We start from the raw sequence: 72,089 nt of genomic DNA, 5'->3' as shown, positions 1-72,089 counted from the left end.
TTCCAAGACTTGGAGAAAGACAGGACAACAGCCTGGCGCCAGGCATCAGGACAAACATTCTCCTGCCAGATCCGCTTAAAAAACAACCAGAAAGATAGTAAGAGAAGCAGGAGCTATCTCATAGTGTATATCATAAACCGATGTGCTGCCAGACTGATGAAGGGCCAGTTTGAGTTCCACCAGTGTAAAGGGACGATTATAGTCACAGAGACAATCAGCTCGAAAGGAAAAAGGTGATTGCTCTGCCCGAGTCTTGATGGCTAAGAAGGTGGAAGAAGAGGTACAAGTGCTAGATACCTGGCAAAAGCTTTCACCTAGAGTATCGGTGATGCTCTGGGTATCAGTTACTTCATGGCCATCAGAGAACAAGATCGAGAGGGGAATGAGTGATATTGCCCACTGAACTTTCGAATCTTGTCCCAAATGACTTTGGAACTGGTGGTAGAGGATATGCTGATTGTGAACTTAATCCAAGATTCCTTCTGGCTTTGACGTCCCATCGAGCATGTGCATGGGCCCGCTGGAAAGCGATGCAGTTCAAAAGTGTGGGATATCTACAGAAAGTATCCCAGGGTTGTTTTTGAGCCTTCCGTACCATGTGACAGGCACGATTCCACCATGGATCCTCGTTCCATATACTGGAAAACGTGTCGAGGATTTAGGTATACGTTGAGCAGCTGCTTGTATAATACAGTCAGTTTCTGCTGCCACACAGTCGTCTATTGATGGCTTACAAACAATGGCAGGATCAAGTTCTGCGAGAGCAGTAAAAGAGGGCCAGTCTGCCTGATCCAGCTTCCACCGAGGCACGTGAGTCGGGTGGCATCGATCAATATCAGTAAAGGACTGCCTAGGTGCGTGAAAATAAGTGCAAGATCCAGTACTGAAAAGAGAAAGGTTGTGATCAGAGAGTATACATTCTATGGAGCGACCTCTCATCAATATCAGCACTTCCCCAAAGGGAATTATGTCCATTAAAGTTCCCCAGGATTAAAAAGATAGACAGCAACTGTTCAATGAAAGCGCCAAGGTCTGATTGATCATATGTCTCTCCAGGTGACAGGTAGAGAGAACAAACAGTGATGGTATGACCCAAGAAAACACGTATGGCTACGGCCTAAAAGGGTGTGTCGAGTGGCAAAGATAGGGTGGGCACATGCTGATCACCCAACAGTGCCACCCTTCCATACACTCGTCCATCATACATCCTGTCATTTCTGTATAAAGAAAACCGCCGAAAGGTGACTGTATCGGCAGGTTTCAGAAATGTTTCCTGTAAGGAGAGAGAAACAAAATGGTAGGAAGCAATCAGTGTTTTGATGTCATCCAGATTAAAACGTAAACCTCGACAGTTCCGTTGTATTAAATTTTTATTTAGGTGTAGGCGAATTCGGCGGAGAACCCTTCTGTTTACAACCACGCCTTTTTTCCCTTAAGTTTCCTATTCAAGGGAGGTCTGTCGATCAACATGGATCCTGCCCTGGGTCGATTGGGCACGTCTTTGATATTGGAAAGAGATTCCAGTGACTGAGGACGTGAACGAATGATTATTTTGCATCTTGGTGTGAGAGAGGAAGATGGATCCGAAGAAATGCCTGTACCTGGAACCAAAGGATGTGAATTTTGGGGTTTGGTGGAATGTATATCAAGGACAGAGATAGGTGCTGAAGTTGATTCATCAACTTTTTAACCATAGAGATCAAAAGACTTTTCATTTGTTTGGAAAACGGTTCTTTAGGAGGCACAGAGAGATCTGTCAGCACTCCCACAGTAGCTGTGGAAAGAAATGCAGCAGCATGCATCCGAAATTAGGTGGTGGACAGCACTTTTCGAGCCTCAAGATAGGTTATGTTATGAATCTTTTTCAAACACTGCACCTCCTTTTCTTACAGCCATTTAAAGCAAGAACAAAAGTAAGACGGTGGAGAGCCATTGGAATTGATGCAATGAGGGTCCATTTCACGCTCACAGGCATCGTGGTCCTAGCCAATGCAACGAGCACATGTCAAGAAATCACGTCATGATGTCTGAGTGACCAAACTGTTGACACTGGAAACATCAGTGAGGGTTTGGAATGTATGGCTGTACTCTGCAATTAAGATAACCTGCCTTGATGGTGGCAGGCAGACTTGGTAATGTAAATGTGAGAAGAAAGACATTGGGGGGCACCATAATTCCATCTTTGCGAGTGGATATACGCCTCACTGCAGAAACTCCTTGAATTGGAGATTCTCACTGGTTTCTCAACTCTAGGATGTTCTTCAAATCCCTCTCAACAATAACTCCTTGTGACGAACTCAAAGTAGCATGATGTGTAACCTCTATAGGTATATCCCCAATTGCCTTTGAATGCAACAGGAGTTCACTATGTTGAGATGTGGATGTTTCCATCAATATGTCACCAAATCGAAGCTTTTTTACCGACTTTGGAGAGCCAGCAAGTCCCTCTAGTCCCTTCTGAATGAAAAAGGGAGACATTTGCCCTAAAGGTTTGTCTGAAAGTGAGTGCAATATAAGAAAATGAGGTACAACAGGTGGTACGGATGGTGATGATTGCTGCTCAGAATCTTCAAGACGTAGTCGTTTACCTAGACTGTTTTTTACTATGTTATTAAGATTTTTGATTGGAGTATCCATAATAAAGAAAGGGAAATTTTGTTGCCCACTGTTCCCACCCACCATGGAGCCCTACGAGGGGATGCACCACAATGTCAAATTAGGACACTGCAGCAACGCCAGGGTTTCCTGAACACTATACCTAAACACCAGCATCAGACACAATGTCCACAACACACGATGAGAACACCCAACACTGGTACTTGGTTGACCCTAGCCCGAGTGGTCCAGCCAATTGACCCAAGGGAGGCCACTCCAAGGCCGCTCGTCTACAGGAATTCAAGGCCAAAGTGGTGTGATAGGGTTAGACTCCTCAATTATCAGGATCCTCTCCTCCCCTTCACGGGTTGACACGCACGGCAAACCCGTTGGTGGATGTTTAAATCCCAGAGGAGGTAAACTGAAAGAACAGAACTTTCCCTGGAAGGTCCCCTCACCACGTACAGAAATCCACACCGAGGAGAAATATTAAGGATATTTGACTGAAAGTTTCTTGAAAACAGAATTTAATTGTTAATAAGGTCATTTACACAACTGGCACTACTTTATGAAGATTGTAACGGATTTACTCTTATACGTTTACTATAACACCTACTCCTGTTTCTTAAGTGATAATGGAGCGACTCAGCCATTGTTATCAGAAGATGTATTGCCTTTTTATTCGGGTTGTGTAACTAGTCAGTCTATAATGGTTGAGGGTATTGAAGGTTGCTATGTTAATGTCCCTCTTCTTAACATTTGTTTAACCTACTCTGGCAATTAAGGGTGTATCATTATTGTTGGAAAACGATTTGGCTGATGGAAGAATTGTTGCCAAATACAAGATAGTAAGCAAGTCGATAACCTTTTCATCTCAGAATGATGTTTTTGCTGAGGGGAATTTACAAGTCTTTCCCTCATGTGCTGTGACTCTAGCTCAGACTAAGAAATTAAGCTAAAAGCAAATAATAGACACGTGCTCAGAGGATGACATTATAGATTTGCCGCAAAGATTTTGAATCCCACACGAATCTTGTGAATGATGCTGACAAGGTTTTGATGAGTCACAATGATGAGCGTGAGGGATCTACTTAAACTAGTAAAGTTCAGTTTGCTTTTAGCAAACTGACAGATGAGCAAGAAAAGAATCCACAGATCCCTTTACTATTCAAATATTCAGAAAAGAATCCACAGATCCCTTTACTATTCAAATATTCACTTCCAAAACATCAACTGGAGAAAGTTCCAAATAGTCACTTTTTCCCCCCAAAAATGATGTGCTCATGAGAAAATGGAAACCGCCACATGTGCCAACTTCAGAGAAATGGGCTATAGTTTATCAAATTGTTGTTCCAAAAGCATGTCATTCTGAAATATCGAAAATTGCCATTGAACTCCTCATGGAAGGCCATTTAGGAGTCAACATGAGTCAACTTGTCATAAATTTCAATTGGTTCGAAAACCTAACCAAACAATTCCTGTTACTCCTTTAAAACCTATCGAAGAATGTCTCAGTATTGTAAGAAGTTACTGTGTTAAGCTAAAATGATAACATTTGTGTTTAAGCACTTTCAGGTGATATAAAATTTTATTTATTCTCAAAAGATTATTTGTATTCATTGTGTTATATGTTGTAATTTTTGAAACTGTACAATTCTTTGGCAATGTATTGTATTTAACGAATTGTTGTCAACTTATAAATGTAATACTTTAGTTTAAAATTTTAGTTATCTGAGAATGACGAGTGTAATGTTTAGTTTAATACTTACGCTTCTTTAAGTAAAGTTTTCTTTTTGTATATGACGTATATTATTCGCTGTGTATTGCGCATGTCTTTCCTGTTCTTTAAATTTGTAGAAGATTCTCGAGCGTAAGAATCGACAATATACTAGATGGATATGTAATATTTGTGATTTGATAGTATCGTTACCAAAAGAATTTTCGAGAACGTTTCATAAAAAAAAATATATAAATCGACTTGCCAAGGTACAAACTATTATTAACACACTTTTTTTGAAAATTTTTGCTTCCTGAAAAGTTTTGCTGATTGTGACAGCTACCTGGTGGGTATGCACAAATATAGTTTTGGTTTTGCTTCATCACGTAGGAACATTAAGAAATCCAAAAAGCAAATGAGAAACCAATCAGTTGTCATGGAAAATTAATTAACCTTTAATTAATTTAAGGGTGCAAAGTTGTGTGTTTATACCTCCAACGTCGCAACTATTACACCATTTCACTGTATAAGATCAGTTGTGGGAAGGCAGACACCCTGAAGAGATGCATTGAATTATACCAACGTCGCAACTATTACACCATTTCACTGTATGAGATCAGTTGTGGGAAGGCAGACACCCTGAAGAGATGTATTGAATTGTACCAACGTCGCAACTATTACACCATTTCACTGTATGAGATCAGTTGTGGGAAGGCAGACACCCTGAAGAGATGTATTGAATTATACCAACGTCGCAACTGTTACTCCATTTCACTGTATGAGATCAGTTGTGGGAAGACAGATACCCTGAAGAGATGCATTGAATTATAAATAAAATACTAAAAATACTTCTGTTATACATTACCTCCCATTATCCTCTCTTAAAAAAACTTCCTACAGGAAAATAATAACTACCCTAAAAATTCTACAAGTTATTCCCAATTCCCAACCTTTTCTGAAAATAACATATTTTCTTTCGTACTGATGTTAAAAATAACTACAAAACCTACCTTATGTGCTGTAAGTAGTTCGTGTTGTTGTTGTAATATTTTTCAAGGCTAGTACGGAAATGTTGAATTACATATAAGCCTAACTACTTGAAGTTAGCTGATCCGTCACCAGTTATATTGATTAAATGTTAATATTAGATATTAAAGGTATCTAACAACCTCTAGTGACAAAATGAGATCTATTTGAATATTTACGTAGTAATAAAATTTTCGATTTGTTATAAAATATTGCATAAAACGTTTTACTTGCCAGTATATATAGCCATTATTTTCTAGTATAGCTACGAATAATATAACATTATTCATGAAGAGCTAACTATAGCTACGAATAATATAACATTATTCATGAAGAGCTAACTATAGCTACGAATAATATAACATTATTCATGAAGAGCTAACTGTTATTACAAATATTTCTTATTGTGATATTATGACACTTTTTAACATCTTACGAGAAACTACACTGTTGAGCATGGGTGGACCAAAACTACACTGTTGGGCATGGGTAGACCTAAACTACATTGTTGGGCATGGGTGGACCAAAACTACACTGTTGGACATGGATAGACCAAAACTACACTGTTAGGCATGATAGATAAACCAAAACTACACTGTTGGGCATGATGGGTAGACCAAAACTACACTGTTGGGCATGATAGGTAAACCAAAACTACACTGTTGGGCATGATGGGTAGACCAAAACTACACTGTTGGGCATGATGGGTAGACCAAAACTACACTGTAGGGCATGATGGGTAGACCAAAACTACACTGTTGGGCATGATGGGTAGATCAAAACTACACTGTTAGGCATGATAGGTAGACCAAAACTACACTGTTGGGCATGATGGGTAGACCAAAACTACACTGTTGGGCATGGGTAGACCAAAACTACACTGTTGGGCATGATGGGTAGACCAAAACTACACTGTTGGGCATGATGGGTAGACCAAAACTACACTGTTGGGCATGGGTAGACCAAAACTACACTGTTGGGCATGGGTAGACCAATGATGGGAAAATTAAATGCTCTTCTTTTACGAAAAATGTTCAATTGTACTTTACCATTTACTAATTTAAAATCCAAATGTAGATAATTAGAACGTACATGATAATTGGTACTCTTTTCTGTTTTAAGTTTTTCGGATATATTAAATTTGGTGAAAATACTGGTTATCTATAGCTTGTTTGTTTTGAATTTTGTGCAAAGCTACTCGAGGACTATCTGCGCTAGCCGTCCTAATTTTGAAGTGTAAGACTAGAGGGAATGCAGCTAGTCATCACCACCCACCGCCAACTCTTGGGCTACTCTTTTACCAACGAATAGTGGGATTGACTGCACTTTATAGCACCCCCACGGCTGAAAGGGCGAGCATGATTGGTGTCACAGGGTTTCGAACCCGCGACCCTCGGATCTCTTTTAGTGAAGGCAGGATATTTATTTACTGAGTTGGTCACTATAGTACACTTCACGTAATCATAAATGTACATAATTTCTGCTACACTAATAATATCTGTACGTCACCGCCAGGGAAGTTGACATCATTTTCATTGTGCACACAGGTTTACTCGAAATACAAATGATTATATAGAAGGTGAGTTAATGTTTTAATGGAACTAAAAACTCATAGATAAGATAAACAACAGAAGGAAAAAAATAAATGAGTGATACACACAGGCATAATAATAACAAAAGAAAGTTGCTATCTCACAATTTAAGATATCGAACCCTGAATAATAGCATTATGAAACCTGGAACTCAAATAAACCCACAGTTGGATGAAGGACAGCCCTGTTATAAAACTAAGAATGAACTGCACAGTTTGATCTAAAATAGTTCTGTTATGAAACTGACAATGAACTGCACAGTTTGATCTAAAATAGTTCTGTTATAAAACTAACAATGAACTGCACAGTTTGATCTAAAATAGTTCTGTTATGAAACTAACAATGAACTGCACAATTTGCTCTAAAATAGTTCTGTTATAAAACTAACAATAAACTGCACAGTTTGATCTAAAATAGTTCTGTTATAAAACTAACATTGATCTGCACAGTTTGATCTAAAATAGTTCTGTTATAAAACTAACAATGAACCCCTCGGTTCGATCAAAAACAGTCCTGTAATAAAACTAATAATAAACACCACAGTTGGATCAAAAACAGTCCCGTAATAAAACTAATAATGAACACCACAGTTGGATCAAAAACAGTCCCGTAATAAAACTAATAATGAACACCACAGTTAGATGAAGAACAGTCCTGTAATAAAATTAATAATGAACACCACAGTTGGATCAAGAACAGTTCTGTAATAAAACTAATAATGAACACCACAGTTGGATCAAGAACAGTCCCGTAATAAAACTAATAATGAACACCACAGTTGGATCAAAAACAGTCCCGTAATAAAACTAATAATGAACATCACAGTTAGATGAAGAACAGTCCCGTAATAAAACTAATAATGAACATCACAGTTAGATGAAGAACAGTCCTGTAATAAAACTAATAATGAACACCACAGTTTGATCAAGAACAGTCCTGTAATGAAACCAGTAATGAACACCACAGTTGGATCAAGAACAGTCCTGTAATGAAACTAATAATGAACACCACAGTTGGATCAAGAACAGTCCTGTAATGAAACTAGTACTGAACACCACAGTTGGATCAAGACCAGTCCTGTAATGAAACTAGTAATGAACACCACAGTTGGATCAAGACCAGTCCTGTAATGAAACTAATAATGAACACCACAGTTGGATCAAGAACAGTCCTGTAATGAAACTAATAATGAACACCACAGTTGGATCAAGAACAGTCCTGTAATGAAACTAATAATGAACACCACAGTTAGATCAAGAACAGTCCTGTAATGAAACTAATAATGAACACCACAGTTGGATCAAGAACAGTCCTGTAATGAAACTAATAATGAACACCACAGTTGTATCAAGAACAGTCCTGTAATGAAACTAGTAATGAACACCACAGTTGGATCAGAAACAGTCCTGTAATGAAACTAGTAATGAACACCACAGTTGGATCAAGAACAGTCCTGTAATGAAACAAGTAATGAACACCACAGTTGGATCAAGAACAGTCCTGTAATGAAACTAGTAATGAACACCACAGTTGGATCAAGAACAGTCCTGTAATGAAACTAATAATGAACACCACAGTTGGATCAAGAACAGTCCTGTAATGAAACTAATAATGAACACAACAGTTGGATCAAGAACAGTCCTGTAATGAAACTAATAATGAACACCACAGTTGGATCAAGAACAGTCCTGTAATGAAACTAATAATGAACACCACAGTTGGATCAAGAACAGTCCTGTAATAAAATATATAATAATCAAGTTGGATCAAGAACAGTCTTGTAATAAAACTAATAATGAACACCACAGTTGGATCAAGAACAGTCCTGTAATGAAACTAATAATGAACACCACAGTTGGATCAAGAACAGTCCTGTAATGAAACTAGTAATGAACACCACAGTTGGATCAAGACCAGTCCTGTAATGAAACTAATAATGAACACCACAGTTGGATCAAGAACAGTCCTGTAATGAAACTAATAATGAACACCACAGTTGGATCAAGAACAGTCCTGTAATGAAACTAATAATGAACACCACAGTTAGATCAAGAACAGTCCTGTAATGAAACTAATAATGAACACCACAGTTTGATCAAGAACAGTCCTGTAATGAAACTAATAATGAACACCACAGTTGTATCAAGAACAGTCCTGTAATGAAACTAGTAATGAACACCACAGTTGGATCAGAAACAGTCCTGTAATGAAACTAGTAATGAACACCACAGTTGGATCAAGAACAGTCCTGTAATGAAACAAGTAATGAACACCACAGTTGGATCAAGAACAGTCCTGTAATGAAACTAGTAATGAACACCACAGTTGGATCAAGAACAGTCCTGTAATGAAACTAATAATGAACACCACAGTTGGATCAAGAACAGTCCTGTAATGAAACTAATAATGAACACCACAGTTGGATCAAGAACAGTCCTGTAATGAAACTAATAATGAACACCACAGTTGGATCAAGAACAGTCCTGTAATAAAATATATATATAATAATCAAGTTGGATCAAGAACAGTCTTGTAATGAAACTAATAATGAACACCACAGTTGGATCAAGAACAGTTCTGTAATGAAACTAATAATGAACACCACAGTTGGATCAAGAACAGTCCTGTAATGAAACTAATAATGAACACCACAGTTGGATCAAGAACAGTTCTGTAATGAAACTAATAATGAACACCACAGTTGGATCAAGAACAGTCTTGTAATAAAACTAATAATGAACACCACAGTTGGATCAAGAACAGTCCTGTAATAAAATTAATAATAATCAAGTTGGATCAAGAACAGTCTTGTAATAAAACTAATAATAATCCACAGTTGGATCAAGAACAGTCCTGTAATAAAACTAATAATAAACACCACAGTTGGATCAAGAACAGTCCTGTAATGAAACTAATAATGAACACCACAGTTGGATCAAGAAGAGTCCTGTAATAAAATTAATAATAATCAAGTTGGATCAAGAACAGTCTTGTAATAAAACTAATAATGAACACCACAGTTGGATCAAGAACAGTCCTGTAATAAAACTAATAATGAACACCACAGTTGGATCAAGAACAGTCCTGTAATAAAACTAATAATGAAAACCACATATTTGGATCAAGAAGAGTCCTGTAATAAAATTAAAAATGAACACCACAATTGGATCAAGAACAGTCCTGTAGGCAGCAGGTTCTTCTCTCTCTCTTGTCATCAGCACAAAATTAAAGACAGCTATACCAAAGTTTTGGGTTCTTTACCTGGCTATTTTGACCGTGTTTCGCATAAAGTACCGTTCAGATTAATATTATCAAACATTTATAAAGTTTACTGATATACAATGTTAAAATCCGAGGCTCGAATACCTGCTGAAGAACACCAGAATTCTCTTGGTGTCTTTGCCCTAAAACAAACAGCAATCCTGATACAGATAAAGAAATCCTTTTGTTCACAAAAAAGTACACAATAGAAATAATTCTAAAAATTCATTTCTTGAAACTAGATTACCATGACATACATAATATAAAAGCAAGGTGCAGACTTGACAGACAACAAATTTTCAGTTGAGAAACGTCGTAAAATAAAGTTATATTTACAGAATTATTTCCAAATTTGCGAAAAAAAGTTGAAAAACGTGACAACAATAAAAGCGACTAAACAGTGAACTTGAATGATTAATGGCTCAAAGAAACTTTGTTTCTTTTGCTCAACTTCGGAAATTAATTATTTGTTTTCTTGAACTGGATGCCAAGCTATCCTCATTTAGAAGTGACAGACTAATGAGAATGCATTTAGTTAACACTAACTGCCATCAATTTTTGGACTGCTCTTTACCAACGAAACACAAGCTTTAAAATTTGTTTGCTGACTGAATATAGGAAAATACAAACAGAATAAGATATACCTTTGGAAGACCAGAAAGGTATTCTTCTCACGATTTGGTCAATAAGGAAGCAGAGAAGTACAAGGATACACGAGGATATGTATATAGTTTCAGCATTCAAGTTACATAATAGAGATGTGTATATAGTTTTAGCATTTACGTTTTATAATAGAGATGTGTATATAGTTTCAGCATTTAAGTTTTATAATAGAGATGTGTATATAGTTTCAGCATTCAAGTTTTATAATAAAGAAATGATTGGAAACAGATCAACCTTTACAAAAATTATGATCACTGGTTAACTAGATATGGTCGGAGCTTCACTGGTTCACTAGATATGGTTGGAGCTTCACTGGTTCACTAGATATGGTTGGAGCTTCACTGGTTTACCAGATATGGTCGGAGCTTCACTGGTTCACTAGATATGGTTGGAGCTTCACTGGTTCACTAGATATGGTCGGAGCTTCACTGGTTCACTGGATATGGTCGGAGCTTCACTGGTTCACTGAATATGGTCGGAGCTTCACTGGTTCACTAGATATTGTCGGAGCTTCACTGGTTAACTAGATATGGTCGAAGCTTCACTAGTTCACTATATATGGTCGGAGCTTCACTTGTTCAATTGATATGGTCGGAGCTTCAATGGTTCACTAGATATGGTTGGAGCTTCACTGGTTCACTAGATATGGTCGGAGCTTCACTGGTTCACTGGATATGGTCGGAGCTTCACTGGTTCACTAGATATGGTCGGAGCTTCACTGGTTCACTGGATATGGTCGGAGCTCAATGGTTCACTAGATGTGGACGGAGCTTCAAAGGTTCACTAGATATGCTCGGAGCTTCACTGGTTCACTAAATATGGTCGATGCTTTACTGGTTCACTAGATATGGTCGATGCTTGAATGGTTTACTAGATATGGTCGGAGCTTCACTGGTTTACTGGAGATGGTCGGAGCTTCATTGGTTCACAAGATATGGTCGGAGCTTCACTGGTTCACTAGATATGGTAGGATCTTCACTGGTTCACTAGATATAATTGGAGCTTCATCAATGATGACACAGAGTTTTAAATTTTGTTCAAGTGTTTTAGCAAATATTTTATTTCTAATTTCCTTTGTAATGTGATCAAGTCTCACAGTTTAAAGTTAACAGCTTAGCCATCAACACAGACAACATCATTTTTCAAACTTTCAAGTATGATAGATGACTGATACCAAATGTTCACACAGGAAAATGTAGGCCTACATTAGTCTAGGCAATGCTCTTCTTCATTCGTCTAAAATGGCTGATCTGCCACTTGTAGAGGCCCGTACAAACCGGTCTCTAACGTTATCGTACTAATTTATAATTGTGTTATTGCGCGTGCCTCAAGAATTGGCCGTAGTGTCAGTAGATTACATAGTATGAATACCCATAGTGATAGTCGATACATTGTACATCTAACATCAGATTGTTAAGAGCTGCTAAGAACTGGTTCGACGAATTCGTGAAATTTTAAGAACAGGTCGTTACGAACCGATGCAAACCCGTTGAAACCCACCTCTGGCTGTAAGGTTATTTAATGTCTTTCAATGGTCCTTTTAAATAAGAAGCACGTTTAGCATCATTTTGTTTTCTGTTCTACTTTTTACTGTGTACATTATTTCAAAATTCAGCCTAGTATGCCTCCCTAATGCCTTTTCATCATAATCTGTTGATTTCTCAATAGAGAAATATTGTTGAACTAGCCAGCTGGATCTAGATTTAGTAATTACGTGGTGTAGCAGTCGAGAAAAGTATTTCAGTAATAGATGGCACAGCAGCAGCGGTAATAATTGTAGAACAAGCAAGTTATCCTACTTGATATTTGGCATTATATGTTGTATTAAGTTGAAAGTTTTAAGTAGATACATAAAAAAGTGTAGCTAATTTAATCTTTGGATTCGCCGATTTGCTTTCCAGATGTTTTATTTTGTCATTTATTTTTGTATTTATTCGATCTTATTCTTGTAATTTCTCGGTTTTTCTTCAAAATCTCATAAATATTGCCTTCAATGAGATTTAGTTTTAATTCATTCTTAAATATTGCATCTCTCTCCTCTTGACTTTCAATCAGTTGTCTCTTTATTATTAATAGTGTTTCAATCTCAATTCATGATTAAGTTATCATCATTTTAAAGTTTAGACAAGATTCTATTTTGTGTACCTTTGTTAAAAGTTAAGCGGTTTGTTTATGTATATTGGTAATATTTCTTTGATAAAGGGCATTTGCTGTATTTCTTTATTTGAAGATAATTTGGTATAATTTTTGTATTGCATTTTCTTCGCTTAAGGGTTGTGGCATCTATATCAACACATTCCTTTGTCAGGCACGAATACAAAAGGAAATGAAAAAATACGACTAAATATATGACCTCAGTATAGACATAGTTTGATGTGGCCAAGTTCTTTTTTTGTAATATTACATTATATCATTCAACTAATATCTCATATTCTCTCCTATATTTGGGCCCGGCATGGCCAGGTGGGTTAAGGCGTTCAACTCGTAATCTAAGGGTCGCGGGTTAGCATCCCCGTCGCATCAAACATGCTCGCCTTTTTAGCTGTGGGGGCGTTATAATGTGATGGTCAATCCTACTATTCGTTGGTAAAAGAGTAGCCCAAGAGTTAGCAGTGGGTGGTGATGACTAGCTGCCTTTCCTTTAGTCTTACACTGCTAAATTAGGGACGGCTAGCACAGATAGCTCTCGAGTAGCTTTGTGCGAAATTCCAAAACAAACAAACAAACAAGCAAGCAAATTTAACGAAAATTAATATCCACGTAGATAACACTGGTTACTCAGGGTAGATTCGACATTTCTTCTGAGTTAAGGAAAACTGGATTAAGACATTTTTAATCAGGATCTTGAAGGAGAAACAGCTGGGTGAATCCAGTAAAAGCAAATATCTCGTGTAAGAAAGAACAAGTACATGCACTGTGTTTATTTTAGTATTATTAGAGATTGCTCACTTTTTAATTTGTATTGAGTCTCATTATTCCATTTATATTCAGCTCAGTAAGAGATTTAGCATTACTTTGTCATCAACAGCTTGAGCGAACCTCTAGTCGACAGAACCTATAAAAGCGTTGTTAACTCATTTTTCCATAAAAACGTCACTTCTTATCCCAAGTGTTTCCCTTCCCTAGCTAGTGGCGGAAGTCTATAATTCAATGTAACACTTTCCCTAGACCTAAATGCATTATTCTCAAAACTTTTTGTCCCATTATTAACATTCCTGAAATCCCTGCTTACTAATTGCAATCCTCCATTTAAAAAACAACAACAACAACTTCTGCTGTAAGTCGTACCGACATTTCTTACAATTTTCACTCATCTTTTTCAGGTTCTATCATACTTCACAAGCTCTCTGCTCTTAACACCTATAGTATTTGTAGACATATTATCTGAAAGAGCATTAACTGATGGTATTCGACTGAAGTGATAACTAAAACTAAATAATTTTAATATAGTACGATAAGTGTGTGTTTTGTTGTTTTAGAAGAATTGAAGTTAGATTTGAATGTTTATATACACACAGATGGCGCTTCAGAGAGTGTGATAATGGCTGTAGTTATAAAGATGGTTTTAGGGAATTGCCAGTCTTTATTTTTAAACGTAAAATTTCTTCGAGTGTTGTGGGAAAACTGTCTTCAAATGTACGTCGAAAACTTTCGACATCAGATGTGCATAGAGGATTGAGAAAATATCAAGGAAGACGTGAAATACCAGCGGTAGTTAATGTCAGTAATGTGAAAGATCTTATCTATTCCATGACTACTGCGGAACGACAAATTTTATTAGAGGAGCTTCAAACTTTTCAAAGAAAGTCACAAGAGAAAGGTAGAACCGTGTTTTGGGTGTTATTGTACTGTTAAAAGTACTGAACACGTAGAACAGTGTTTTTGGTATTATTGTTTTTAGCAGTACAAGTCCGCAGACATACCACTGTGCCATTGGTGACTGGGTATTATTTTACTGTTAAAACTACCAGTGAGGTAGAACAGTGTTTTGAGTATTATTATTATTATTGTATTATTAAACTAACAAGTTTTCCTGTAATGTTTTCAAATGGCATTTTAGCTGAACTATATATAATATTTAAAGATGTAATACTTTATATTTAAGTTTATGATGTTTTGAAATGAACCTGGTTCATTAGTTATATATTAATACTGTTTAAATGTACTTGTTATCTTCTATAAATATTGACATAGTCCAGTAAAAACAAAAACAATATTCTTTGTTATGTATGTATCAGCATGAGAAAAGTTCAATGACCAGTTAATACAATAAACTGTTTTTTTTTTTTGCAATGGCCATAGAAGTAAAATAATTTTATTGTATCATATAAATGAAAACTTTGAGAGTAAGTTTTAAATATGTGGTTTTTTATATTTGCTTATATATATGTGTGTGTTTGATATGTCTTCAAAATGTGTAGTTTTTAATTTTTTTGTCCTATTTATAATGACTTCAGTTTTCAAAGTATTTAAAACAAATGCACCAATAAAGACGTAACTTAAATTCGTGGACAAATACTCTTCGTTTATTAATAGAAGAGCCTAGTTTACTATTTTTATATTAAAATAACTTGATAAATTTTAATAATTAAAATCTGAAGTAGGACCTAACACAAAAATCACTGAACTAAATGGTCATTACAGAAAGTGTATAAGCAGAAGTGTAAACAAAACTTGGTACCTTTAGCTGTTTTTACAGTAAAGACAAAAAAACATTGAATATTTTAACAAAACTTGGTACCTTTAGCTGTTTTTACAGTAAAGACAAAAAAACTGAATATTTTAACAAAACTTGGTACCTTTAGCTGTTTTTACAGTAAAGACAAAAAACATTGAATATTTTAACAAAACTTGGTACCTTTACCTGTTTTTGCAGTAAAGACAAAAAAACATTGAATATTTTAACAAAACTTGGTACCTTTAGCTGTTTTTGCAGTAAAGACAAAAAAACATTGAATATTTTAACAAAACTTGGTACCTTTAGCTGTTTTTACAGTAAAGACAAAAAACATTGAATATTTTAACAAAACTTGGTACCTTTAGCTGTTTTTACAGTAAAGACAAAAAACATTGAATATTTTAACAAAACTTGGTACCTTTAGCTATTTTTACAGTAAAGACAAAAAACATTGAATATTTTGGAATAGTTTTTATTAATGAATATCATATTTTTCATCAAAAAGAACAGAATTGTCCCCCAACTGTTCAACAACTTCGTGCTATTGGCATACACTATGCTCTTCCATTTGTTGGATTTGGATTTCTGGATAACTTTATAATGATTGTAGCAGTAAGTTGATTTTAGTTCTTCTTCATTTTAAATGACTGAAAATTTAAAAATTAACAGTAAGAATTTGTCAAAATACATTAAGGATAAATGAAATGTTAGAATTGGGTAAGGTTTGTGAGGGATAATAAATGGAAAACTCGTACTTGATAATCATGACATGGCTAGGTTAAATTTTTCTTTTTCTTCATTTTTACTAATGAACATTTAAACAATATTTCACATCTTGAACAGTTGATAGATGGAAACAAGATGACTGCATAAATTTTGAGCTGGTTAAGAAACAGTTGGGAGGTATAAAAAATTATAAGGCTCCTGGGCTAGATAGTATTTCTCCAATGGTTTTGAAGGAGGTTAAAGATTAGATATGCGAGACACTTACTACTATTTTTTTTCAGTTTTTGAATAGTGGGCAGGTACCAGGGGATTAAATATTAACTAATTCAATTCACCATTTCAAGGGAGGTGATAAAAATTGTCCCTGTAATGGTAGACCTATTATTGGTCTTACATCAGTTGAGGGAACAGTTTTCAAAAGTCTGTTGGATAGTAAACATAGTTTCACAGTGAGGAAATATCTTGCCAGACAAACCTTTTGGCATTCTTTAAAAAGGTTATTGGCTGTGTAGATGAGGGTACGGTTGTAGATTGGATACATCTGTCTTTTCAGAAAGCATTTAACACCTGCCTCATGAGTGGCTTGTAAAAATATATCTGTCGATGTGGGAGATAAGTTAGTGAATTGGATAAAAGAGTGGCTAGATGGAAGAAAGCAAAGGGTTGTTACAAATGAAGTTCAGCCAAATTTGTTTAATGTTACAAGTGGGGTACTTTAGGGATCAGTTTTAGAACCTTTGATTTTTTTATTTACATCAGTGATGTAGATGGAAGAATGGTCATAACATTTCTTAAAGATATTTAGGTATTAGGTGTTGATGGATGTGAAGAGGATGCTACTGATTTACAAAAGGGTTTAGATCATGGGTAGACATTTAATTATAATAAATGCAAGATAATGCATTTGAGTCATAATTTGAATTTTAAATACAATTTAAATAGAAATGACTAACAATGTCATGAAATAAAGATATCTTGGTGTAATAGTCAATCAGTCTCTTAAGTCATCTGAGCAGTGTGATCTTAGTGTTAGGGAAAATAGGATTTTAGGTTGTATGTACAGAAATCTTGAATACAAGTTGAGGTGATAATTTCATTTTACAGGACACTTGTTAGGCTACATTTGAAGTATTGTGTTCAGTCTTGGGCTCCATTTCTTAAAAAAGATAAACTGTTGTAAAGGGTTGAAAGGAGGGTTACTAAAATGACGCCTTGTATAAAAGGGTTGTCATATGAGAGAGGTGAAGGTCTTCATTTTTAGAAGAGTTAAGGGGATTTGATTGAGGTGTTTAAGATTGCTAAGGGAATTGACAGTGATCTTTTTCTTATACTTGGTGATTAGAGTAAGACTCGGGGACACAAGTATATGTTTTGGCAGGGTTGGAGTCATCTTCAGCTAAGATGGTTTTATTTTTCTAATGGGGTGGTTGGCCAATGTAACAAGTTTTCTTCAGATGTTGTGGAGGTAGTAAATTTAAGTGAGTTTAAGAGAAAGTATTATAACAACATGAATGATAAGGGCTGGCTTTGAGGTTTGTTTTGTTTTATTATGGAGAATGAGACAGTTTAGGTGGGATCAATAGGCCTCTTGTTGTCCCTAAACAGTTTGTTAAATAATTGAAGAAGTGTTAAAAGAAATTACTGAAAATGATTCCTCTCTATCATTGGAGCAGAGAGACTAAGACAAAGTATTTGTGATTTGGATATTTTAGATCTACAGTGTCTATTGTGTACAAAACAAATCATCACAGTGCATGTAATCCATCTATACTTGTAAAAATTGAAGCCTTAAACGAGAGCTGGACCATTAATCAATTAATGAGTTACATTCAGCTGATCGAATATTCTCACATGAGGGTAAGACAGGTGGGTTAAGTTAAAGTGGTAATAACCTCTGGAACACTGGTTTCAATTAATAAATTGGTTTGTCAGTCAGAACATTAATTTAATCAATCATAAATTAAAAATGTATCTTGAAATGGCTACTTGTCAATAAAAGTGTTAATACCCTTACCAGCTGTTCTGAGATACATTTTTATTTTGAATGGGTTTCTCCTTACAAAGAATTTTGAATTAGGATCAAAAATAAGAAATCCTAATGGCAAATGTTTTGATTACTTGTATGTATGGAAACAAACTAGCTTAAACTGCTAATTTCATATAGTTCATCCTTTCTGTGATATTGATTTACTTGTAAGTTTGATTATGTGACACTAAACAGTATAGTAGGTACTCATGGATAACCAAACTAATTGATCAGGTCTTTTTGGAATTAATAAGAAAGCTTTATCAAATGTTAAGCATTATACTTTTGTTTTCCAGGGAGATTACATTGATACAACAATAGGCCTGACTTTAGGAATATCTACAATGGCAGGTGACTAAAATAATATTCAAAATTAGTCTTAAGAGTGAAACTTCTTGTAGTTGCAAAACAAATTAGTGAAGTAATTTATTAAATCTTATTTTTATTAATAAATGTGATCTCTATATTTTTTAACCAAATTTATTTACATTTTTATATTTTTCATATAGGATGTTAAAAAATGGGACTCTGAAAGGATTTTTTACTGTAAACAAAGTGTAACAAAATTTCTATAAATTGATAAATTATATTTGAAAAATGTAAGAAACCTTTTCAGTTGTCAGGTTTTATAGTCTGTGATAATTTCACTTAAAATCACCACTGCACCTATTGGTTGTATTCAAAGTTTTAAATAATTCTCCAGGTTTTATAGTCTGTGATAATTTCACTTAAAATCACCACTGTACCTATTGGTTGTATTCAAAGTTTTAAATAATTTTCCAGGTTTTATAGTTTGTGATAATTTCACTTAAAATCACCACTGTACCTATTGGTTGTATTCAAAGTTTTAAATAATTCTCCAGGTTTTATAGTCTGTGATAATTTCACTTAAAATCACCACTGTACCTATTGGTTGTATTCAAAGTTTTAAATAATTCTCCTTTTGTTTTTCATCAAATCACATGCAGACTGATTCAGTTACTTTATATAACAGCTGACAAAACAAGTTCTTCTTCTATACTCTGTTATTGCAATACAATCTTTGGCAATTTCATTTTAAAAATTGCCATAATACTCTTTTTTTATGGCTAAACTCAGAAGCATGCAGTCTAGATCTATTTGACTTAATATCTCATTAACTTACTGGAACTAAATTTTGTTTCTGTATTTATAACACGTGACATAGGTCTGGAACTTTCCACACACTGAGAGATATTATAATACAACAGCACTAGAGAAAAACTAAATGTTGTAGTGACACCATGCAATAATGCAAAAAGATCCAATTCACAACAGTCAAAGTACGTAACATATCATTGGCAGAGTTACATAAGGAAAATTGTGATAAACTATCCTTTCTAAAAATAACTAAATCCAACACTCATGGTAAACTTAAAACTATCAAAATCATAATACATTAAACTTAAACAGTGGTGTGTGTATGCACGCACGCACTCCACTCCTAAGGCCAATGAACATAAAGAAACAATATGCATTTTGCATTGTTAGACAACCACGTATTTGAGTAGAGCTTTGAAAGACGAAAATAAGAAAAGTGAAAATTAAAATAAAAAACGTTTTTAGCGATTAATAGGGAAAATATGAACACTATGACATTAGCCTAAATAATAGCTGGTCAAAAGTTTAAAACCATACTAAAATGAAGCATTAATAGGTAAACATGTAACAAAATGTTGTTATTTGTGTTCAAGTATTAGTGTTGTTAACATTTCCCACTGACATCTCCTGTGTTGTATTGGGTAAAAACATGGCAAAGGCTAAAAAGTTGACAGAGTTTGAACATGGCAGAATTTTCAAGCTGCAAAAGCAAGGTTTCTCTCAACGTGCCATCGCTGGTAAGATTGGGCGTAGTAAAACTGCTGTTGCAAATTTCTTAAAAGACCCTGAGGGATACGGAACGAGAATTTCAAGTGGTTGGCCCGAGAAAATTTCACCAGCGTTAAGCAGGAGGATTCGACGGATTGTCCGGCAAGACACCATCTGGTCGTCGAACTAGATTAAGATCATTACAGACGCAGAATGCAGCTCAAGAATAATAGGACGGCATCTACGAGAAAAAGGCTTTAAAAACCGTAAACGTCTTCAAAGGTCACGCCTCCTTCCACACCACGAAACTTTGCTGAGAAGCACCAAACATGGGATGTAGAAAAATGGACGAAGGTTTTATTTTCTGACGAGAAAAAAAATTAACCTGGATGGTCCAGATGGCTTCCAACGTTACTGGCACGATAAGGATATCCCACCGGAGACATTTTCTACGCGACATAGTGGGGAGGTTCCATCATGATCTGGGGTGCTTTCTCCTTCCATGGAACAATGGAGCTTCAGGTTATACAGGGGCGTCAAACAGCAGCTGGCTACATTGGCATGTTGGAGAGAGCATTCTTATTGACAGAAGGCCCTCTCTTTTGTGGAAATGACTGGATCTTTTAGCAGGACAATGCTGCAATCCACAATGCCCACAGGACTTTTTCGTGGTGAATAACGTGATTCTTTTGGACTATCCAGCGTGTTTGCCCGAACTGAACCCCATTAAAAATGTTTGGGGTTTGATGGTAAGGGAAGTATAAATGGACGTCAATTCCAAACAGTGCACGATCTTCGTGAAGCAATCTTCATCACTTGGAATAACATTCCAGCTAGCCTTCTGCAAACTCTTATATCGACTGTGTCAAAGCGAATGTTTGAAGTTATTAGCAATGACGGTCGTGCGAATTACTACTGAGACCTCTTGTTGGGCATTTTCTACCCTGTTTAGAACTTCTTTTTGATATGATCTTAAACTTTTGACCAGCTAGTATTTAGGCTAATTTCATAGTGTTCACATTTTGCCTATTAAATATTAAAAAAGTTTATTTTTATTTTCCCTTTTCTTATTTTCATCTTTCTAAGCTCTACTCAAATAAATTGTTGAGTCTAACAATGCAAAATGCATATTTCTTCTTTGTGTGTGTGTGTGTGTGTGTGTGTGTGTGTGTGTGTGTGTGTGAGATTTGGTATTGCAACTTTGAGAAATTCATGTTGAAAAATTAGTTATTTCCAAATAAATAAGGCAAAAAAAAACCTGTAAAAGTCTATATTTTCTGGCTAATATTTTAGCTTATTTTTCTTAAAAATAGTCTGGTAAGCTTTAAAATATATGTTTGATAAATTCAATTGTGATACAAAAATTGTTTTAAAGTTGTTGTAAAAATGTATAAAATTCTTCCTTAATATTACTTTTATCACTGATTATTACTATTAATTAATAAGATTAATTTTGTTTGTAAAAAGGTAAAGTTCTTTTTAAAACTGTAATATTTTTAAATAAGATTTTATGTGCAGTTGTAGTTATATTTGAACATTTTTCTTCAAACTGTGTGTATTCATGATAGAAGAGGAAATTGATAACATCCTGATTATTCTGTATAAAATGTTTTTATTTGTTTGTTAAAATGTTTTTTTTATAACCATTGCAGCTGCAGGCCTAGGTAACACACTTTCCGATATAGCAGGCATTGGGTAAGCTTGTAATATATTTGTAGCTTTATAAGTAACTGTAGTCAAAATGAATTTCTCTGAATTATTGTATACAGAACTATAATGTTCTTTTTCACCAAGGTTTTCCTGTTATGGTTACTGAATTCATTCTAATTGTGTCATTTCTTCATGAAAACAGTATATACATATGCACATGCACACAGAATAGGCTATCAAAAGTATAAGTACTACAAGTAAATACCAATTCCTAGTTATTAAAACTGAGCATATTTTCATATGTAATAAAAAAGGGAGATTTAGAAGTCATTAAGAATGAGTTAGGCCTAAGAGTAGTACCGTAGTTCATTAAATATAACATGTTCTTATAGCTTCTACATATAGAAATGAAAACTTATTTTGAGTTTAGTCTAATTTTGACTGTGTTCCTATTGTTCACAGTGCTGTGTTCTATTAAAAACTGTTGAATGTCATGTTTTTTAATACAGACAGATGGACAGACAACCATCTGTTACCACTATTATCTCAATGTAGCTTGTTTGGATTGAAGACAAACATACTGAAGAATGACAGAGGTGTTCCAGAATAGAAGAATCAAATTCTTCCTAATGAAAACTGTTATAAATTTGTCTTGTTTGAAAAATGACTAGTTCTCATTACATTTTCAATGAAACCTGTATATTCATGGTTCCCAGAGACCTACAAAAGTGGGAAACGTCTTTTCTGGAAATCATTAGAAACATTCATTACACAGAGTAGAACAAGGAAACCTGTAGGAGGTTCATGTGATATAGTGCTGCTTTTAAAATGCAGGTGGCAAAAAAGTTAACATTAGTAAACAAATGTAATACAGGTTAATTCTGGTACATATACCATGTCAGTGTGGCTATTGGTCTGTCTACATCAGTATCTTTCTTTATCATTAATTATTAAGGAATAAGAAAGCTGTTCTAATTGATTACTAAACTATTAACTAGGTTCTTGTATAAATTGGGTGTAATGATTATTGGCAAGGCTTCATTTTGTATTCCTTACGATTGTGGAGGGTGATTTTGCTACAGACTAAAACTTATATTCTGCAGCAAGTTAATATCGAGAGACAGGCTATTTCTTATATGGTACTTCCCCACAATAGCTTTTCTTAAGATGTGCTATTCTCTATATGCAGAATTTTCATCTACCATTAGCTTTGATGCTCCAACCTACCCTCACATGATTACACATGGTATAGCTGTGCTGTAACATGCAAATAAACATGTGACACATTCTTCTAACACAGCTGACTCCATCTAGGTGTAGTAACATTATCATCACTTCATCATTTGGCATTCTAGTGTACAGTTGTATTTTTTTCTTTCATATCCATTATCTCATAAAGACAACAAACTACACACGTTGTTCCCTTGCTCCGCAGGCTTTTTGGTGGTTATGTTCCAAGTTTGATACTTTTCTTCTGGATGCATTTGCAACTCATCCTAGTTTGAAGCTTCCAGTTCCACACCCTTTGGCTGTAAAAACAACTCATCCCAGTTTGACACTTCCAGTTTGTGGGTCTCCAGTTCCACATCCTTTGGCTGTAAAAACAACTCACCCCAGTTTGACACTTCCAGTTTGTGGGTCTCCAGTTCCACATCCTTTGGCTGTAAAAACAACTCATCCCAGTTTGAAGCTTCCAGTTTGTGGGTCTCCAGTTCCACATCCTTTGGCTGTAAAAACAACTCACCCCAGTTTGACACTTCCAGTTTGTGGGTCTCCAGTTCCACATCCTTTGGCTGTAAAAGCAACTCATCCCAGTTTGAAGCTTCCAGTTTGTGGGTCTCCAGTTCCACATCCTTTGGCTGTAAAAACAACTCACCCCAGTTTGACACTTCCAGTTTGTGGGTCTCCAGTTCCACATCCTTTGGCTGTAAAAACAACTCACCCCAGTTTGACACTTCCAGTTTGTGGGTCTCCAGTTCCACATCCTTTGGCTGTAAAAACAACTCACCCCAGTTTGACACTTCCAGTTTGTGGGTCTCCAGTTCCACATCCTTTGGCTGTAAAAGCAACTCATCCCAGTTTGACACTTCCAGTTTGTGGGTCTTCAGTTCCACATCCTTTTGCTGTGAAAGCAACTCATCCCAGTTTGAAGCTTCCAGTTTGTGGGTCTTCAGTTCCACATCCTTTGGCTGTAAAAGCCAACTTTTATGCCTATCCTTCTGTTCATCTTTTTCCTTCTCTCCCTGATCCAAACCACTGTGTACCAGGTCCTTTTTGTACCCCATTCTGACCTGCTCAGATGAAGTTTCTGATCTGGATCATCCTGCAGCCATCTTCTTTATTATCTCTTCTTGTGCTGTTCCCTTCTCCAACAACCTTAATCGTCTGTATGTTATCCTGTTGTGGCAACACACTAGCTTTACTTATGATGTTTGTCTGGTTCCTTGCAAAGCGATCTGAATTTTCTTTATGAGTAACCTCCATTCTGTCCATTCTTCCTTCTTAAATTTTATCACAAGAAAATGGCAAAATTTCCACCATTGGTCTCTGCATCATAGTTTATTGCCCTCCCAATGTACTGTTCCCCAATTTTCAGAATGTTTTACCTGGCTATTTAATAATGGTTTGTCATTATTCACCATTGTAAGTTACATTATGGCTTTATCCAATACTTTTCATTTTTTAAAGTTTCTGCTGCTATTTTACTCTTCTATCTTGTTTTGTGCCTTTTGCCTCTTTTATTCACTCCTTTCAACATCTCTTCCTGATTGAAACTCAGTCTGGTTCTCCATTTGAATCTTGAACCACTTTTCCTTAAAGATCTTTTTTTTTACTCCTTTTTGCATGTGAGCCTTATCCATCAGATATCTTCACTCTCAGCTTCTCCCTTGTCTTTATATTATCCATTATCTGGATTGTAGTTTTTCCCAAAGATGCTTACTGCATGTGGAGGGTACATCATCTTCACCCTTATTTCTCTTCTGACCATTTCTCACTTGTATTCCCACTCCAATTCAAATTGTGTTTGTTAAATATGTGCTCTACATTGTTATATCGACCACACTGTTTCTTTTTGTGGTTTCTGTTTCAAACCTCTTTATCCTAAGAAATTCCTCTTCTACCCAATAGCTCTCTCCAGTGACCCTTATATGCTGGATGTAGCATCTTACTTGACTGGCTTGTGCATACTAATCTAAGGATTTTCAATTCATTTTCCAGGTCTCTTCAAACCAAGTCCACCAACTTCCTCTCTCCCTTATTTTTATAGACCATTACTTACATCATTTGGCCATCTCCTCTTCCTCTGGCTATTAATTTCTGTTTTGAAGCAATTCTCAACATTTGACTATGAATGGGTAGTTTTTTATTTCCTACCATTAGAGTGATCCTTTTCTCATTTCTGAATTGTACTTTATGGCTTTTATCAGTCTTTAACTCTCACTGTCAAAGGGGTGTTCTACAAGGCCACTTGAGATTCCATTGTGGTGTCTTGCTCTTTTAAGCTGTGACCAAACCAGGTTGTACTTACTTATGAACTATCGAAAGTAAATGATGTAAGTATTGTGTCCCTCCCTTCTAATAAGAACTTTATGGTTAACCACTGCACTGTTTTCCATTGTTTCATTCCACTAAATTCTTGACAGTGTCTGCCCCATCTACCACTGGTACATGGGAGTCCTCATTTACCAGTTCCTAACTCCTGAAATGGAGGACCATGGAGACTTTCTCCTCAGTTGATCTAAACATCCACCCACATGTTTGCCATGGGTGGTTACCTCTGAAGGGGAGGAGAGAATCCTGGTGGTTGAGGGGTCCAACCCTAACACTACTTTTGCATTGAATTTCTGTAGATGAGTAGCCTTGGGGTAGACCCCCTAGGGTCAGTTGGCTGGTTTACTTGGGTAGGGTCAACCAAGTATCAGCATTGGATGTTCTCCACAGGTGTTGTGAACATTGTATCTGATGCTGGTGTTTGAGTATAGTGTTCATGAAATCCTGGCATTTGCTGCAGTGCCCTTGTTTGACATTGTAATTCGTTCCTCAAAGGGCTCCATGGTGGGTGTGGTCAGTGGGCACCAAAAATTCTTTTTCTTTGCATGAATCCTCCAAATAAAAACTTAAATAAAATAGTGAAGGATTAGTTCATAGGTAAATGACCACATCTTGAAGATTCTGAGCAACAATCTTCAACATCTGTAATATCTGTACCTAATTTTCTTGTACTACATTCGCCTTCAAACAAACCTTTAGGGCAAACATCTCCCTTTTTCATGCAGAAGGGACTAGAAGGACTTGCTGGCTTTCCAAAGTCAGTAAAGAAGCTTCGATCTGGTGACATTGGTGGACATCTCAACACAGTGAACTCCTCTTGCATTCAGAGGCAATTGGAGATATAGCCTTTGAGGTTCTGCCCTATGCTACTTTGAATTTGTCATGAGGAGATATTGTTGAGAAGGGCCTGAAGAACATTTCCAAGTCAGAGACTCTTGCAGGTTTCTCCACACAAGGAACTTCTGCAGTGAGGCATATCTCCACTCGCAAAGTTGGAATTATGATGCTAACCAATGTCCTTATTTTAACATTTACATCACTGCATCTACCTGCCATCATCAAGGCAAGTTATTTTTATTGCAAGGTACAACCATGCATTTCAAACCCTCTCAGATGTTTCCAGTGTCAGCAGTTCGGTCACTCAAAAACATTGTTGTGGTTCCTTGATGTGTGCTCCTTGCAGTGGTAAGGACCATGATGCCTATGATTGTGAAACTTCCTCATTGTGTCCATTGCAATGGCTCTCACCCATCCTAATTTCATTCTTGCCCTAAATGGTTGGAAGAAAAAAGAGGTGCAGCATTTGAAAATGATTCAAAACATTACTTACCCTGAGGCTCGAAAGTTGCTGTCCACCACTTCATCTCATAAATATACTGCTGCACTTCATTCCACTACTACAGTAGGAGTGCATATGGATCTCTCTGTGTTTCTGAAAGAATCATTCTCAAACCACATGAAAGGTCACCTACATGCTTAAAAAAGTTGATGAATCGACATCAACACCCATCTCTGTCCCTAACATTCATTCCACTAAACCCCAAGGTTTACTACCTTTGGTTCTGGGTATGGGCATTTCCTCGGGTACATCTTCTCCCACCCAAGATGCAAAACAATCGTTCATTCACATCCTCAGTTCCTGGAATCTTCTTCCAATGACAAAGACCTCCATTGAAGTTGACATACCTTCCTCAAATAAAGAAAAAAAGACATGGTCAAAAACAGAAGGACTCTCCACCCAATTTGCCTACACATCAATAAAAAATGACCACTTTGATGCAATGGAACTGTTGAGGTTTATATTCTAATCAGGATAACATCAAAGCACTGATTGCTTCCTACCATCCTGTGTGTTTTTCCTTACAGGAAACATTTCTGAAACCTCCCAATACAGTCATCTTTCGGCAGTTTTCTTTGTACAGAAATGACAGGTTCTATAATAAACCAGTGCATGTAGGGGTGGCACTGGTGGCTGGTCAGCATGTGCTTATCCTGTGTTTGCCACTTGACACACCCTTGGAGGCTGTAACCATCTATGTTTCCTTGGGTCATACCATCACAGTTTTTTTTCTCTACATGTTGACTGTAGAGACCTATGATCAATCAGCCTTTGATACTCTCATTGAACAGTTGCCATCTCCATTTTTAATCCTCAGGGTTTTTAATGGGCATCATCCCCTCTGGGGAAGTGCTGATATTGATGGGAGGGGTCGCTCTCTGATCACAACCCTTATCTTTTCAATACTGGTTCTTCCACTTATTTTCATACACCTAGTCAGTCCTTTACTGCTATTGATCTCTCAACTTGCTCCCCTTCACTATTCTCCCAGTTTTCATGGAGGGTTGACAATAATCCATGAAGCAGTGATCATTTTCTATGTAATTATGAGAGAGACGCCGTGGTCGATACCACCTGACTTGCTTTCCCTGATTGAAGCTGATTTGAGCAAACTGGCCCTGTTTCACGCTCTCACAGAACTTGATCCTGCCATCGTCTGTAAGCTATCAATAGATAACTGTGTGGCAGCAGTGACTGACTATTATACAGGCGACTGCTCAATGTATTCCTGAAACCTCGCCACATTTTCTATGACATCATCATCCGTGGTGAAATCCTGCCAGCCACATGGCATAGAAGACTCAAAAATGGGTCGGAGATATTTTTCATAGGTATCTCGCACTTTCGACCTCTTTCCAGCAGGATTGTGCACATGCTCAGCAGGTAAGACATCAAAGCCAGAAGGAATCTTGGATTAAGTTCACAACCAGCATATCTTCTACCACCAGTTTCAAAGTCATATGAGACAAGAGTTAAAAGGTCAGTGGGCAATATAATTTTTTCCTCCTCTCAAACTTGCTCTCTGATGGCGAGGAAGTAACTGATATCTGGAGCATTGCCAGTACTCTAGGTGAAAGCTTTTGCTGGGTATCTAGCACTTTTGCTTCATTCTCCATGTTCTTAGCCATCAAGACTTTGGCAGAGCATCACTCTTTCCTTTGAAGCTGATTGTTTCTATGACTATAATAGCCCCTTTACACTAGTGGAACTCAAACTGCTTCTTCATTGGTCGGATCTGATGACATTCACCATGAGATGCTGTGCCATCTATCTTCTGCTTCTCTTGCTATTTTTCTGATTTTTAACTGGATCTGGCAGGAGAATGTTTTTCCTGGTGCCAGGCTATTGTCCTACCTTTCTCTAAGCCTGGGAAGGATCCCAAGATTCCTTCAAACTGCTGTTCAGTTTCTTTGATGAGCTGTCTCTGTAAGACCTTAGAGAGGATGGGTTAATACTCAGATAGTTCAGTTTCTCGAACCAAACATCCTCCTCTTGCCTACCCAGTGTGGGTTCTGACAAAAGTGCTCCACCATGGACCACCTGATTCAATCGGAGTAGCTTTTCTCAAATGACATCTTGTATCAATATTCTTTGATCTTGAGAAGGCTTATGATACTACATGGAGATACAACATTTTGCGAGACTTCCACTTATATGGGTTATTTGGTCATTTGCCCAATTTTATTAAAACTTTTTTAATGGACAGGTGATTCTAAGTTTGTGTGGGTTTGACACTTTCCCATTCTTTTTTATAGGAACTTGGAGTCCTTCACAGCTATGTCTTGAGTGAAACACTTTTCAGTATAAAGATTAATGCCATCACTGAACAACTCCCTCTTACCTTTGCAAACAGGCTGTATGTCAACAACTTTTGCATCTCATGTCAGTTATTGAACATGAGGTATATTTAGCAGCAGCTACAGACTGCCCTCAATCAATTCACTGAAGTGGACCACAGCAAATGGTTTTAACTTCTCTCTCGCTAAAACTAGTTGCATGCACTTTTGCTGCCAAAGGGGTATTCACCCCCTAATCTCAAACTCTGTATTGGTGAAGTTGTGCTACCCGAGGTCACTGAGACAAAGTTCTTGGGGTTATCTTTGACTGTAAGCTGAGCTTTATACCATACATCAAGCAGCTATGAGTCAAATTGACTGAACATCCTCTGCATCCTCTCTTCCACCACTTGGAGAGGGGATCGATGTTCTATGCTAAAGATATATTGTACTCTTATTAGATCAAAACTAGACTATGGGTCACAGGTCTATGCTTCTGGTCCCCATTCATCATCATGGACTTCAGCTCTGCACTGAAGCTTTTTGCACTTTCCAGTTCAGAGCTTGTATACAAAGTATACATGAATTTCTTCTACACCTCTGTTGTTTGCAACTGTTTTTACTGTATGCTTCAAAATGTTGTCACCATTGGTATCTGACTAATTGTAATGATAATGTAGCTGCTGTCACCATTGGTATCTGACTAATTGTAATGATAATGTAGCTGCTGTCACCACAGGTTTAATGTATTACCCACTATTTTATCTGACTAATTGTAATGATAATGTAGCTGCTGTCACCACAGGTTTAATGTATTACCCACTATTTTATCTGACTAATTGTAATGATAATGTAGCTTCTGTCACCACAGGTTTAATGTATTACCCACTATTTTATCTGACTAATTGTAATGATAATGTAGCTTCTGTCACCACAGGTTTAATGTATTACCCACTAATAACCTGACTAATTATAATGATAATGTAGCTGCTGTCACCACAGGTTTAATGTATTACCCACTAATAACCTGACTAATTATAATGATAATGTAGCTGCTGTCACCACAGGTTTAATGTATTACCCACTAATTATCTGACTAATTGTAATGATAATGTAGCTGCTGTCACCACAGGTTTAATGTATTACCCACTATTTTATCTGACTAATTGTAATGATAATGTAGCTGCTGTCACCACAGATTTAATGTATTACCCACTATTTTATCTGACTAATTGTAATGATAATGTAGCTGCTGTCACCACAGGTTTAATGTTTTACCCACTATTTTTCTTTTGTGTCTTTGTATATGAAATAGATTTTTCTTAATTTTGAATATTTATCTCTCGTGAAATTATTTCAATATTTTTATCTCATTCTATACTCAGCTCGGCATGGTATGTTGAAAATTTGGCATCTCGAGTTGGAGTACACATGCCAGAACTGACCCCAGCACAGTTAGAGATGTCATCCACTCAGTGGAGTATCAACATGGTAATTGTCATGTTATGCACAATGACAAAAAATATAAACGTTTTTTTATTTAGAAATGCAAGCACTGTAACTACTTTACTCACAGGACAAGAATATTTCATTTATAAATTGACAAAAAGCAAATTAGTGCAAATGATTAAACACTGTTCTATCTAATTATTTAGAGAAAGTGAATATTTTTTCTAAATAGATGTGAAATTTGTCAAAATGAAATTAATTTAGTTATCTAATTATTGTAAGCTCTCTTTCTCAAATTCAACCACCTTTCTAAGAACTAGTTAATGATTTGATTGTTTAGAAGTAATCTATTTTACTGTTAGTTAACTTTTCATGTTAAATACTTGCTCAAAGTCATACCTCATTGTAGTTGAAGGGTTCAACCCTAACACATACCTTTGGCCTTGATTTCCTCTAGACAGGTGGCCTTACTCTGGCCCTCCAGAATCAGTGCACTGGTCCTGCTGGGCCAGAGTCCAACGAGTACCAGTTTTGGACATTTTCAACAGATATTGCAGACATTGTCTCTGATGCTTGTGTTTGAGTGTTGTGCTCATGAAACCCTGGAATTGCTGCAGTGTCCTTGTTTAGCATTGTAGTAAGTCATCTCACAGAATACCTTGGTGGGTGGGGCCAGTGAGAACTGAATCATATTCCTTTCCTTATGGATCCCACAAATCCTCCAAAAAATACCATAAGAAAAAGCTAATTTGTAAACAACTACGTCTTCAAGACTCCAAATAGCAGTTTCTATCTTCTTTTACACGTGTACTTTATTTTCTCATACTACATTCTTTGTCAAACTTTTAGGGCACATGTCTCCCTTTTTTATTCAGAATGGATTAGAAAGACTTGCTTCTTCTCCAAAGTCAATCAAGAAGCTACATTCTGGGGACATCTTGGTTGAAACATCTAACCCAAAATGCAGTGAACTCCTTTTCAACTTTGAAGATCATAAGGGGTATACCCATTGAGGTTACTCCACATGCTACTGTAAATTCCTCACATGGAGTTATTGTTGAGCAGAATTTGAAGGACATCCCAGAGTCAGAGATCCTCACTGGTTTCTCTATCTAAGGAGTTTCTGTAGTGCAACGTATCTCCACTTGTAAAGAGGGAATTATGATGCCTACTAGTGTTCTTATTTTGACGTTTACATTGCCATATCCAACAGCTTCTGTGAATATGTTATCCAAACTGCAACATATGGTCATATATTCTCAACCCTAAGTGTCAGCAGTTCAGTCATTCAAAAATGTCTTGTTGTGGTTCTGTGATGTGCTTGTTCTGGAGGAAAAGATCACACTGCCTACAAGTGCATACTGAACTTTCACTGTGTTAATCGTACTAGTTCACACCCTTCTTGGTATTGATTTTGCTCTGAGTGCGTGCAGGAGAATGGTGTACAGTAATTAAAGAGAGTTAACAACATTTCTTATCCAGAGATGTGAAAGTTTTTGTCGAACTTGTGAGGTACAGAAATCACTGTCTGCACACCCCCTGTAGTAGTAGAACATACTGCAGACAGTGCTCTCTGTACCTGACAATTCAGCCTCTTCTCCTGTCTATAGAACATACTGCAGACAGTGCTCTCTGTACCTGACAAATCAGCCTCTTCTCCTGTCTCTCTCCCCTTCTTTCTTTCCAGTGACAACCCATGTCCATTTCCTTTGGTGTCAGTTTCTGGTGTTTGCTTTGGTCCATTTTCTTTGGTTTCAAGATGCAGGACAATTATTTGTTCATGTTCTTAGTCATAGGAACCTATGTATACTGACAGAAACTTGCCTACTCATTTCAGGGCAGGATTCATGGAGGTCTAGAGACCTTCTACTAGTAAAGTAAAATGGTGTCGTCATAAACCAAAGGGTTTTCCACCCAAAACTTCTCCCTATAGGTAAATATTGTCAATTTGGTAAAGTAGAACTGTCGAAGTTTTCTTTCTAATCAAGATGTTATTAAAGCCTTTGTTGACTCCTATCTTTACATTTCTCTCTCCTTAGAGAAAACTTTCCTAAAACCTGTTGATGCTGTCACCTTTTGGCAGTTTTCTTTATATTGGAATTATAGGTTATGTAACAGACAAATTTATGATGAGGTAGTATTGCTGGTCAATCAGCATGTGCTCAACTTGTTTATACCACTCAATATGCTTTTGGAAGCCACATCTAGGTATTTCTCCTTCGGTTGTACCATCACTATTTGTTCTCTTGGAGTGATTTATGATCAGTTAGATCTTGATGCTGTCATTGAACAATAACTCACTTCCTTTTAAATCCTGGGAGACTTTATTGGACACAGTTCCTTCTGCAGTGGCACTGATACTTACTGATGGAAGGGGCCATTCCATAAACCAAGTACTCTTAAATTACAATGTTTCTCTTTTTAATACTGGTTCTTTTATTTATTTTCAGTCAGTCTTTTACCACCATTGATCTTTATTTGCTCCCCCTTCACAATCTCTTATTTTTCTTTGAGGGTTCACAGTGATCATTTTCTGTCATTTTGAGGGAGATTGGCTGTGGTTGATGTCATCTGACCCGAGTGCCACTGTGGAAGTCAGAACTGGCTGACTGGCTGTCTTTCACCTCTTTTCTGCAACTTAATTCTGCTGTTGTAAATCTAATATTTATTAATGATCATGTAGCAACAGTAACTGATTGCATTGTGCAAGCAGCTGTTTGTTCTATACATATAATCTTGACACATTTCCCATGGTAGCCTCATCCATGGTGGTCTCCAGCCAACCAGCAGGCATGGAAGGCTCAGAAATGGGCCTGGGTTACCTTTCCTAGATATCCCACTATTTTAAACTGCATTTCTTTCTAGAGGCCTGTGCCCATGCATGGCTGGTCAAATGTTGGGGCCAAATGTAATCTAGGATTAAGTTTACAGCTAGCATCTCTTCTATCACCAGTTCTAAAGTAATCTAGGACAAGATGCAGAAGGTTAGTGGGAGGTATTCTTCCCATCTTGCTCTCCAATGCCCAGAAAGTTGCTGATGTATAAAGCATCACCAGTACTCTTGGCAACAACAAGTTTACAGCTAGCATCTCTTCTATCACCAGTTCTAAAGTAATCTAGGACAAGATGCAGAAGGTTAGTGGGAGGTATTCTTCCCATCTTGCTCTCCAATGCCCAGAAAGTTGCTGATGTATAAAGCATCACCAGTACTCTTGGCAACAACAAGTTTACAGCTAGCATCTCTTCTATCACCAGTTCTAAAGTAATCTAGGACAAGATGCAGAAGGTTAGTGGGAGGTATTCTTCCCATCTTGCTCTCCAATGCCCAGAAAGTTGCTGATGTATAAAGCATCACCAGTACTCTTGGCAACAACAAGTTTACAGCTAGCATCTCTTCTATCACCAGTTCTAAAGTAATCTAGGACAAGATGCAGAAGGTTAGTGGGAGGTATTCTTCCCATCTTGCTCTCCAATGCCCAGAAAGTTGCTGATGTATAAAGCATCACCAGTACTCTTGGCAACAACAAGTTTACAGCTAGCATCTCTTCTATCACCAGTTCTAAAGTAATCTAGGACAAGATGCAGAAGGTTAGTGGGAGGTATTCTTCCCATCTTGCTCTCAATGCCCAGAAAGTTGCTGATGTATAAAGCATCACCAGTACTCTTGGCAACAACAAGTTTACAGCTAGCATCTCTTCTATCACCAGTTCTAAAGTAATCTAGGACAAGATGCAGAAGGTTAGTGGGAGGTATTCTTCCCATCTTGCTCTCCAATGCCCAGAAAGTTGCTGATGTATAAAGCATCACCAGTACTCTTGGCAACAACAAGTTTACAGCTAGCATCTCTTCTATCACCAGTTCTAAAGTAATCTAGGACAAGATGCAGAAGGTTAGTGGGAGGTATTCTTCCCATCTTGCTCTCCAATGCCCAGAAAGTTGCTGATGTATAAAGCATCACCAGTACTCTTGGCAACAACAAGTTTACAGCTAGCATCTCTTCTATCACCAGTTCTAAAGTAATCTAGGACAAGATGCAGAAGGTTAGTGGGAGGTATTCTTCCCATCTTGCTCTCCAATGCCCAGAAAGTTGCTGATGTATAAAGCATCACCAGTACTCTTGGCAACAACAAGTTTACAGCTAGCATCTCTTCTATCACCAGTTCTAAAGTAATCTAGGACAAGATGCAGAAGGTTAGTGGGAGGTATTCTTCCCATCTTGCTCTCCAATGCCCAGAAAGTTGCTGATGTATAAAGCATCACCAGTACTCTTGGCAACAACAAGTTTACAGCTAGCATCTCTTCTATCACCAGTTCTAAAGTAATCTAGGACAAGATGCAGAAGGTTAGTGGGAGGTATTCTTCCCATCTTGCTCTCCAATGCCCAGAAAGTTGCTGATGTATAAAGCATCACCAGTACTCTTGGCAACAACTTTGCTTATCTTTCCAGCACTTCTGTCTCTTCCTGTGCTTTCTTTGCCATCAAGTCTTGGGCAGAATGATCGCTTCTTTCCTTTCATGCCGGTCATCTCTACAACTATGATTGCCCCTTTATACTGGTTGAACTCAAACTCACTATTCATCTGTCTAGCAATACCTGATGTTATTCACTATAAAATTCTGTGCCAAATATCTGTCCTATTCTATTGGTTATTTTTAACCAGATCTTGCAGGAGAATGTTTTATCAGGCAATTGTTCTCCCTTTCTCTAAGCCTGGGAAAAGATTCCTGATTGTTCCCTAATTGCTTTGTCTCTGTAAGGTCTTGGAGATAATAGTTAATGCTTGTCTTGTTTGGGTCTTTGAATCAAACCTCTTTTCCTACTGTGTGAGTTCTGTTGGCAGTGCTTCAACATGGACCACCTAATTCAACTCAACCTCAGTCTGGAAAGCGTACCTCAAGAGAGAACATCTTGTTTCCATGTTCTTTGACATTGAGAAGGTTTATGACACTACGTGGAGGTTCAGAAATTTGCATGACCTACACATGGATGGGTAAATTACCATGCAACCCATACATGTGTAGAAGAAAAGGTGATTCTTAGTTCACATTGGCTCAAAACATTCTTGTTCTTTTCCATAGGAACTTGGAGTCCCCAAGGGGGTTGTGTCTTGAGTATCACACTTTTCAGTGTGAAGATTCATGTTGTTACTGCACACCTTTTTCCTACTGTTATAAATGGGTTCTATGTTGATGACTTCTGCTTCTCATGTTGTTTGCTGAACATGAGGTTTATTGTTTGGCAGCTTAAGACTGCCCTCAGTTACTTGTTGAAGTGGACCATAGCAAACACATTTACCTTTTCTGTTTTTAAAACTGTTTGCGTTTGTTTTGCCACCAACTGGATCTACACCCCAAGCTTCATTTCAGTGATACCTCCTTGGTGTGGATTCCTGTACGTGGTGAGGGGACCTCCCAGGGAAGGTCCTGTTCTTTCAGTTTACCTCCTCTGGGATCTAAACATCCACCCACGTGTTTGCCGTGCATGGCAACCTGTGAAGAGGAAGAGAAGATCCTGGTGGTTGAGGGTGTCCAACCCTAACACACCACTTTGGCCTTGAATTCCTGTAGACAAGTGGCCTTGGGTTGGTCCCCTTTGGGTCAATTGGCTGGATCACTCGGGCTAGAGTCAAACAAGTACCAGAGTTGGATGTTCTTAACAGGTGTTGTGGACATTATATCTATGCTGATATTTGGGAACAGTGCTCACGGAACCCTGGCATTGCTGCGGTGTTTTTGTTTGACATTGCAGTGCATCCCCTCGTAGGGCTCCATGGTGGGTGGGGTCAATGGGCACAAAAATTTCCCTTTCTTTATTATGGATACTAAAATTAAAAATCTAAATAAAATAGTGAAAAACACTCTATAGGTAAATGACAATGTCTTGAAGATTCTGAGCAACAATCCTCATCATCTGTACCACCTGTTGTACCTCATTCTGCAGTGAGACGTATCTCCACTCTCAAAGATGGAATTATGGTGCCGAGCAATGTCCTCATTCTGATATTTACATCACCACGTCCACCTGCCACCATCAAGGCAAGTTGTCTTAATTGCAGAATATGGCCATATCGTTCTGAATCCTCTCTGATGTTTTCAGTGTCAACAGTTTGATCACTCGAAGATGTCATGTCATGGTTCCTTGACGTCTGCTCGTTGCAGTGGCAAGGACCACAATGCCTATGAGTGGGAAATGGACCCTCATTATGTCCATTGCAAAAGCTCTCACCCATCCTACTTTTGTTCTTGCCCTAAATGGTTGGAAGAAAAAGAGGTGCAGCATTTGAAAACAATTCATAACATTACCTATCCTGAGGCTTGAAAATTGTTGTCCACCACCTCATTTCGGACATGCTGCTGCACTTCATTCCACAACTAATGTGAAAGTGCAGTAAATGGAAAGTCTGTTGACTTTCATGGTTAAAATAGTTGATGAATCAACTTTGACACCTATCTCTGTCCCTTATAATCATTCCACCAAACCTTAAGATCTAGGAAACATTTCTGAAACTTGCAGATACAGTCACTTTTCAGCAGTTTCCTTTATACAGAAATGACAGGCTGTGTGATGGACGAGTGCATGGAGGGGTAGCACTGTTGGTTGATCAGCATGTGCCCACCCTGTCTTTGCTGCTCGACACTCCCTTGGAGGTCGTAGCCATCCATGTTTTCTTGAGTCATATCATCACTGTTTGTTTTCTCTACCCGTTGCCTGGAGAGACATGATCAATCAGACCTTGATGCTGTCATTGAACAGTTGCTGCCTCCCTTTTTCATCCTCTGGGACTTTAATGGACATCATCCCTTCTGGGGAAGTGCTGGTATTGATGGGAGGGGTGCTCTGTAGAGCGTATGTTCTTTGATTACAATCTTTCTCTTTTGAATACTGGATTTTCTATTTATTTCCATGCACCTAGTTAGTCCTTTACTACTATTGATCTCTCAATCTGCTCTCCTTCCTTATTTTCCCATTTTTTATGGAGAGTTGACAATAATCCACGTGGCAGTGAATATTTTCCTATAATCTTGAGAGAGAATAGCCGGCTGTGGTCGATGTCACACAACCCGCGTGCCCCAGTGGAAGCTGGATCAGGCAAACTGGCCCTCTTTTACTGCTCTCCCAGAACTTGATCCTGCCATTGTCTGTAAGATATCAATAGATAACTGCGTGGCAGCAGTAACTGAATGTATTATACAAACAGCTGCTCAATGTATTTCTAAAACCTCGACACGTTTTCCACTATATCCTTGCCCATGGTAGAACCCTGCCTGCCACATGGCATGGAAGGCCTGGGATACTTTTGTAGATATCCCACACTCTCGAACTGCATAGCTTTTCAACGGGCCTGTGCACATGCTAGATTGATAAGATGTCAAAGCCAGAAGGAATCTTGGATTGAGTTCACAACCAGCGTATCCTCTACCACCAGTTCCAAAGTCTTTTGGGACAAGATTCGAAAGGTCAGTGGGCAACAGTATCACTTTGTCTCCCTCTTGATCTGGCTCTCTGATGGCCAGGAAGTAACTGATATCTGGAGCATCGCCTGTACTCTAGATGAAAGCTTTTGTCGGGTATCTAGCACTTCTGTTTCTTCTTCTACCTTCTTAGCCATCAAGACCTGGGCAGAGCAATCACCTCTTTCCTTTCGAATTGATTGTCTCTATGACGATAATCGTATCTTTACACTGGTGGAACTCAAACTGGCCCTTCATTGGCCTGACAGTACATCGGTTGGACCTGATATACACTATGAGATGCTGCGCCATCTATCTGCTGCTTCTCTTGCTATCCTTCTGGTTGTTTTTAACCGGATCTGGCAGGAGTATGTTTTTCCTGATGCCTGGCACCAGGCTATTGTCCTGCCTTTCTCCAAGCCTGGGTAGGATTCCAAGATTTCTTCAAACTACCATCCAGTTACTTTCACAAACTGTCTCTGTAGGACATTAGAGAGGATAGTTAATGCTCGTCTTGTTTGGTTCCTCGAAACAACCAACCTCCTCTCGTCCACCCAGTGTGGGTTTTGACGACGTTGCTTCACCATGGACCACCTTTCTCAAATGACAACATCTTGTATCAAGATACTTTGACATTGAGAAGGCTTATGATATAACATGGAGGTATGGTATTTTGCGAGACCTCCGTATATATGGGTTACATAGCCATTTGCCCATTTTTATTAACATTTTTTAATGGACAGAAGATTCCAAGTTTGTGTGGGTTCGACGCTTTCCTGTTCCTTTCTACAGGAACTTGGATTCCCTCGGGACTGTGTTCTGAGTGTCACACTTTTTGGTATAAAAAATTAATGCCATCACTGAACAACTCCCTCTCACTGTTGCTAACAGGCTCTATGTCAACGACTTTCACATCTCATGTCAGTCGTTGAACATGAGGTATATCGAGCAGCAGCTACAGAATGCTCTCAATTGTTTACTGAAGTGGACCACAGCAAATGGCTTTACCTTCTCTCTCTCTAACACCGTTTGCATGCATTTTTGCCACCAATGGGGTATTCACCCTGATCCTAAACTCTGTATTGGTGAAATTACGCTGCCTGTGGTCTCTGAGACTAAGTTCTTGGGGCTTATCTTTGATTGTAAGCAAACCTTATACCTGCAGCTACAGGTCAAATGTGCAAGAGCACTGAACATTCCCAGTGTCCTCTCTATCACCACTTGGGGAGCAGGTCGACATTCTATGCTAAAGATATATCGTGCTCTTATTCGATGGAAACTCAACTATCAATCACTGGTCTATGGCTCTGCCAGACCGTCAGCCTTAAAGATGCTGACCCTATTAATCATCAAGGTCTTCGGCTCTGTATTGGGGCTTTCTGCACTTCCCCAGTTCAGAGCATATACATATAGGCTCTTGAACCTTCTTTGCACCTCCTCCATTTGCAACTGTCTCTACTATATGCTTTGAAACTTTGTTTCTTACTAAAGCATCCCACCTGGGGTTGTATTTTCCTTTCTCGATGGGCCATGTATTTTCAGACCAGATGGGCTGATCTTCCTCCTTTTGGCCTTCGTATCCAGGTGCAGTTAGATTTATTGGATCTGTCCTTGGATAACATTACTGTATCCACTGGTGAGCCCATCACACCATGGCTTCTTACAGTCCCCAATTGTGACCTATCTTTAAGTCATCTGAGAAAAGTAGACACTCCTGATTGGAAATACTGTCTGCTATTTGCTTAACATCTTTTGAACCATCCTTCCATTCCTATTTATATAAATGGTTCGAAATCAAGTGACTGTGTGGGCTCTGTCATGGTTTGTTGTGGTTTGGTGGTAACGTGCAGAATCCCCTCTATAGCTTATGTGTTCACTGCTCAACTGTATGTCATTTCTCTTGCCCTGGATCACATAGAAGCTAAGCAGTACTCAAACTGCTCAATTTATATTTACTTTCTTAGTTCTCCACTGGCCCTGGAATTGCTTCACGTGGTTCACACTCTGTTCTCACCGATATTCAAAACCGACTCGCCCATTCCTCTTTAACATCTACTTCTATCCAGTTTTTCTGGATACCAGGCCACGTTGGTATTCATGGGAATGAGCTCGCAGACACTGCAGCTAATTCTATCTGCTCTGGCACTATTATCGCTGTGCCTGTCCCATACATGGACTATAGTCCTGTATTTAAGGCTCGGCTCTGTGCCATCTGGCAGTTGACATGGAGTGAGCAATGCAAAAACAAGCTTCTCCAAATGAAACCCTATATTGGACTTTGGCCATCTTGTTCCCGTAAGGATCAGAAAGAGGAAGTTGTTCTAACTAGACTACACATTAGTCACAGTTTTTAACTCAGCATTTTATTTTGTCTGGAACTGATGCATCAGTGTGTAGTCTGTGTAACACTCAAATCACAATAAGACACATTTTACTGTCTTGTCATCATTATGATTCACAATGATGACACCATTTTAAGCATGTTTTGTACCAAGGTTTGTCCATAACATTAGACAGTGTTACTGGTGATGATGACACTGTCCACCTTGGTAGTGTTTTTAGTTTTTGAAGGCCATTAATCTTTTTAATGCCACTTAAGTTTTTTAATATATGCTTTACACCTTTTTAATGTGGCTCCATTTTAAAAATAACAGTTCATCTAGTTCAATTTGAAATTAGAAACTGACTGTAACATTAAGTAACTGGAAACCAGGACTGGAAAGGCCAACTTCAGGTGACTGACGGTGGTTTTCGTACTTACCTGTTAGTCTTTCTAGCGAGTTATGATAATTACAATTACGCTACAGAAAGTCCTTTACAACTTGAATTACTGTAGATTTTCTCTTAACATTGTAGACTAGATGTAAACATTAGTTTTATGCTATTTATTTATTTTTAACTTTGTTTTGTTTTACCTTAATTTCCTTTTATGAAGTTTTACTGAATTTACTTTTACCTTTTTGCTGGACATTTGGCACAGATAGCTTAGGTGCTTTGTGCCATAAAACACTAAATCAACCAACCAACCAACCAATTGTACACTATTTCTTTTTGCTTTGGATTACATAGAAGCTAAGCAGAACTCAAATTGCACTATTTATACTGACTTGCTGCTGTTTAAACTACCCATTAGTCATCCTGGCAAGTTATAATTAAAATTTTGCTACAAATCTATGCAGTACACCAATTGTACTATTTATACTGACTTGCTTAGCTCTCTACTTCACCTTACTTCTCACCCTGTTCTCATTGATATTTAAAACTGGCTGGCCAATTTTTCTTTACCATCCAGTTGCCAGTCTACATGGCATGAGCAATGTGATAAGTTTTTCTTTACCATCCAGTTGCCAGTCTACATGGCATGAGCAATGTGATAAGTTTTTCTTTATCATCCAGTTGCCAGTCTACATGGCATGAGCAATGTGATAAGTTTTTCTTTATCATCCAGTTGCCAGTCTACATGGCATGAGCAATGTGATAAGTTTTTCTTTATCATCCAGTTGCCAGTCTACATGGCATGAGCAATGTGATAAGTTTTTCTTTACCATCCAGTTGCCAGTCTACATGGCATGAGCAATGTGATAAGTTTTTCTTTATCATCCAGTTGCCAGTCTACATGGCATGAGCAATGTGATAAGTTTTTCTTTATCATCCAGTTGCCAGTCTACATGGCATGAGCAATGTGATAAGTTTTTCTTTATCATCCAGTTGCCAGTCTACATGGCATGAGCAATGTGATAAGTTTTTCTTTATCATCCAGTTGCCAGTCTACATGGCATGAGCAATGTGATAAGTTTTTCTTTACCATCCAGTTGCCAGTCTACATGGCATGAGCAATGTGATAAGTTTTTCTTTACCATCCAGTTGCCAGTCTACATGGCATGAGCAATGTGATAAGTTTTTCTTTACCATCCAGTTGCCAGTCTACATGGCATGAGCAATGTGATAAGTTTTTCTTTATCATCCAGTTGCCAGTCTACATGGCATGAGCAATGTGATAAGTTTTTCTTTACCATCCAGTTGCCAGTCTACATGGCATGAGCAATGTGATAAGTTTTTCTTTATCATCCAGTTGCCAGTCTACATGGCATGAGCAATGTGATAAGTTTTTCTTTACCATCCAGTTGCCAGTCTACATGGCATGAGCAATGTGATAAGTTTTTCTTTACCATCCAGTTGCCAGTCTACATGGCATGAGCAATGTGATAAGTTTTCTTTATCATCCAGTTGCCAGTCTACATGGCATGAGCAATGTGATAAGTTTTTCTTTACCATCCAGTTGCCAGTCTACATGGCATGAGCAATGTGATAAGTTTTTCTTTACCATCCAGTTGCCAGTCTACATGGCATGAGCAATGTGATAAGTTTTTCTTTATCATCCAGTTGCCAGTCTACATGGCATGAGCAATGTGATAAGTTTTTCCAGATCAAACCTCTGTTAATCTTTGGTTGTTTTTATTCCACAAGGAATAAGTTATCCTAGCTAGGCTATGCATTAGTCACAATAACCCATTGTTTTCTTTTATTAGGGACTGACTCACTAATGTATGGTGTTTGTGATACCAAGTTACAATAGCCAACCTTTTACTGTCAGGCTGTTGTTATGACACTGAGCAACAGCAAGATTTTAAACACATTTTCTTCAGGTTTAGTCCTAATATTGGACAGTGTTATTGGAAGTATTGACACTGTTCAACTGGATTGTCTTTTTTAACTTTTTATGAGCCATTTGCCTTTTTAATTCTGTTTAAATCTTTTATCTGAAATTTTATTGTTTAGTTTTAACTTTATTCATTTTTACATTTAGTAACAATTTATGATTTTTAACAGTTGTTTGCCACAGATAGCCTAGTTGCTTTGCATCAATAAACTCCAAACAAGCAACTAAACTGTCTCAGAAAGAATATTGACATAAGACTACAACTCAGTATCTAAACATTAGTTATTGATGAGTAACTTGTATGTAGCTATTATTATTTCTACAGATGATTAGGCAATTAAAAGCTAATAATGTACAATTTTTGATCACCCAGTTATGTTTTATTTACTAAATAATTTGTCTCTTAATCAAGATGTCTTAAACTTTAATACTTATGTGATGTACGTTCTAGGGTCGAGCTGTCGGTATCACCCTGGGATGTTTTATTTACTAAATAATTTGTCTCTTAATCAAGATGTCTTAAACTTTAATACTTATGTGATGTACGTTCTAGGGTCGAGCTGTCGGTATCACCCTGGGATGTTTATTAAACTTTAATACTTATGTGATGTAATCTCTAGGGTCGAGCTGTCGGTATCACCCTGGGATGTTTATTAAACTTTAATACTTATGTGATGTACGTTCTAGGGTCGAGCTGTCGGTATCACCCAGTTATGTTTTATTTACTAAATAATTTGTCTCTTAATCAAGATGTCTTAAACTTTAATACTTATGTGATGTACGTTCTAGGGTCGAGCTGTCGGTATCACCCTGGGATGTTTATTAAACTTTAATACTTATGTGATGTACGTTCTAGGGTCGAGCTGTCGGTATCACCCTGGGATGTTTATTAAACTTTAATACTTATGTGATGTACGTTCTAGGGTCGAGCTGTCGGTATCACCCTGGGATGTTTATTAAACTTTAATACTTATGTGATGTACGTTCTAGGGTCGAGCTGTCGGTATCACCCTGGGATGTTTTATTTACTAAATAATTTGTCTCTTAATCAAGATGTCTTAAACTTTAATACTTATGTGATGTACGTTCTAGGGTCGAGCTGTCGGTATCACCCTGGGATGTTTTATTTACTAAATAATTTGTCTCTTAATCAAGATGTCTTAAACTTTAATACTTATGTGATGTACGTTCTAGGGTCGAGCTGTCGGTATCACCCTGGGATGTTTTATTTACTAAATAATTTGTCTCTTAATCAAGATGTCTTAAACTTTAATACTTATGTGATGTACGTTCTAGGGTCGAGCTGTCGGTATCACCCTGGGATGTTTTATTTACTAAATAATTTGTCTCTTAATCAAGATGTCTTAAACTTTAATACTTATGTGATGTACGTTCTAGGGTCGAGCTGTCGGTATCACCCTGGGATGTTTTATTTACTAAATAATTTGTCTCTTAATCAAGATGTCTTAAACTTTAATACTTATGTGATGTACGTTCTAGGGTCGAGCTGTCGGTATCACCCTGGGATGTTTATTAGGCATGGTGCCACTTCTTTTTCTTCATGACAGGGGGAAACTAAAGGAAGGACTGGATGATAACAGTGTAGATACCAAAACACCTAACTAAAGATGTATCACCATGTTTAAAACTGTACCATTATGCTCCCATTGGGTCACTGGAATTTTGGAAACCAATAGTTTCATAATTTTTGCACTGTTAGTTATAGTGATTGCCACACGAATATATTTATATTTGTTCAACGTTTTGAATTTATCTGCAGCATAAATCATGTTGCTTACATTTCCACAGGGAGTGACAGAAACCTGACCTTTAGTATCTTACATAGAATTGGATTACCTGAGGTTTGGTCTACACATTCACAGTATTGTATCTATTCTCAGCCTCAAATGTCTTTTTCTTAAATATTTTCTTTTGTCAAGGTTTTTTTTGTATTTTAGCTCCAAGAGTAAATTAAAATTTTAGCACTTGTTTATAAATAACATTTAATGTCTTTTTTTCACATATTTATTTAGAACAGTTTTGAAAACTGAAGAAAATTCAGTTTCAGTTTTGTATTTTTATTGAACTTCTCAAAATGTTAACATCAGGTTGCTAAAAGTAAATCATGAACCAAGTCTTATGATTTTGGTTAATGATTTATTTTCCCTTCCTGATGGGAGGTTAAAGTTTTTATTGGTTTTCTTGTTAGCTTTGCTCAATACTTCAAAGTGTTAGTAGCTGATTAGAGATAAAACATTTCTTACGGGTATGAAATTAAGTAATATGCATTCTAATATTGCTGAGATAATTGCAAGACATGCACTGCAGTTTAGATTTGTAGTTTTGTTTTCAAAACACAGCATTGTCCACAGTGTGAGCATTCCAAGTGTTTCATATTTCTTCTTACTTTGTGTTTTATCACATAATCTAAATATTTAATTTGTTTCTAATTGTGTAAAATGTTGAGTATTAAAATAGATGTAAATCTAATTATTCCTGATTTTAGGAACAAGAATTAGTACTGAAAAAATATTCTATTTGTTTTGGTGAGAGATAGATTATTATGTTTTATGTATTTCTGTTTTCTTGTTCTATTTGTTTTGGTGAGAGATAGATTATTATGTTTTATGTATTTCTGTTTTCTTGTTCCATTTGTTTTGGTGAGAGATAGATTATTATGTTTTATGTATTTCTGTTTTCTTCAATTCCCATCTCCATCAAGCCCAATCTTCTCTCTGGCTCTGTTCAATGGAATTGCCTAATTGGAATGACCTGTCTGCTGCTACACTTTCTGCATGTGAGGTTCTATCACTTTTGTGGATGTAGTCTCCTGTGACTCCTCAGCTGGGCTCATATGCAATCCCTTCAATGGGGATTCCTTGGATATTCCTGTAACCCTTCACTTCTACATTGTGAACAATCTCTGATGGTGCTTGGACAAGACATGTACACTGGTTAGTGTTCAACTTCTTCCTCTGCAGCCAGATTTACATCTGTTCACAGATGCATTCCTTCGGAATTGGAGTGAATGGATTGATCATCAGGATGCTTTGAGTCATTGGTCTGTAGGGGAATATTCTCTTCATATCAGTGTTCTCAAACTCTTTGTTGTCATTAGGCTTTGGGTCACTTTCTTCCTATCTTCATGATTATTCAACAGTGGTGGCACCCATGGTGCTTTCAATCTGGTTCCAGATGGTCGTTCTAATAGGGATTACCTAACAAAGTTGTTTCTTCATCCTTTTATTTATTTGTGGCTTTGTGATTGGTGGGGTATTCTTCATATTGATGCATTGCCACAGCCCTCAATCACCAGTTACCTTTATTTTGGTTCTTTGTTCCCTATCCTTGGGCTTTGCCTATAGATGACTTCAGCTAAATTTGGCTTGAACCAGTTCTTTTATGTTTATCTTCCTATCTGATTCTTTCATTGGATAGTCTCCCTCATTCATACCACTCCATGCAAAGTTTATCTGATTCTTCTTACTGACTGATCAGCCATGGTTTCGTCACCTTCTCCAGTTACAGTTGTTCTCTCTTTCATTATTCTCCAACCTTCCTCCACCACAGTTGCCAGTTCTACATCTAATCTTCATGCCTTTTTTGGTGAGGGGATCCAGTTTCTTGTGTTGGGTGACATTTCACTTAACTCATTCCATTCTTCCTTCATCTCTGGCTGTGTATCAGCAGAAATGGAATGTTTTTTGCACCTGGGCCCTGGCTTGAAGTATTCCAGCTTCTCGTCCTACAGTTGCTGGTATTTCTTATGTGGCTTTTTGAGAAGGGGTTTTCAGTCTCCTCAATGTCAGGTTATTAGGCAGCTCTATCCAATACTTTTCATTTTCTTAGTTGCAGCACAGTCTTTCTTTCCCATTCCCAACTGAGACAGCAGTAAGTTTACTGATTTACAATGCTAAAATTAGAGGTTCAATTCTTCTTGGTGGAAATAGCAGATTGCTCAATGTGGCTTTGTTATTAGAAAAACACACACATTTTGTTTCCCCTGTCCTTGTCATTTTGATTCATTCTTTTCAGTCATATTGGTCTCCTAGGCATCTGGTACTTCCAGATTAGGACAGTAAAGTGGTACTCCATTTCCTTTGCTTCTAGTCTTTGTTGTCCTTTGGAGGAAATTCTGCAGTTGTGCACTGCATGGTGTTCTAGCTTTTCTGTTCTGGTTGTGTATTAGATTATTTGTCTCAGTGTCTGAGACATCTTGGGGTGTTCATCATGCATATTATTTTTGTTTAATGAGACAAACACTACCTTATGATTAAAATATACACCTTTATCTACAGTTGTGTATATATTTATAATTAAATTTCATTTATATGTACATTTTTAATTGTTAATCCTATTTTAACAACATAAATTTTGCTTGAAAAAACAATTCATTCATAACTATTATAAAATTTCAAATATCACTCCCAATTAAAAAACAAAAAATGTTTGCTCCCTTCCTTTCTGGTTATTCTTCTGTTTTTAACAACACACTTTGATAAAAAGGACATTATTATTTATTCAGTGATGTCGAGAAAACCCACTTGTAGAGAAATATATATGTAAAAACGAGCCGTTTTTACATATATATCATTATTTATTGTTGTACATTAACTTTGTGATTCCTTTTCTCCACAAAACTTCTGTGAATGAAAGTCAATCTTGAGTTAAAACAGTTTGGCACTATTGTAGAGTTTTAGTGTCTTTAGTTTTATCTTTAACCTTTCCACAGTTAAATTTGTAATTATCAGGCACAGGTATATTTACATAGGTACTTCAGTATTGGGAAGAGTTTATTACAGGTTATTTTTGAATATAAGTGAATACATGTTTGAAGCTGATATGTTCAAACTAGAAAGTTTTTGGAGTCTGATGGGAAAAACAAAAATGTTTTAATTCATGTGGAAAATTTTCATCCAAATCATTTTCATACATTTGTTTGTAATACATTACAGGATTTTTTTCCTCTGTAGCTATTCTACTTTTATGTTCAATGAAAATCCAAACTTCTTAAATGCTTATCACAGGCTTATAATGTTTGTGCTAAGGCTGATGCGAGATTAGGAACATTAGTTTTCACTCTGAACTTTTCATTTCCAGAAAAAACTGTTTCTTCAGCATTTACATTAGCTAATAGCTGCTTTTTAAATTTATTTTGTTTTGTAGTCTCCTAATATTTTTGGGTTAAGGACTTTCTTTTTGCATCATTCTCAAGGCTTGTAAAATCAGTGTGTAAGGAATCTATGTATCATTGCAATTATTTTAAACAGTTAACTGCCATGCTTAGCTCAGTATCCTCGTGCTGAATGGCTTAGCTGACTGCATCAAACTGTTCCAAACTACACTACTAATGGTTGGCTAGGAAAACTGTCTCGGCTGCATCAACTGCTTATAGAGATTGAGCTCACAGTAAAAATGTATCTCAAAACAACTAGGATGTTCTCTAGATGTTCTCTGCTTATCAATAAACGTGTTAATACCCATACCAGCCGTTCTGAAATACATTTTTATTTCAGGTGGGTTTCTCGTCATCAAGAATAGCTTCACAGCAAATTTCAGTGTGTATTCTCTCACATATGTGGCCATCCTTTCAATGTTTCTTTTATTGTAATCATTGTAAAGAGTTGTAGTTCTAACTGCATGGGCAGACCATCTAGTATCCTAATGTCTCTTAAGAACACAAAGATGAGAAGAATATAAAAACCTGCTGAACAAACATGAAAATTGAGAAGAATGAACCAAGTTCATTAAATAAGCAGCACCTTGAGTATATATGAGCTCGGACATATACTTGAAACATTTGTGCCTGCTTTCCTTTATAACATCTAGACATTGTGTGTGTGGCTTTCAGTAGGTAGAAACGTAGGGAACCTCTCCTCTGTGGTCAGTCAGTGAACTACCACAATTTGGTGGTCAGTGTTAGTGAAATCAATACTACATAAGAAGTGTTTAGCTTCTACAATTTCTAAGACAGTTTCAAGGATAATTTGGTTACTGTTTATCTTTCTTTGCCTTTTCATAATTCCACTGTTTTTCTCCATGTTCCACATTTATGATGAATATAATAATGGATAATTCCATGTCTGCAATCTGTGTAAATAACTCCCGAACTGTAAGGCAGAAACTGTTTGAAAGACAATTTTAAATTAGTATATAAAGTGTGGAATGCAATTAAATTCTTGTGTTATATATACATATATATACACACACACAAATGTTTCATAACATTTATATATAAACAGTTTGTATTACATACATGTGATATATATTTATTGTATGTAATATTTAAATATACTAACTCGACATGTTACATATGTATACTTATGTTCATTTGTGAAGAAAACAGATAATTCTTGTCTTTATTAACTTTTAACTGTATTTTTAGTTGTGAACTCTAAGTTTTATTATTTTTAACTGTTAACTCTAAATGTTTGTCTTTTCACATAAAAATTGATAGACATTAAAATTGCTAATTTATAATTTTAAATACTTGTCAAAAAAGAACATCATTATTATATTTATAATTAAGCAATATTAATTAAACTAATTGAAGTAGCAGACAATTACTTCATTAAAATGCATGTGTTGGAGTATCCATAATTAAAATAATCTATTTAATTAACATTTTGTGTTCCATGTCTTTCATTACTTGTTCTTAAGTTTATTCATTTTTATCATAATTTTATGTGACTTACCAACTGACTTGCATTTTCAACAAATAATTTATGTAACTTTTTGGAAATCCTTCTTTTGACCATGTTAACAAAACATAGACTCTTCATTCCTGCCTATTACTCATAAGTTAACTGTGATTAAGCTACTTGCATCAGAGTAACACCAAATGAAGTGGTAGGTTCCTACTGTGTCATGTAGGTTGCACTTTTTAATATTTTTCTATATCACCATCTACAAACTACTGTTATAAATTAACTATTTGCTCTGAAACTGATTAAAAATTATGTGTTCTGCACATCAGTCCAGCCATACTGATATCTAATCACTTTTTTACATATAATATCCTTTCCTAAAATATTAGGATCCCCCATTTATTTTGGGGCTTCAGGGCTGCAGCCCCATCCTACCCTCCATTTAACCTGCACTGATATGCTAATGTAGAGATTATAAGACGGTTTATCGTGTTAGTTTATAAGTTACTGTTTTTGCTGATTTTTAAAGTAGTTTGATTAAGTTATGAAATAATATTTATAATATATTCAGTGTACCTACTTCCAAAGATAATGTTTGTTGCTAGTTTATAAGATATTTTTGGCTAGTGTGTTTTATTGTTGAGCTGTTATTCAGGTATCTATTTTTATTGGTTAGTTGATTTATGTAAACGTTAGTATAATTAACCTGTGGTCCAGTTTCTGTCTGAGATTTTAATGTTTATAACACCTCTATGAAGATGCTGACTTTCAGAGAACTGCCAAACATGTTTTGAGTTAGGTATATCTACTATCCTGAAAACAGTCTCCATACATGGACAAAATAAATAGGTTGGACCTAATCCTTAAGAACTACATATTTTTATGAAATATTCTTGTCTACCAATGTTTACTGTTTGTTGTCATTAACGTAAAAGTTTAAAAGTTAATTTGAATTATTCTATATTCAGATAAGGTTATTGTGAAGACTCTAATGTGTTCTGTGTGCTTGTTCAATAAACAAAATAGGTTTTGATGAATACAGACATATGATGAGATAAAAAGTAATGGTAGGTTTGGTCAACTGAAAAAAAATGTCAGCATTCTCCTCCTTGATGGTTTAGTTTTTTATGTGCTGCGAATTCTGCATTGGGTAAATGACAAAATTGTAGTAGGCAAATTTTTTAAAGATATGGTAGAAAATACAGGGAAAGGTTACCTTGTGTTGTATAAAGTGGTAATAAGATGAACTAAAATATAGGGAAAGGTTAGCTTGTGTTGTATAAAGTGGTAATAAGATGAACTAAAATATAGGGAAAGGTTAGCTTGTGTTGTATAAAGTGGTAATAAGATGAACTAAAATATAGGGAAAGGTTAGCTTGTATTGTATAAAGTGGTAGTAAGATGAACTAAAATATAGGGAAAGGTTAGTTTGTGTTGTATAAAGTGGTAGTAAGATGAACTAAAATACAGGGAAAGGTTAGCTTGTGTTGTATAAAGTGGTAGTTAGATGAACTAAAATATAGGGAAAGGTTAGCTTGTGTTGTATAAAGTGGTAGTTAGATGAACTAAAATATAGGGAAAGGTTAGCTTGTGTTGTATAAGATGAACTATTTTTAAAAGTTTTTAACATTTTGTTGTTTCCTAAGGTGCTATAATAACAATACTGTGAAATGTGTTTAGTTGTTTTATGAATAATTTCATTTATTACAGTTTTACAGAGATTGCTTGTTACAAGTATCCTGTACATAAGGTATATTTATAGAGCAATTTCAAAAATACTGACTGCATTTCTTAGTAAGTGTTTTTGTATTTATTTAATTTTGTCATAATTTATTTTAATTGCTTATTTCAGCTTCTTTGGCTAGAAATGTATTAGTCTGTTTCATTTATCACCTGATTTAATTTGACTAGAGAAAGTTCTTTTTCATCTAAGCAGTTTCCATTTTGATATTTTAGCTAAAGAACTAATACCAGTATATATGTATGTATTCTTGTAAAGCACAATTTAAATAAATTTATATAAAATAAAAATGCTAACATTGAATTTATCAAGGTGTTACATTTATGTCATTATTTGAACTAAGCTAGGTTTCAGTAAAGTTTTCAAGAGGGATTATGATATATTGACAAGTGTTTACTTCAGTAAGTATTACAATATACTGAACTGTGTTCACTTTCCAAGATGCAAGTAGGATTTGTGCATATCCTTTATTGGGGAAAATAAAAATCGGCATTGAAAATCCTGGAAAATTATTGAACTTGTGTTCTTGTATTGGAAATATCTTGAACATAAGTTTCAACAAAAATACAGCACATAAAATAAATGAGACAATTAAAAAATTAAAAACTACAACAAATTTGGCTAACAGTATTAAGTTTGAAAACCTGAAATTAATGAAACTTTCATTGGCAAGCACATTTCATGAATGGAAATGCATGGCAGGATTTAAAAGTCATGGATTTTTTCTAAGTAAAGTATGTATCAATCCTGCTTAAGTGCCCAGTGGCATAACTAGGCCTAAATGTATGTAAGCCTAATAGCAAATTTAATATAATTATAATTTGCTTCATTCTTTTTATCTCTCTTTCACTGCCTTTTTATTTGCAATATTCTGAATAGACTTAGCCCTACGGGTCTTTATGGATACTGTTGTTTCTCAGCATCAGAATTTATTAAAGTGCAGAAAGTACATCATTTACCATAATAGGCTTAACTACATTTGTTTCATCCAGTATGAAAATTTTTAAAACATTTCTATGTTTGGTGTATCATATGTTGTTGATTTCTTCATTTGCTGATTGATTTTCTGTTATTATTATTTTCTATTTTAAAAATTCACTTGAAAATAAATTTTTGTTTTTTTATTGTATCTAAAACTTAGGTTTATGTGTAGTTCACATCACAATAACAGTGACATAGGACTCGTGAAGAAGTGTGATAACAGAACAGTCTAATATAATTGATGTTTCAATATCTTTTACAAAAGTAAAGGATTGAAATATGGTACAATACATAAATAAGAAAACAAATCATGTGAAGTAAAAATAAATGCCATTAATTCTGTTAGCTTTCTCTTAATTTCAACAGTATTCATTAAAAGTATGAAAACATTGGAAGTATTTATGTATGCAGTAGGCTGTTAGTCCATAAAGTGTTGTGTACATTAACTTATATATATTGATAAAAATGTTTTTGTTGAGTTAGTTTTAAAGAGTGGTTTTATAGACAGTTATGAGATTTCCAGTGCGACTAAAAATTGAAAGTGTGTTAGCATGTGTGATTTTATCATGTGCATTAGCATATATATATGTGTGATTTGAAAAATCAAAAATAGGTTCACAAAATGTAGTCTATTTGTTTAAAACTACTTATAAAATAGTAACAAAACGCATAATGGGGACTAAGTAAATTGAAATTTGTGAACATTTTTGCTAAAGTGAAAATAGGTAGTTTGACAACTTACTAGTGATATTCTGTAAAGCAAAACTTTTTGATAGATTTTCTGAAATATAGTGAATGATGTTACATAACTATTTTCTCATAATTATAGATAGACATTTTTGGTTAGCCATGACATCGTATCTGTAATAGCAGTAGATATGAGTTTACAAGTGGTATTTTTCTAATTACCAACATATGTGTACAAAACATAAAAATATCTTGTGTTTTAGTAGGTTTCAAACAGTTGTATGCCTTTTAGGCCCAGAATTAGTGATTACATATTTTAAAAAGCCAATGGTTACTGAATGTCTAAACTTTACAAGGTTTCTTGAGAAAACTAGTTAGAATTTTTTTAGTTGTAAGGACATTTTATGAAAATATCTAATTAAATTATTAATAAAGTGCAACTTTTTTATCTGAATACAGACCAAAACCTGCATCCTCATTTCAACAACAAGTTTCACCTCACCATGATCTGCGATCTCTCACAAAATAAAGCTTTCACCTCACCACGATTTGTGACTTCGCATAAAATATCGTTTCATCTCACTGTGGTCTGTGACCTCACGTACAATACAGGTTTCCACCTGAACCTCATCTATAACCCCACATACAATACAGGTTTTCACCTGAACCTCATCTATAACCCCACATACAATACAGGTTTTCACCTGAACCTCATCTATAACCTGACATACAATACAGGTTTTCACCTGAACCTCATCTATAACCTGACATACAATACAGGTTTTCACCTGAACCTCATCTATAACCCCACATACAATACAGGTTTTCACCTGAACCTCATCTATAACCTGACATACAATACAGGTTTTCACCTGAACCTCATCTATAACCCCACATACAATACAGGTTTTCACCTGAACCTCATCTATAACCCCACATACAATACAGGTTTTCACCTGAACCTCATCTATAACCCCACATACAATACAGGTTTTCACCTGAACCTCATCTATAACCTGACATACAATACAGGTTTTCACCTGAACCTCATCTATATCCTGACATACAATACAGGTTTTCACCTGAACCTCATCTATATCCTGACATACAATACAGGTTTTCACCTGAACCTCATCTATATCCTGACATACAATACAGGTTTTCACCTGAACCTCATCTATAACCCCACATACAATACAGGTTTTCACCTGAACCTCATCTATAACCTGACATACAATACAGGTTTTCACCTGAACCTCATCTATAACCCCACATACAATACAGGTTTTCACCTGAACCTCATCTATAACCTGACATACAATACAGGTTTTCACCTGAACCTCATCTATATCCTGACATACAATACAGGTTTTCACCTGAACCTCATCTATAACCCCACATACAATACAGGTTTTCACCTGAACCTCATCTATAACCTGACATACAATACAGGTTTTCACCTGAACCTCATCTATAACCCCACATACAATACAGGTTTTCACCTGAACCTCATCTATAACCTGACATACAATACAGGTTTTCACCTGAACCTCATCTATAACCTGACATACAATACAGGTTTTCACCTGAACCTCATCTATAACCCCACATACAATACAGGTTTTCACCTGAACCTCATCTATAACCCCACATACAATACAGGTTTTCACCTGAACCTCATCTATAACCTCAGGATGTCATAACATTATTATATCTAGAATATTTTTACTTAATACTAAAGTTTTTTCTTATGAATGTCAAACATTTACCAGTAAGTAGCACCAGTACTGTTTTGTTTGAGATTTCTTAATATAAAATACATTTTTATATGTTGGTTAGATATTTTATTTGACTTTGTATCTCTAATTTTGCTTTATTGTAACATCTGTTTAAAAATGTTTGTTCAGTATCCCGGATTTCTCTCTATCCTCTCCTTACTCTGATACTCCTGTATTTTACAATTATGTTCAGAAGTAAGCACCTGTTCCATGTCAACTTTCTTTTGTTATGATTATGGTTTCTTTTTCAAATATACCCTGTAAGAAAGGAGTAGCTTTACAAACGTATAACACTAAAATTTTGTTTTAGTTCTCCACACCTCAGGAAATCTAAACAATTACTGATTTTTCTCCTGCAAATGCAATTTCAACTGGTCTGCAAATTTATAATTACAAAATTATGTTGTTCGTCATCTTCCAACAGTAGCCACATGTGTGTATATTGTTTACCCTATTGTATTCAACTAAATATCAGGTAGTATTAATTTTCAGAACATTAAAATAATTAATAACTCCATCAATATTCATGTTAGCTTGGAAAACATTACAATATAGTAAATAAGAACACCATCCATAGTACAATCAGTATTAGTGTTAACTCAGAAAACATTTAAAATATAATAATTATTTTTATGCCAGTCCTATTGCACATCCATTTGTTTAACAATAAGTCTGAGAATTTCATAGCCATGCCTCGTTGGGCTATCTATTGCGTACACCACGAGGAAATTGAACTCCAGATTTCAGTTATATAAGTCCATAATATTACCCATGTCACATATCGGGAACAAAGGTTTTATATCTCAATAACTTGGGTTTTTATACATATGGTGGACATAGCAAGGATAGCCCACTGTGTAGCTTTGACCTTAAAATACAAAAGTAAACAAAATTAACCCTTTTTGATGTTGTGAAGCCTTTATTGTGCATTAGGACTATTCATACAATTCACATATCACAGAAACTTTCACACTTAAATTATTTACCTTCCGTCGTTGGTTACAAAATTACATGATATTAAACTAATTCATATAAAAATAATTTTAAAGATTAATATAACTGCCAGATTACTACTAATTCAGCTTCAAACATTTAACAGAAATATTGAGCACCTGATTTTAAGTTCTGTGCGGAACAACAGTCAACATGTTTACGATGACTGACTATTAAAGCCTAGCATAATCTGGTGGTTTAGGCAGAAGATTTGCAATTTTCGAAATCTGCCATTTCATACGTTGTTTCAACTGTGGGTATTACAATGTGAAAGTAAATCCCATTATTTGTTTGCAAGAGTTGACAACGGGTAACGTCTGAAACCTGTCCTCTCTATTCTACTAATTGAAAATTAAAGACGACTGGGTGCAGGTAGCCCTCGAGTAGGTTTTCGTGAAATTGAACAGACGAATAAACCGAAGACTATCCGTTAAGTGCTTTCAGCATTCTAATTCAAGTAAAAGCCTAAATATGATAATTTCTTAAGCTAAAGACAGATTAATTTCCTGCCCAGGCGTTAGTAAAGTTTTTTGGACTTTTTTTTTTTTAACGGAGAAGAACAAACAATCAGTTTAAGACAAAAAAAATATTACTTTTATGTCAGTAGCAATTATGATGGAAATAACTTTAAAACCTTGAAAGCGTGAATATCTGGTTGAGGGAAACTCTCACACACTGGCGGATACACCCTGGCCGGACGGCTTGCACAACAGTTTTTACCGATATCTATAATTATCAAAATGTTATTGACAAAAGATGTTTATGATCTTGGAAAATAGCTTCATGGTTTGGACGTTCGGCTCACAATCTACGATGCGCCGATTCAAATCCGCGCAACATCGAACATAGACGCCATTTCAGCTGTGAGGGCGTTATAATGAAACGACCACTCTAATGATTATAATCATTGGTAAAGGAATAGCCCAAGAGTTGGAGTGGTATTAACTAGCTGCATTACTTCTAGTGTATCAGATACAGCTAGCGCAGTTAGCCCTCGTATAGCTTTGTGCGAAATTCAAAACAAACTTAAAAAGTAAAATTGTGACATAACAAGGAGCTCTATAATACATATATAAAAAGAAAGTTGAATAACATTTCTATTATTTGCGATAACAACAGAGTTCAAAGCAAAACACCGTATGAAGATTTTTTAAGTTAAATATAAATTAAACATTTAAATTTTTTCCATCATCAGCTATTATCAACCTAATTTTGAGAACTTTTTTTTTCCAACACAGGATGGATAAGACAACATCATGGATACAAAGTTTCAGTTACTCAAGTTCCCATGTTTTATTTTAAAAAAAAAAGAGCCAAAGTAATGAACTCGGTAGAACTTTCCACGAGTTGCCATTTTACTCAAACTAGGACCAGTTCCAAAATCTGCATTATAACACATATTTTGAAATTTTTTGTTATCTCAAGTAATAAAAATGTTACTTATCTTTCTTTTTGGTAAACTTAGTTTGCGATATCCTGTACAATGCTGATGTGTGTATGTATACACACATACATTCACACTTCGCCTTCCTGCCTTAATGTATTTATTTTGTTACAGGAATTCGCTCATATCCACGTAAATAGAATACATTTGTGTTTGTTATATTAAAACACACGTTAAGCACTAGATTTTAATTCTTACTGGCAGCGTTTTTCTTCCTTTCTATCTTTGTATATATCCTTTCACTCTCTCACCTCAGGTATTTTCTTCTGTTATGCTCTCGTATATTACAGTTGTTCCTCCAAAGTCGCAGCAACAAGTCGATTTATATTAAGTCCTTGTACAACTCCTGTATATTATAGTTGTTTCACCAAAGTCATACAATAAGTCATTTTATTTTATGACCTTAATCCTGTTTCGTGTAATCGAATTAATAATCAAATGAGTTTTGTGTCTTCCAAATCCAGTTAGACTTAAAAAAGTTGGATTTTCCATTCAATAATTTTCTAACGACATAGTCATAGATTGACCAAAAGATTTCCTTACTGAGAAAGATTCATTGTTCTAAAGGTGTAAATCCGAGTGTACGTGGTTTAAGATTGGCTGCCACAAAACGACTGCTAAATTAGGGACGGCTAGCGCAGCTAATCCTCGTGTAGCTATGCGCGAAATTCAAAGCAAACAAACCAAAGCTACGAAACGAAACTCTGTAGTAGTAACCAGGTTGGTGTTGTAAGAATAACAGTAAAATCCCACTATTTTCTGAGAGTAGCCCAAGATTTTCCGTGAATGGTTTTCTTCTCGACTGTTAACATCTTATCCTGTTTATGTATAGATGTAAGAAGATAACAGAGATTAATATTTCGTTAAACCTACAGCGTTGGTTGGCCCTACTTCGGCATGATCTAAGTCATTCTTTCTTGTGCTTCATTCAGGTAATTGAAAATATTCATTTTAGAGAATAAAAGCCCCATTCACTGATTCGTCTAGATGAACCATCCGGTTCTGATCGCCTATTTAACAGTTCTGTTTCTTTTTTTGACTTTACTGATTTTCACGCTGGGACCGTTTTATAACATACGAGCAGCGACACCGTGAATGTTCGTTTTTAGTTTTATGTCTCGGATAATTTCAGTAAAATACGTACGGTGGTTTTAATCAGTGCCAAAGTAAAGTGAAATATATCGAAAACATAGAAATTTTATAAAATTGATATTTATAATTAAAACTGTTAAGAATAAAACATCCACATGATACAAACCACTGGGATAAAACTTAATCTCAATACCAGAATCAAATAAAGTGAACTGAGTGTTTTCTACAATTCCTAAATTATCCAAGGAAGAGCATGATTATGATAAATTACTTCTATGTACTTTATAACCAGGGCAAATGTTATAATTTCAACAAAAGGCACTGTGAGTACAATTTACTGGTATCATATCATTACAGTTAGAAGTTTTTCAACTTTTTCTCTGACCTAACGTTATTGTTTAGATTTTGTTTCTTACTGTCAACAATAGGCGGCAGTAATTTTGAGACGTAAATTATGTTTGTTTGTTTGTTTTTGAATTTCGCGTTAAGCTACACGAGGGCTATCTGCGCTAGCCGTCCTTAAATTTAACAATGTAAGATTAGGGGGAAGGTAGCTAGACATCACCACCCACCGCCAACGAAGAGGGGGATTGATTGTTACATTATAACCCTCCCAAGTGCGAGCATGATTGGTGTGACGGTGATTTGAACCCACGACCCACGGATTAAAATCCGAGTTCCTTAACCACCTTATCATGCCGAGCCTCGTAGGTTACGTCTTTATTGGGGTATAAATTCTGAGGAGAAAGAATGAATTGCGTTTGATACTAATTCATAGCTCACAATGACCTTATGGGTTTTTTAGTTAGAATAGCAAACTCACAGTCGTCTCGAACTTCTTTCATGTAGTTGAGTGGACAAACATAGTTACCAACCCGATATAAATTCAATAAGGTTTGTACCTTGTCTTTAAAGTGGAAGAAACTCGGAAGACGATAATAACTTCTGATGCAATGGTGAACAATTTGAAATCATAATTAATAACATAGATAAGACACTCTGGGAAAGCAAACAATTTATTTCACATCAGTTTTCACAAAATCAAGATAAAACAATTTTACAAACAACGATAAATACTGGGTCAACACACATAATAACTATATGAATATGTCATCAACACCCCTAGTAACAATATTTGTATATGTCATCAACACACCTAGTAATAATACACATATGTCATCAACATACGTAGTAACATTACAAATATGTTATCATTACACCTGGTAACAAAACTAACATGTCATCAACACAGATAGTAACGTTACAAATATGTCATCAACACACCTAGTAACAACACTTATATGTTATCAACAAATCTAGTAACAATACATATGTTATAAACACATTTAGTAACAATACATATGCTATTGACATATCTATTAACAATACAAAAGTGTCATCAACACTCCTAGTAACAATACATATATGTCAATAACACAGATAGTAACAATACTAAAATGTAATCAACATACCTAATAACAATACAAAAATGTCATTACCACACATAGTAACAATAGATATGTTATCAACATTCCAAGTAACAGTACATATATGTCATAAGTATACCCAGTAATAAAACACATATGTCATAACACACTTAGTAACAATAAATATGTGTTAACCTAGAAGGAACAGTTGATAACAATATGGAAGTCTGAAGTGTTTCTTATGTAGAACAAAGGCTCGTTAACCTAGAAGGAACAGTTGATAACAATATGGAAGTCTGAAGTGTTTCTTATGTAGAACAAAGGCTCGTTAACCTAGAAGGAACAGTTGATAACAATATGGAAGTCTGAAGTGTTTCTTATGTAGAACAAAGGCTCGTTAACCTAAAAGGAACAGTTGATAACAATATGGAAGTCTGAAATGTTTCTTATGTAGAACAAAGGCTCGTTAACCTAGAAGGAACAGTTGATAACAATATGGAAGTCTGAAGTGTTTCTTATGTAGAACAAAGGCTCGTTAACCTAGAAGAAACAGTTGATAACAATATGGAAGTCTGAAGTGTTTCTTATGTAGAACAAAGGCTCGTTAACCTAAAAGGAACAGTTGATAACAATGGGGAAGTCTGAAGTGTTTCTTATGTAGAACAAAGGCTCGTTAACCTAGAAGGAACAGTTGATAACAATATGGAAGTCTGAAGTGCTTCTTATGTAGAACAAAGGCTCGTTAACCTAGAAGGAACAGTTGATAACAATATGGAAGTCTGAAGTGTTTCTTATGTGGAACTAAGGCTCGTTAACCTAGAAGGAACAGTTGATAACATGTTGATAATATGTCATTAGTTCTACAGTTTATCTACCCCTGTCTCTACTACTATGTCCCTAATTCTACAGTTTATCTACCCCTGTCTCTACTACTATGTCCTTAGTTCTACAGTTTATCTACCCCTGTCTCTACTACTATGTCCTTAGTTCTACAGTTTATCTACCCCTGTCTCTACTACTATGTCCTTAGTTCTACAGTTTATCTACCCCTGTCTCTACTACTATGTCCTTAGTTCTACAGTTTATCTACCCCTGTCTCTACTACTATGTCATGAGTTATACAGTTTATCTACGTTCCTGTCTATACTACTATGTCATGAGTTCTACAGTTTGTCTACCATTGTTTCCACTACTATGTCATTAGTTCTACAGTTTATCTTCGTTCCCGTCTCTACTACTATGTCATTAGTTCTACAGTTTATCTTCGTTCCTGTCTCTACTACTATATCATTAGTTCTACAGTTTATCTTCGTTCCTGTCTCTACTACTATATAATTAGTTCCACAGTTTATCTACCCCTGTCTCTGCTACTATGTCATTAGTTCTACTGTTTTCCTTTCTCATCTGGTGTTGTTAGTTTCGTTTTTATTATCATGTCATAACCTTACTATTTTTTATCTCTCCTGCTCCATTTCTTTAATTTTTACGAGTCTTTCTCTCATGTTATGTTGTTAGTTTCTATAGTTTTAACGTGTCTTTCTCTCATGTTATGTTGTTAGTTTCTGTAGTTTTAACGAGTTTTTCTCTCAAATTGTTTTGTTAGTTTCTATAGTTTTAACGAGTCTTTCTCTCATGTTATGTTGTTAGTTTCTATAGTTTTAACGAGTCTCTTCTCCCATGTTATGTTGTTAGTTCTATAGTTTTAACGAGTCTTTCTCTCATGTTATGTTGTTAGTTCTATAGTTTTAACGTGTCTTTCTCCCATGTTATGTTGTTAGTTTCTGTAGTTTTAACGAGTTTTTCTCTCCCAAATTGTTTGTTATTCTATAGTTTTAACGAGTCTTTCTCTCCATGTTATGTTGTTAGTTCTCTATAGTTTTAACGAGTCTTTCTCTCAGGTTATGTTGTTAGCTTCTATAGTTTTAACGAGTCTTTCTCTCATGTTATGTTGTTAGTTTCTATAGTTTTAACGTGTCTTTCTCTCATGCTATGTTGTTAGTTTCTGTAGTTTTAACGAGTTTTCTCTCCCAACTGTTTTCTTAGTTTCTATAGTTTTAACGAGTCTTTCTCCATGTTATGTTGTTAGTTTCTATAGTTTTTTAACGAGTCTTTCTCTCAGGTTATGTTGTTAGTTTCTATAGTGTTAACGAGTTTTTCTCTCAAATTGTTTTGTTAGTTTCTATAGTTTTAACGAGTCTTTCTCTCATGTTATGTTGTTAGTTTCTATAGTTTTAACGAGTCTTTCTCTCATGTTATGTTGTTAGTTTCTATAGTTTTAACGAGTCTTTCTCTCATGTTATGTTGTTAGTTTCTATAGTTTTAACGTGTCTTTCTCCCCATGTTATGTTGTTAGTTCTGTAGTTTTAACGAGTTTTTCTCTCAAATTGTTTTGTTAGTTTCTATAGTTTTAACGAGTCTTTCTCTCATGTTATGTTGTTAGTTTCTATAGTTTTAACGAGTCTTTCTCTCAGGTTATGTTGTTAGTTTCTATAGTTTTAACGAGTTTTTCTCTCAAATTGTTTTGTTAGTTTCTATAGTTTTAACGAGTCTTTCTCTCATGTTATGTTGTTAGTTTCTGTAGTTTTAACGAGTCTTTCTCTCATGTTATGTTGTTAGTTTCTATAGTTTTAACGAGTCTTTCTCTCATGTTATGTTGTTAGTTTCTATAGTTTTAACGTGTCTTTCTCTCATGTTATGTTGTTAGTTTCTGTAGTTTTAACGAGTTTTTCTCTCAAATTGTTTTGTTAGTTTCTATAGTTTTAACGAGTCTTTCTCTCATGTTATGTTGTTAGTTTCTATAGTTTTAACGAGTCTTTCTCTCAGGTTATGTTGTTAGTTTCTATAGTTTTAACGAGTCTTTCTCTCAGGTTATGTTGTTAGTTTCTATAGTTTTAACGAGTCTTTCTCTCATGTTATGTTGTTAGTTTCTGTAGTTTTAACGAGTTTTCTCTCATATTATGTTGTTAGTTTCTATAGTTTTAACGAGTCTTTCTCTCATGTTATGTTGTTAGTTTCTATAGTTTTAACGAGTCTTTCTCTCAGGTTATGTTGTTAGTTTCTATAGTTTTAACGAGTCTTTCTCTCAGGTTATGTTGTTAGTTTCTATAGTTTTAACGAGTCTTTCTCTCATGTTATGTTGTTAGTTTCTATAGTTTTAACGAGTTTTTCTCTCATATTATGTTGTTAGTTTCTATAGTTTTAACGAGTCTTTCTCTCAGGTTATGTTGTTAGTTTCTATAGTTTTAACGAGTTTTTCTCTCATATTATGTTGTTAGTTTCTTTAATTTTTTTATCCAATCATATCGTAAGTTTTCCTTTTTGTAACATGATCATGTTTTACGTTGTTGTCACTCTGTCTCTCATGGTATCTTATATTTGTTTATATGATTCTTCGCTATATGATCTCACTCTGTTATACTTCCTCTTTCTGATTCTTAACGTTTTTCATTATTGTGTTTTATTTACGGATGATTCTAAACAAAAATTCTTATCATATCTGTCGATCGGGATATTAACAGACGCACGGGAAGAAATGTTAATGTTTCTTTAAATATTATTAACTGCAAAGCTCCTTTTGTTTGTTAAAAGAAAAACGCATTAATATAATCTCAGTTATAAACAGGTTATCTGATTCTTAATAAGAGATGCTCTGGCTCATTACCGTTAATCTGGTTGTTAACCATGGAAATACTTTGGTTTATAAACAGCTAATCAGGTTCTAAACCATGGAGATATGTTAATTTATAAACAGGTAATCAGGTTGTTAACCATATAACTACTGTGGTTTATGAACAACTTATCAGGGTTCTTAACCATATAACCACTGTAGTTTATTAAGAACTAATTATGTTCATTTTCTCTATGAAGTTAACTAACCCACATGGTGTTCATACCTATCAACAAGCAACATATCGTTCACACGAAAGTAAATTTAACCCTTATTTACAGTTGGATGGTCTTTAACGGGAACTAACACCTTTACATGTAGTTTGATTGGTAGACCTTTGTGAATATCTATTAACCCTCGGAACGTGTTTATGACCTGATTGAAAAATTCATTTCCTGCCATTTCTTTGTTGCAGTTTTGTTCTGAAACAACAAACGTTCAAAGAAAGATATTTTACAACACAAGTCAGTTAAAAAATAAGTATAAAACTTATAAACAATGGCTACAATGTGTTCATAGGTAAATATGAAACACCATAAAGCTTATAAACAATGGCTACAGTGTGTTCATAGGTTAATATGAAACACCATAAAGCTTATAAACAGTGTCCACAGTGTGTTCATAGGTTAATATGAAACACCATAAAACTTATAAACAATGGCTACAGTGTGTTCATAGGTTAATATGAAACACCTTAAAGTTTATAAACAATGGCTACAGTGTGTTCATATGTTAATATGAAACACCATAAAGCTTATAAACAATGGCTACAGTGTGTTCATAGGTTAATATGAAACACCTTAAAGTTTATAAACAATGGCTACAGTGTGTTCATATGTTAATATGAAATACCATAAAGCTTATAAACAGTGTCTACAATATGTTCATAGGTTAATATGAAATACCATAAGCTTATAAACAATGGCTACAGTGTGTTCATAGGTTAATATGAAACACCATAAAGCTTATAAACAATGGCTACAGTGTGTTCATAGGTTAATATGAAACACCTTAAAGTTTATAAACAATGGCTACAGTGTGTTCATATGTTAATATGAAATACCATAAAGCTTATAAACAGTGTCTACAATATGTTCATAGGTTAATATGAAATACCATAAAGCTTATAAACAGTGTCTACAATATGTTCATAGGTTAATATGAAACACCTTAAAGTTTATAAATAATGTCTACAATATGTTCATAGGTTAATATGAAACACCTTAAAGTTTATAAATAATGTCTACAATGTGTTCATAGGTTAATATGAAACATCATAAAGCTTATAAACAATGGCTACAGTGTGTTCATAGGTTAATATGAAATGCCATAAAGCTTATAAACAGTGTTTACAATATGTTCATAGGTTAATATGAAACACCTTAAAGTTTATAAATAGTGTCTACAATGTGTTCATAGGTTAATATGAAACACCATAAAGCTTATAAACAATGGCTACAGTGTGTTCATATGTTAATATGAAACACCTTAAAGTTTATAAACAATGGCTACAGTGTGTTCATATGTTAATATGAAATAACATAAAGCTTATAAACAGTGTCTACAATATGTTCATAAGTTAATATGAAATACCATAAAGTTATAAACAATGGCTACAGTGTGTTCATAGGTTAATATGAAACACCATAAAGCTTATAAACAGTGTCCACAGTGTGTTCATAGGTTAATATGAAACACCATAAAACTTATAAACAATGGCTACAGTGTGTTCATAGGTTAATATGAAACACCTTAAAGTTTATAAACAATGGCTACAGTGTGTTCATATGTTAATATGAAACACCATAAAGTTTATAAACAATGGCTACAGTGTGTTCATAGGTTAATATGAAACACCTTAAAGTTTATAAACAATGGCTACAGTGTGTTCATATGTTAATATGAAATACCATAAAGCTTATAAACAGTGTCTACAATATGTTCATAGGTTAATATGAAACACCATAAGTTTATAAACAATGGCTACAGTGTGTTCATAGGTTAATATGAAACACCATAAAGCTTATAAACAATGGCTACAGTGTGTTCATAGGTTAATATGAAACACCTTAAAGTTTATAAACAATGGCTACAGTGTGTTCATATGTTAATATGAAATACCATAAAGCTTATAAACAGTGTCTACAATATGTTCATAGGTTAATATGAAATACCATAAAGCTTATAAACAGTGTCTACAATATGTTCATAGGTTAATATGAAACACCATAAAGCTTATAAACAATGGCTACAGTGTGTTCATAGGTTAATATGAAACACCATAAAGCTTATAAACAATGGCTACAGTGTGTTCATATGTTAATATGAAACACCATAAAGGTTATAAACAGTGTCTACAATGTGTTCATAGGTTAATATGAAATACCATAAAGCTTATAAACAGTGTCTACAATATGTTCATAGGTTAATATGAAACACCTTAAAGTTTATAAACAGTGTCCACAGTGTGTTCATAGGTTAATATGAAACACCATAAAACTTATAAACAATGGCTACAGTGTGTTCATAGGTTAATATGAAACACCTTAAAGTTTATAAACAATGGCTACAGTGTGTTCATATGTTAATATGAAACACCATAAAGTTTATAAACAATGGCTACAGTGTGTTCATAGGTTAATATGAAACACCTTAAAGTTTATAAACAATGGCTACAGTGTGTTCATATGTTAATATGAAATACCATAAAGCTTATAAACAGTGTCTACAATATGTTCATAGGTTAATATGAAATACCATAAGCTTATAAACAATGGCTACAGTGTGTTCATAGGTTAATATGAAACACCATAAAACTTATAAACAATGGCTACAGTGTGTTCATAGGTTAATATGAAACACCTTAAAGTTTATAAACAATGGCTACAGTGTGTTCATATGTTAATATGAAACACCATAAAGCTTATAAACAATGGCTACAGTGTGTTCATAGGTTAATATGAAACACCTTAAAGTTTAAAAACAATGGCTACAGTGTGTTCATATGTTAATATGAAATACCATAAAGCTTATAAACAGTGTCTACAATATGTTCATAGGTTAATATGAAATACCATAAAGCTTATAAACAGTGTCTACAATATGTTCATAGGTTAATATGAAACACCTTAAAGTTTATAAATAATGTCTACAATATGTTCATAGGTTAATATGAAACACCTTAAAGTTTATAAATAATGTCTACAATGTGTTCATAGGTTAATATGAAACATCATAAAGCTTATAAACAATGGCTACAGTGTGTTCATAGGTTAATATGAAATGCCATAAAGCTTATAAACAGTGTCTACAATATGTTCATAGGTTAATATGAAACACCTTAAAGTTTATAAATAGTGTCTACAATGTGTTCATAGGTTAATATGAAACACCATAAAGCTTATAAACAATGGCTACAGTGTGTTCATATGTTAATATGAAACACCTTAAAGTTTATAAACAATGGCTACAGTGTGTTCATATGTTAATATGAAATAACATAAAGCTTATAAACAGTGTCTACAATATGTTCATAAGTTAATATGAAATACCATAAGCTTATAAACAATGGCTACAGTGTGTTCATAGGTTAATATGAAACACCATAAAGCTTATAAACAGTGTCCACAGTGTGTTCATAGGTTAATATGAAACACCATAAAACTTATAAACAATGGCTACAGTGTGTTCATAGGTTAATATGAAACACCTTAAAGTTTATAAACAATGGCTACAGTGTGTTCATAGGTTAATATGAAACACCTTAAAGTTTATAAACAATGGCTACAGTGTGTTCATATGTTAATATGAAATACCATAAAGCTTATAAACAGTGTCTACAATATGTTCATAGGTTAATATGAAATACCATAAGCTTATAAACAATGGCTACAGTGTGTTCATAGGTTAATATGAAACACCATAAAGCTTATAAACAATGGCTACAGTGTGTTCATAGGTTAATATGAAACACCTTAAAGTTTATAAACAATGGCTACAGTGTGTTCATATGTTAATATGAAATACCATAAAGCTTATAAACAGTGTCTACAATATGTTCATAGGTTAATATGAAATACCATAAAGCTTATAAACAGTGTCTACAATATGTTCATAGGTTAATATGAAACACCATAAAGCTTATAAACAATGGCTACAGTGTGTTCATAGGTTAATATGAAACACCATAAAGCTTATAAACAATGGCTACAGTGTGTTCATATGTTAATATGAAACACCATAAAGGTTATAAACAGTGTCTACAATGTGTTCATAGGTTAATATGAAATACCATAAAGCTTATAAACAGTGTCTACAATATGTTCATAGGTTAATATGAAACACCTTAAAGTTTATAAACAGTGTCCACAGTGTGTTCATAGGTTAATATGAAACACCATAAAACTTATAAACAATGGCTACAGTGTGTTCATAGGTTAATATGAAACACCTTAAAGTTTATAAACAATGGCTACAGTGTGTTCATATGTTAATATGAAACACCATAAAGCTTTATAAACAATGGCTACAGTGTGTTCATAGGTTAATATGAAACACCTTAAAGTTTATAAACAATGGCTACAGTGTGTTCATATGTTAATATGAAATACCATAAAGCTTATAAACAGTGTCTACAATATGTTCATAGGTTAATATGAAATACCATAAGCTTATAAACAATGGCTACAGTGTGTTCATAGGTTAATATGAAACACCATAAAGCTTATAAACAGTGTCTACAATATGTTCATAGGTTAATATGAAATACCATAAGCTTATAAACAATGGCTACAGTGTGTTCATAGGTTAATATGAAACACCATAAAGCTTATAAACAATGGCTACAGTGTGTTCATAGGTTAATATGAAACACCTTAAAGTTTATAAACAATGGCTACAGTGTGTTCATATGTTAATATGAAATACCATAAAGCTTATAAACAGTGTCTACAATATGTTCATAGGTTAATATGAAATACCATAAAGCTTATAAACAGTGTCTACAATATGTTCATAGGTTAATATGAAACACCTTAAAGTTTATAAATAATGTCTACAATATGTTCATAGGTTAATATGAAACACCTTAAAGTTTATAAATAATGTCTACAATGTGTTCATAGGTTAATATGAAACATCATAAAGCTTATAAACAATGGCTACAGTGTGTTCATAGGTTAATATGAAACACCATAAAACTTATAAACAATGGCTACAGTGTGTTCATAGGTTAATATGAAACACCTTAAAGTTTATAAACAATGGCTACAGTGTGTTCATATGTTAATATGAAACACCATAAAGCTTTATAAACAATGGCTACAGTGTGTTCATAGGTTAATATGAAACACCTTAAAGTTTATAAACAATGGCTACAGTGTGTTCATATGTTAATATGAAATACCATAAAGCTTATAAACAGTGTCTACAATATGTTCATAGGTTAATATGAAATACCATAAGCTTATAAACAATGGCTACAGTGTGTTCATAGGTTAATATGAAACACCATAAAGCTTATAAACAGTGTCCACAGTGTGTTCATAGGTTAATATGAAACACCATAAAACTTATAAACAATGGCTACAGTGTGTTCATAGGTTAATATGAAACACCTTAAAGTTTATAAACAATGGCTACAGTGTGTTCATATGTTAATATGAAACACCATAAAGCTTATAAACAATGGCTACAGTGTGTTCATAGGTTAATATGAAACACCTTAAAGTTTATAAACAATGGCTACAGTGTGTTCATATGTTAATATGAAATACCATAAAGCTTATAAACAGTGTCTACAATATGTTCATAGGTTAATATGAAATACCATAAGTTTATAAACAATGGCTACAGTGTGTTCATAGGTTAATATGAAACACCATAAAGCTTATAAACAATGGCTACAGTGTGTTCATAGGTTAATATGAAACACCTTAAAGTTTATAAACAATGGCTACAGTGTGTTCATATGTTAATATGAAATACCATAAAGTTTATAAACAGTGTCTACAATATGTTCATAGGTTAATATGAAATACCATAAAGCTTATAAACAGTGTCTACAATATGTTCATAGGTTAATATGAAACACCATAAAGCTTATAAACAATGGCTACAGTGTGTTCATATGTTAATATGAAACACCATAAAGCTTATAAACAATGGCTACAGTGTGTTCATATGTTAATATGAAACACCATAAAGGTTATAAACAGTGTCTACAATGTGTTCATAGGTTAATATGAAACACCTTAAAGTTTATAAATAATGTCTACAATATGTTCATAGGTTAATATGAAACACCTTAAAGTTAATAAATAATGTCTACAATGTGTTCATAGGTTAATATGAAACATCTTAAAGCTTATAAACAATGGCTACAGTGTGTTCATAGGTTAATATGAAATACCATAAAGCTTATAAACAGTGTCTACAATATGTTCATAGGTTAATATGAAACACCTTAAATTTATAAATAATGTCTACAATATGTTCATAGGTTAATATGAAACACCTTAAAGTTTATAAATAATGTCTACAATGTGTTCATAGGTTAATATGAAACACCATAAAGCTTATAAACAATGGCTACAGTGTGTTCATATGTTAATATGAAACACTATAAAACTTATAAACAATGGCTACAGTGTGTTCATAGGTTAATATGAAACACCATAAAGGTTATAAACAGTGTCTACAATATGTTCATAGGTTAATATGAAACACCTTAAAGTTTATAAATAATGTCAACAATGTGTTCATAGGTTAATATGAAACATCATAAAGCTTATAAACAATGGCTTCAGTGTGTTCATATGTTAATATGAAACACCATAAAGGTTATAAACAGTGTCTACAATGTGTTCATAGGTTAATATGAAATACCATAAAGCTTATAAACAGTGTCTACAATATGTTCATAGGTTAATATGAAACACCTTAAAGTTTATAAACAGTGTCCACAGTGTGTTCATAGGTTAATATGAAACACCATAAAACTTATAAACAATGGCTACAGTGTGTTCATAGGTTAATATGAAACACCTTAAAGTTTATAAACAATGGCTACAGTGTGTTCATATGTTAATATGAAACACCATAAAGCTTATAAACAATGGCTACAGTGTGTTCATAGGTTAATATGAAACACCTTAAAGTTTATAAACAATGGCTACAGTGTGTTCATATGTTAATATGAAATACCATAAAGCTTATAAACAGTGTCTACAATATGTTCATAGGTTAATATGAAATACCATAAGCTTATAAACAATGGCTACAGTGTGTTCATAGGTTAATATGAAACACCATAAAGCTTATAAACAGTGTCTACAATATGTTCATAGGTTAATATGAAATACCATAAGCTTATAAACAATGGCTACAGTGTGTTCATAGGTTAATATGAAACACCATAAAGCTTATAAACAATGGCTACAGTGTGTTCATAGGTTAATATGAAACACCTTAAAGTTTATAAACAATGGCTACAGTGTGTTCATATGTTAATATGAAATACCATAAAGCTTATAAACAGTGTCTACAATATGTTTATAGGTTAATATGAAATACCATAAAGCTTATAAACAGTGTCTACAATATGTTCATAGGTTAATATGAAACACCTTAAAGTTTATAAATAATGTCTACAATATGTTCATAGGTTAATATGAAACACCTTAAAGTTTATAAATAATGTCTACAATGTGTTCATAGGTTAATATGAAACATCATAAAGCTTATAAACAATGGCTACTGTGTGTTCATAGGTTAATATGAAATGCCATAAAGCTTATAAACAGTGTCTACAATATGTTCATAGGTTAATATGAAACACCTTAAAGTTTATAAATAGTGTCTACAATGTGTTCATAGGTTAATATGAAACACCATAAAGCTTATAAACAATGGCTACAGTGTGTTCATAGGTTAATATGAAACACCATAAAGCTTATAAACAGTGTCTACAATATGTTCATAGGTTAATATGAAATACCATAAGCTTATAAACAATGGCTACAGTGTGTTCATAGGTTAATATGAAACACCATAAAGCTTATAAACAATGGCTACAGTGTGTTCATAGGTTAATATGAAACACCTTAAAGTTTATAAACAATGGCTACAGTGTGTTCATATGTTAATATGAAATACCATAAAGCTTATAAACAGTGTCTACAATATGTTCATAGGTTAATATGAAATACCATAAAGCTTATAAACAGTGTCTACAATATGTTCATAGGTTAATATGAAACACCTTAAAGTTTATAAATAATGTCTACAATATGTTCATAGGTTAATATCAAACACCTTAAAGTTTATAAATAATGTCTACAATGTGTTCATAGGTTAATATGAAACATCATAAAGCTTATAAACAATGGCTACAGTGTGTTCATAGGTTAATATGAAATGCCATAAAGCTTATAAACAGTGTCTACAATATGTTCATAGGTTAATATGAAACACCTTAAAGTTTATAAATAGTGTCTACAATGTGTTCATAGGTTAATATGAAACACCATAAAGCTTATAAACAATGGCTACAGTGTGTTCATATGTTAATATGAAACACCTTAAAGTTTATAAACAATGGCTACAGTGTGTTCATATGTTAATATGAAATAACATAAAGCTTATAAACAGTGTCTACAATATGTTCATAAGTTAATATGAAATACCATAAAAGTTTATAAACAATGGCTACAGTGTGTTCATAGGTTAATATGAAACACCATAAAGCTTATAAACAGTGTCCACAGTGTGTTCATAGGTTAATATGAAACACCATAAAACTTATAAACAATGGCTACAGTGTGTTCATAGGTTAATATGAAACACCTTAAAGTTTATAAACAATGGCTACAGTGTGTTCATATGTTAATATGAAACACCATAAAGCTTATAAACAATGGCTACAGTGTGTTCATAGGTTAATATGAAACACCTTAAAGTTTATAAACAATGGCTACAGTGTGTTCATATGTTAATATGAAATACCATAAAGCTTATAAACAGTGTCTACAATATGTTCATAGGTTAATATGAAATACCATAAGCTTATAAACAATGGCTACAGTGTGTTCATAGGTTAATATGAAACACCATAAAGCTTATAAACAATGGCTACAGTGTGTTCA

General features: G+C 35.0%; 1 protein-coding gene across 1 annotated transcript; it reads left to right on the top strand.

Annotated features, from left to right (window-relative positions):
* The first annotated feature begins 14,447 nt into the window (after positions 1-14,447).
* Positions 14,448-44,623, top strand: LOC143230096 (transmembrane protein 65-like). Its single transcript, XM_076463140.1, has 6 exons — positions 14,448-14,674; positions 16,038-16,144; positions 18,581-18,635; positions 21,764-21,806; positions 30,314-30,419; positions 43,990-44,623. Exons 1-6 carry the CDS (start codon positions 14,605-14,607, stop codon positions 44,113-44,115), a joined length of 507 nt encoding a protein of 168 aa, XP_076319255.1. The 5' UTR covers positions 14,448-14,604; the 3' UTR covers positions 44,116-44,623.
* The last annotated feature ends 27,466 nt before the right edge of the window (positions 44,624-72,089 follow it).

This window comes from Tachypleus tridentatus, chromosome 10, assembly GCF_004210375.1.
Source record: "Tachypleus tridentatus isolate NWPU-2018 chromosome 10, ASM421037v1, whole genome shotgun sequence".
Taxonomy (NCBI): Eukaryota; Metazoa; Arthropoda; class Merostomata; order Xiphosura; family Limulidae; genus Tachypleus; species Tachypleus tridentatus.
This window is presented reverse-complemented; position numbering and strand designations above follow the sequence as displayed.

Coding starts and splice junctions, on each gene's coding strand:
- LOC143230096 (XM_076463140.1), top strand. CDS start 14,605: ATGACTACTGCGGAACGACAAATTTTATTAGAGGAGCTTCAAACTTTT. Junction 14,675..16,037: donor AAGAAAGTCACAAGAGAAAG/GTAGAACCGTGT, acceptor TTCATCAAAAAG/AACAGAATTGTCCCCCAACT. Junction 21,807..30,313: donor TCCGATATAGCAGGCATTGG/GTAAGCTTGTAA, acceptor TTCTATACTCAG/CTCGGCATGGTATGTTGAAA.